Source organism: Pseudophryne corroboree, chromosome 2 (genome assembly GCF_028390025.1).
Source record: "Pseudophryne corroboree isolate aPseCor3 chromosome 2, aPseCor3.hap2, whole genome shotgun sequence".
NCBI classification, from domain to species: Eukaryota; Metazoa; Chordata; class Amphibia; order Anura; family Myobatrachidae; genus Pseudophryne; species Pseudophryne corroboree.
In genome coordinates this window covers 595857413-595929501 of record NC_086445.1, presented here as the reverse complement: position 1 = coordinate 595929501, position 72089 = coordinate 595857413, and positions in this window count along the sequence as shown.

Below are 72089 nucleotides of genomic sequence, written 5' to 3'. Positions count from 1 at the left end.
GCAGGTAATCGCAAGTCTTGCTGGAGCTAAGTGGAAGACATGTAAAGAACCAGATGGCCCCTGCACATGCTCAATAGAGATCTCTGTGACCATCTTGGGATAGGGCATGAAGTCTCCCTGGAGGACAGAAAGACTGAAGTCTGTGAAGTAGCACACTATTTTCTGTTGCAATATACTTTGCTAATGGATTAAGCAGGGGAAGGAAGAGCAAAGGAAAAGAGAAAATAGAGAGACACATGTGCACCACAAGTGGCAGTTCCTGCGTAAATGAAAACGGTTAGCTACCTCTAAATAGCAACAGGTAGAGTATGGCTCAGTCACCACAGCCTACAGATGCCAGCACATATCATTATATATGGGACTGGTCTGGGTACATATGCCCAGACCAAGGTATCTTTTTGAAAACAGAATGATCTCTGCATACACTTATCTTGCATAGCGGTTAGTGGAGACACAAGTGGGATGCGTATGATTTGCCCATAGTTGTGTATGCTCGGTTCAGACATTAAAAAAAAGAAGAAGAAGAAAGATGCAAGATCTGTCCATATAGCGAACTTAGATGTAAAGACTGTGTAGGGCATCCTGTGTGCCAGAACAGCATAAACTCACCGGACTGGGCATTTTAGCATGTCAGCCAAAGTATCACTGTGGCTTGTCAGGGGTTAAGGCTTTTGGGGGTGGAACATTGGTTGGTGGTGATAGAGTCAGGGGTGGTGCTGCTAGGGATGTAGGAATTCAGCCTAGAAGTTTCTGCCTCTTTCCAGTTTTATCGTTGGACTGATAAGTAGTGTGATTCTGTACTGTATTATTATTAACTGGTTTACTCTGTGTTTTCTATCTATTTTCTGCTCCATTTCTCTCTCTCTCATACGTATTCTCTTGCTTCTCTGACTTTCTATTTCTTTACCTTTACCTTCTTTTCCTATAATTGTTGTACTGAATATGTCCAGCAGGCTGTTAGTGCCAGCAGACGCGGCGCGGGTCTGCTCGCGCGCTTGGCAGCCATTGTTTAATTATTTATTTATTTTTACTAATTGTGTTAGCTTTTAGATGTGTGTTTTAATGTTTTATGTTTGGTGTCTAAACAAAGATTCTCTTTTTTATGTTTTAAGAACCCTCTTGGGATAATGGATCACCTAAAAGGAACTGGATTACATATTCCTTTCTGATATATGTTTATTAATGCGGTTGCCATGGAGATGGAATTGGGATCCAGGAAAAACACTGTGCGTCCCGGCCGCTGGTTGGCGGGACGCACAGAGTGGTTGGCGGAAGCCTTGGTAGACGGGGTTTCCATGCATGGAGTCCGCGACCGCGCCCCGGAAGTGACGTATCGGAATGCAGACCTATCAAGCTATTAAGTTTGATGGGATGCTATTCCAACCAGGGAAGTGACGCTTCTGGCTGGCAAATGGGGCGTTTAACATCATGACATAAAGATTAGGCCGCAACCCCGGAAGTGACGTATAGGGACACTGGCCTATCGTGGAGTAGAGTCAGTGGGAGGGTTCCATCACCATGGTAACCGGAGGGAGATTCGAAATGGGTTATCAGCTGGATGTAATGTAACAATTAGGATTCTTATTGGATGGACTACATCTTAAAAGGAAGAATCAACAGACGTGTGCACGGGAATAAGATTTGAAGACAGACTTCTATCTACAGAAGGAGGAACGTAATATATTTATTTATCATCACTGCATGCTATTAGTGGTGGTGGGCGCCTTAGGGAATATCTCTTTCCACTTTTTTCTAAATCTGCACAATTGTTTAATTCCGGGCAGGCTGAGTCAGGCCTGAGGCGTGGGGGACAGAGGTGACTCGGGCGCCTGGGGGCGGGCGGGCTCGCCCTCCGGCACGTGTGCAGCGGCGGGGAGCGTTTCCGGCGCCGGCCGCTCCGGTGGTGGGCGCTGCAGACGGCTCAGTGGTGGCACGGGGCGGCGGCCAGGAGTGCTCGGACAAGTGCTCCGTTGTTGCCGGTGGGGGCCGCCGAGCCGTGGGGTCCGGGGAATTGCGGCACCTGGCCGGGCTGGGGAGCGCGTGCGCTCCTGGCTTGCGGAACAGGCCGCACTCATCTCAAGGGGACTCAGGGTAGTGCTGACAGGAGGTCTGCGCGAGGCAGTCGAGCTCCTTTAGCAGTTTGTGCTGGGGAGCCCGCTAATGGCGCTACTGAGACAGATGCCAGACCACTTCTGGGGATGGGAGCAAGCAGGGCTTAGGCGCGTGGGTAATGCCAGTAATAGGCGGATTAGGTGGCGCACACAGGCCAGGATTAGCTTGTTTTAGGGCCCTTCGGCAGTGGACAGCGTGGGCTCATTGGGGTCCTTGATGCCGACGGGGTATACCCGGTGTTGACATCAATACGTTTATCTGGTTGCCTGGGCCTGGTTTCCAGCCTGAGCGGGGCGCCTGTACCTGCATCCGGGAACGATGTCTCTTTTGTTTCCACAGAGCACAGGTCGCAAATCGCCATGGACAGAGGGGTAGCGTCCGTACGTGGGCAATGCGGAACAGCATCTGCGGCCGTGGCTGCGCAGGATGGTGAGTCCTCTTAGGATCTGGACTGGTCCAGGGAGAGTGTGGGTAGCCTCGGTAGTGGAGTGGACTCTGGTACCTAGTCCTCATCCTCGGGTGCAAGCAGGTGTACAGGTAAGGGCTCCACTCAGCGCAGTAGGAAGAAGCACATACGGCGGGTTATTTACTCTTCCCTGGCTTACTCGGGACCGGTTACGGGGCGGTCGTTTGATTACTATATTCACACTGACCAGTGATTATAGGAGCGTTGCTAGCAGCGATGAAGATTGGACGGGGGGCAGATACCTTCCGTTTTTATCAGAAGGGGGTTAGATGGATGTGTATATTTGCGGTTTGTTGCTTGAATATTCGGCCCTGGGAATATAGGAGGGTGACGCGCTACTGATCTCTGATTCATATTAGTTTCACTACATATTGGGGATAAGCGGAGACAATACGATGAGGTTTTATAGGGTAGCACTAGCAACTAGAGATGTGCACTTGAAATTTTTCGGGTTTTGTGTTTTGGTTTTGGGTTCGGTTCCGCGGCCGTGTTTTGGGTTCGACCGCGTTTTGGCAAAACCTCACCGAATTTTTTTTGTCGGATTCGGGTGTGTTTTGGATTCGGGTGTTTTTTTCAAAAAACCCTAAAAAACAGCTTAAATCATAGAATTTGGGGGTCATTTTGATCCCAAAGTATTATTAACCACAAAAAACTTAATTTCCACTCATTTTCAGTCTATTCTGAACACCTCACACCTCACAATATTATTTTTAGTCCTAAAATTTGCACCGAGGTCGCTGGATGACTAAGCTAAGCGACCCTAGTGGCCGACACAAACACCTGGCCCATCTAGGAGTGGCACTGCAGTGTCACGCAGGATGGCCCTTCCAAAAAACACTCCCCAAACAGCACATGACGCAAAGAAAAAAAGAGGCGCAATGAGGTAGCTGTGTGAGTAAGCTAAGCGACCCTAGTGGCCGACACAAACACCTGGCCCATCTAGGAGTGGCACTGCAGTGTCACGCAGGATGGCCCTTCCAAAAAACACTCCCCAAACAGCACATGACGCAAAGAAAAAAAGAGGCGCAATGAGGTAGCTGTGTGAGTAAGCTAAGCGACCCTAGTGGCCGACACAAACACCTGGCCCATCTAGGAGTGGCACTGCAGTGTCACGCAGGATGGCCCTTCCAAAAAACACTCCCCAAACAGCACATGACGCAAAGAAAAAAAGAGGCGCAATGAGGTAGCTGTGTGAGTAAGATAAGCGACCCTAGTGGCCGACACAAACACCTGGCCCATCTAGGAGTGGCACTGCAGTGTCACGCAGAATGGCCCTTCAAAAAAATACTCCCCAAACAGCACATGACGCAAAGAAAAATGAAAGAAAAAAGAGGTGCAAGATGGAATTGTCCTTGGGCCCTCCCACCCACCCTTATGTTGTATAAACAGGACATGCACACTTTAACCAACCCATCATTTCAGTGACAGGGTCTGCCACACGACTGTGACTGAAATGACGGGTTGGTTTGGACCCCCACCAAAAAAGAAGCAATTAATCTCTCCTTGCACAAACTGGCTCTACAGAGGCAAGATGTCCACCTCATCATCATCCTCCGATATATCACCGTGTACATCCCCCTCCTCACAGATTATCAATTCGTCCCCACTGGAATCCACCATCTCAGCTCCCTGTGTACTTTGTGGAGGCAATTGCTGCTGGTCAATGTCTCCACGGAGGAATTGATTATAATTCATTTTAATGAACATCATCTTCTCCACATTTTCTGGAAGTAACCTCGTACGCCGATTGCTGACAAGGTGAGCGGCGGCACTAAACACTCTTTCGGAGTACACACTTGTGGGAGGGCAACTTAGGTAGAATAAAGCCAGTTTGTGCAAGGGCCTCCAAATTGCCTCTTTTTCCTGCCAGTATAAGTACGGACTGTCTGACGTGCCTACTTGGATGCGGTCACTCATATAATCCTCCACCATTCTTTCAATGGGGAGAGAATCATATGCAGTGCCAGTAGACGACATGTCCGTAATCGTTGGCAGGTCCTTCAGTCCGGACCAGATGTCAGCATCAGCAGTCGCTCTAGACTGCCCTGCATCACCGCCAGCGGGTGGGCTCGGAATTCTGAGCCTTTTCCTCGCACCCCCAGTTGCGGGAGAATGTGAAGGAGGAGATGTTGACAGGTCGCGTTCCGCTTGACTTGACAATTTTCTCACCAGCAGGTCTTTGAACCCCAGCAGACTTGTGTCTGCCAGAAAGAGAGATCCAAGGTAGGTTTTAAATCTAGGATCGAGCACGGTGGCCAAAATGTAGTGCTCTGATTTCAACAGATTGACCACACGTGAATCCTTGTTAAGCGAATTAAGGGCTCCATCCACAAGTCCCACATGCCTAGCGGAATCGCTCTGTGTTAGCTCCTCCTTCAATGTCTCCAGCTTCTTCTGCAAAAGCCTGATGAGGGGAATGACCTGACTCAGGCTGGCAGTGTCTGAACTGACTTCACGTGTGGCAAGTTCAAAGGGCAGCAGAACCTTGCACAACGTTGAAATCATTCTCCACTGCGCTTGAGACAGGTGCATTCCACCTCCTATATCGTGCTCAATTGTATAGGCTTGAATGGCCTTTTGCTGCTCCTCCAACCTCTGAAGCATATATAGGGTTGAATTCCACCTCGTTACCACTTCTTGCTTCAGATGATGGCAGGGCAGGTTCAGGCGTTTTTGGTGGTGCTCCAGTCTTCTGTACGTGGTGCCTGTACGCCGAAAGTGTCCCGCAATTCTTCTGGCCACCGACAGCATCTCTTGCACGCCCCTCTCGTTTTTTAAATAATTCTGCACCACCAAATTCAAGGTATGTGCAAAACATGGGACGTGCTGGAATTTGCCCATATTTAATGCACACACAATATTGCTGGCGTTGTCCGATGCCACAAATCCACAGGAGAGTCCAATTGGGGTAAGCCATTCCGCGATGATCTTCCTCAGTTGCCGTAAGAGGTTTTCAGCTGTGTGCGTATTCTGGAAACCGGTGATACAAAGCGTAGCCTGCCTAGGAAAGAGTTGGCGTTTGCGAGATGCTGCTACTGGTGCCGCCACTGCTGTTCTTGCGGCGGGAGTCCATACATCTACCCAGTGGGCTGTCACAGTCATATAGTCCTGACCCTGCCCTGCTCCACTTGTCCACATGTCCGTGGTTAAGTGGACATTGGGTACAGCTGCATTTTTTAGGACACTGGTGACTCTTTTTCTGAGGTCTGTGTACATTTTCGGTATCGCCTGCCTAGAGAAATGGAACCTAGATGGTATTTGGTACCGGGGACACAGTACCTCCAACAAGTCTCTAGTTGGCTCTGCAGTAATGATGGATACCGGAACCACGTTTCTCACCACCCAGGATGCCAAGGCCTCAGTTATCCGCTTTGCAGCAGGATGACTGCTGTGATATTTCATCTTCCTCGCAAAGGACTGTTGGACAGTCAATTGCTTGGTGGAAGTAGTAAAAGTGGTCTTACAACTTCCCCTCTGGGATGACCATCGACTCCCAGCAGCAACAACAGCAGCGCCAGCAGCAGTAGGCGTTACACGCAAGGATGCATCGGAGGAATCCCAGGCAGGAGAGGACTCGTCAGAATTGCCAGTGACATGGCCTGCAGGACTATTGGCATTCCTGGGGAAGGAGGAAATTGACACTGAGGGAGTTGGTGGGGTGGTTTGCGTGAGCTTGGTTACAAGAGGAAGGGATTTACTGGTCAGTGGACTGCTTCCGCTGTCGCCCAAAGTTTTTGAACTTGTCACTGACTTATTATGAATGCGCTGCAGGTGACGTATAAGGGAGGATATTCCGAGGTGGTTAACGTCCTTACCCCTACTTATTACAGCTTGACAAAGGCAACACACGGCTTGACAAATGTTGTCCGCATTTCTGTTGAAATACTTCCACACCGAAGAGCTGATTTTTTTGGTATTTTCACCAGGCATGTCAATGGCCATATTCCTCCCACGGACAACAGGTGTCTCCCCGGGTGCCTGACTTAAACAAACCACCTCACCATCAGAATCCTCCTTGTCAATTTCCTCCCCAGCGCCAGCAACACCCATATCCTCCTCATCCTGGTGTACTTCAACACTGACATCTTCAATCTGACTATCAGGAACTGGACTGCGGGTGCTCCTTCCAGCACTTGCAGGGGGCGTGCAAATGGTGGAAGGCGCATGCTCTTCACGTCCAGTGTTGGGAAGGTCAGGCATCGCAACCGACACAATTGGACTCTCCTTGTGGATTTGGGATTTCGAAGAACGCACAGTTCTTTGCTGTGCTTTTGCCAGCTTGAGTCTTTTCATTTTTCTAGCGAGAGGCTGAGTGCTTCCATCCTCATGTGAAGCTGAACCACTAGCCATGAACATAGGCCAGGGCCTCAGCCGTTCCTTGCCACTCCGTGTGGTAAATGGCATATTGGCAAGTTTACGCTTCTCCTCCGACAATTTTATTTTAGATTTTTGAGTCCTTTTTTTACTGATATTTGGTGTTTTGGATTTTACATGCTCTGTACTATGACATTGGGCATCGGCCTTGGCAGACGACGTTGATGGCATTTCATCATCTCGGCCATGACTAGTGGCAGCAGCTTCAGCACGAGGTGGAAGTCGATCTTGATCTTTCCCTATTTTTGGAACCTCAACATTTTTGTTCTCCATATTTTAATAGGCACAACTAAAAGGCACCTCAGGTAAACAATGGAGATGGATGGATACTAGTATACTTATGGATGACGAGCGACTGCCGACACAGAGGTAGCTACAGCCGTGGACTACCGTACTGTGTCTGCTGCTAATATAGACTGGATGATAATGAGATAAAATTAAAATATATATATATATATCACACTAGTACTGCAGCCGGACAGGTATATATTATGTAATGACGGACCTGCTGGACACTGTCTGTCAGACTCAGCACTGCAGACTCCTAAAGTAAGCTACTAGTATCAAGAAGATAGAAGAAAAAAAAACACGGGTAGGTGGTATACAATTATGGATGGACGAGCGACTGCCGACACAGAGGTAGCTACAGCCGTGGACTACCGTACTGTGTCTGCTGCTAATATAGACTGGATGATAATGAGATAAAATTAAAATATATATATATATATCACACTAGTACTGCAGCCGGACAGGTATATATTATGTAATGACGGACCTGCTGGACACTGTCTGTCAGACTCAGCACTGCAGACTCCTAAAGTAAGCTACTAGTATCAAGAAGATAGAAAAAAAAACCACGGGTAGGTGGTATACAATTATGGATGGACGAGCGACTGCCGACACAGAGGTAGCTACAGCCGTGGACTACCGTACTGTGTCTGCTGCTAATATAGACTGGATGATAATGAGATAAAATTAAAATATATATATATATCACACTAGTACTGCAGCCGGACAGGTATATATTATGTAATGACGGACCTGCTGGACACTGTCTGTCAGACTCAGCACTGCAGACTCCTAAAGTAAGCTACTAGTATCAAGAAGATAGAAAAAAAAAAACCCACGGGTAGGTGGTATACAATTATGGATGGACGAGCGACTGCCGACACAGAAGTAGCTACAGCCGTGGACTACCGTACTGTGTCTGCTGCTAATATAGACTGGATGATAATGAGATAAAATTAAAATATATATATATATCACACTAGTACTGCAGCCGGACAGGTATATATTATGTAATGACAGACCTGCTGGACACTGTCTGTCAGCACTGCAGACTCCTAAAGTAAGCTACTAGTATCAAGAAGATAGAAAAAAAAAAAACCACGGGTAGGTGGTATACAATTATGGATGGACGAGCGACTGCCGACACAGAGGTAGCTACAGCCGTGGACTACCGTACTGTGTCTGCTGCTAATATAGACTGGATGATAATGAGATAAAATTAAAATATATATATATCACACTAGTACTGCAGCCGGACAGGTATATATTATGTAATGACGGACCTGCTGGACACTGTCTGTCAGACTCAGCACTGCAGACTCCTAAAGTAAGCTACTAGTATCAAGAAGATAGGAAAAAAAAAAAACACGGGTAGGTGGTATACAATTATGGATGGACGAGCGACTGCCGACACAGAGGTAGCTACAGCCGTGGACTACCGTACTGTGTCTGCTGCTAATATAGACTGGATGATAATGAGATAAAATTAAAATATATATATATCACACTAGTACTGCAGCCGGACAGGTATATATTATGTAATGACGGACCTGCTGGACACTGTCTGCAGAATGCGTTTATAAAAACACCACACGACGAGTGTTTAACTTTTTCAGGCAGACAATCACAATATACTGGTGGTCAGCAGACAATTACAATACTGGTGGTCAGTGGTCACTGGTCAGTCACACTGGCAGTGGCACTCTGGCAGCAAAAGTGTGCACTGTACTTAAAATATGTACTCCTGCTATAACTGCTCCCCAGTCTCCCCCACAATTAAGCAGTGTGAGCAGTGAGCACTCAGCACAGTCAGATAATGATATACAGTATTACATATGATGCAGCACACTGGGCTGAGCACAGATATGGTATGTGACTGTGTCACACTGTGTATCGTTTTTTTTTCAGGCAGAGAACGGATTAATTAAACTGGTGGTCACTGGTCACACTATCAGCAGCAAGTAGTACTCCTCCTAATAATATGCTCCCCAAAATTTGTGTCTCTCTCTAGTACTCTAGTCTAAACGGAGAGGACGCCAGCCACGTCCTCTCCCTATCAATCTCAATGCACGTGTGAAAATGGCGGCGACGCGCGGCTCCTTATATAGAATCAGAGTCTCGCGATAGAATCCGAGCCTCGCGAGAATCCGACAGCGGGATGATGATGTTCGGGCGCGCTCGGGTTAACCAAGCAAGGCGGGAAGATCCGAGTCGCTCGGCCCCGTGTAAAAAAACCTGAAGTTCGGGCGGGTTCGGATTCCGAGGAACCGAACCCGCTCATCACTAGTAGCAACATGGGCGCAGCATTTTCTCGTTACCCAGGTCGCCGGAGTCGTGACTGAAGGTTACGGCTTTATAGTTGTGGGAAGCTGCCTAGCCCGTGGCGCTATAGCTTTAGGGCAGGCCCGTCATGTGTGGGGAGCGGTAACTGCTTTGCATGTCACATTGGCCAGTGTGAGTTGGAAGGGAAGTGTCGTTTCGGCACTCCGTCATTAGGTGTGGCGGGGAGCCACGCTATCTAAGGCTGCAGCAATCCAGCGACAAAAGGGGGCTGCTACGCAGTCATCTCGGCTGAACCGCGGTCCGCCGGGCTCCGTCGTGAGGTAAGGCTCCCTCTCCGATTAAATAGCTGGCGCTTTTCCCCGAGTGGCGTAGATATCCGCGTCGGGCCGACGCGGGGTTGCTGCGACCAGGTTTTACTGTTGGCTTCCCCTTACATATTGCTAGTCAATTCTGGTCTGTTTCATGTGGCACTTAAGCTCCGCGCGTATTTCCCGGACTTTTCGAAGGCGGCGGTCTCTGCTGTGGTTCATTTCGGACGCATGGTGGGGCCTGTCGGGTGGCTCCCAGTTGGGAGTTCATGCTGTCACCGGTGGGGGTTATCCCGTGAAAGGTCGATGGGACCTTTGGGCTTATGCAGGATCCTTCAGATCATTTAGGGGGCATCAGTGAATGATGCTATCCCAGGGGTACATTGTAGGGTGGTTTGCATGTCCTTTGACTCTGCATTGGAGAGGGTCAGATCGTTTGGCAGCGGGACGCTCATGTGCGTGTTGGTTGTCGGGTCGGATTTCAACCTCCTTCCTTTGCACCCGTCGGCGTTTCGTATTTTTGCCCATGGGTTGTTCAATTTCTTGCGCGTAGTTTGCATTTTTTAGCACATTCTTACACTGGGTTTACAAGAGGCCTCGGGGGAGCCGGGAATTATGCACTACCTGGAGGAATTTCTTTTAACCTCCCCCCGAATTCAGATCGGTATGTTTCTGCTAAACTACTAGCTTGAATGGTTTGAGGTTTTTAGAGTGCCTATTGCGGGGAAAAGACAGAGGGTCCTATGTTTTCTTTGGTGTATTGGGGTATTCAAATTATGCACTACCTGTAGGATTTTTCTTTTACCCTGCCCCATTCGGATTGGTAGGATTTTGCTACACTGCTCGCTTGCATTGTTTTAGGTTTGTAGAGTGACAATTGCGGGTGAATAGACAGAGGGTCCTATGGATTCTTTGGTGTATTGGGGTATCCAAATTGATACTCCGGCGGGTCTTTGAAGGCATACAGAAGATAATATGCGCCGTCTCCATGATGGGGTATTGTTAGCGCTAGTTACAGGCAAACGCGCTCTTCAGATGGCGCTATTTAGAGTGAGTTCGCTTGACTTCACCGGCAGGGTGTTTTTGTAGGGATTTAAAAGCGTCAGTAGGAATTAGAAGTCTGCGTCATTTTGAGATTATTTCATGGGATTTGTAGGAATTGCGCGTTTGGGACGCCTTTCTTTTCCAATTTAACAGGGTATGTTTTGTAGCTAGAACCGGCTGTGCCCAGTATGGTCTTGGAGTTTTGACGGACGCAGCAGGGACCTTTTCGCTTTGGCGCTTACTCCTCGGATAGGGGGTGTGCTGCGAGTTAGCCGGGGGATTGGATTGTCCATAACTTAACAGGAACCTGGTGTTGCTCTGCATTTTCTTATTAGGTTGACATTGGAAGATGGCTTTGGAAGTATGGGACCACTGCCTGTGCACCGAGGAGGTTAGATTTGCGTGTGACGACATGGGCGTGGTCTTTGCCATGTAGAGACAGAGGTCTACCTCCTTGCCGGTATTTAGGGTTCTTGCCCAAATATTTTTTACACGTTTGTGAACATCACGTTGCCGCTGGGACCTTTCGCTTTGGCGCTTATTCCTCGGATAGGGGGTGCGCTGCGGGTTTGCCAGGGGATTGGATTGTCCATAGCTTAACAGGAAACTGGGGTTGCCCTGCATTTTCCTATTAGGTTGGCGTTGGAAGATGGCATTGGAAGTATGGGACCACTGCCTGCGCACTAAGGAGGTTAGATTGAAGCGTGACGACATGGGAGTTGTCTTTGCCATAATGAAACTGAGGTCTACTTCCTTGCCGGTATTTAGGGTTCTTGCCCAAATAGTTTTGACACGTTTGGTGAACAACATCACGTTGTGAGCCGAACATGTTCCGGATGTCCGTAACGGAATGGCTGATGCCCCCTTTCCCGTTTGAGGGGTTACGCTTTGGCCGGTTAGCTCCCTTGGCACCTTCTTGGGGTGATGAAGGTCCTGATTCTGTGCGTTAGGTATCTGACAACATATGCAACTTATTTGGCTTTTTGGGGAGCGCTGGAACCGTGTCCAGCGGGAAAGGGGCCATTAGGGTAAGACCTTTCCTGAATTAATTTTTGTCTTTGTTTAACGATTTTATGTCAACGGATCGTTGCGTACGTATGTCGGACGGGTGCGTGCGGGCATATCACGCTTTTGCGTCTTCACAGGGAGAGGGACTTTACTACGTCCTTTTCCTGGCGCTGTTGTCTTGTTGAGGCGGGTTTTGGGGTCGCTGGGGAGGATCGGCTCCTCGGACTGCGAAGTTCGACTTTTCAGGATGGTTTTGTGTTGGCTTATCGTGTTGCGTTCAGGGTGGGCGAGCTGGTGGCGCGCACCCGTGCTGCAGCTTCGCCCATGCTGACGAGCCAGGGCGTCGTACACCCCGACGGTTTATGGTGCTAGATTCAGCGTCCCAATACCGACATAGTGGGCAGGGGGCGGTAGGTACGTGTGGGTCGGGCCATTATACGCCACATTTGCATGGTGGTAGCGGCCAGGGCTCATTCGGGCTTTCTGCCTAATTCGCCTGACGGGGGGCTTGTTCATAGTGACGGTTCCCCACTTACTAGGTACCATTTACTGTCAGTTGTTGGAGCGCTGTTTATTGGACCTGGTACTGCCACCGGTCGATTATGGGACTCACTCTTTCCGCATCGGCGCTTTTTCTGCCGCCACTGTGGCGGGTTGGTCCGAAGTCGAGATCCGGGCACTGGGTAGGGGAAGGTTTGGTGCAGTTAGATGCTATATCAGGCCTTCCCTTGGCAGTGCGCCCCTTTGAGGATTAGACGCTCGTCGCAATCGCCTTTGCGATTGTGGGGGCCTTGAGGAATTTTTGTTTTACCGTCGGTTTTAGTTGCGGTTTTTGCCGGCTGACGGATATTTTGTTTTTGCCTCAAGTCAAATTGGGCGACCCAACTCCCCCTTCCTCCCCATCATCCTGTCACGGTTTTTTCACCCTAATGTTAGGTAAGAGTTTCCACTTATTCATGCCTTTATACACAATTCTTTTACAGGACGGCGGCTAGATCCGCTAATTGTTTGGTTGATTGGCCATTCTTAGTTTTACTGGCTATCCATTTAATCTGTGGCCAGTGATGTTGAGAGGTTCCCAGAGCTGCAACCCATGCACTGGCTGGGGGCGCAGGGGCCTCTGGTGGGACAGTTTCTGCGAATGGTTGCTGTCGGCTGTGGTTAGTTTGGGTTATACATTTTTTCCTGATTGTGCATTGTGGGGGCAACGATTTAGGGCGTAGGTCTGGCCTAGCATGCGCTGTGAAATTCGGCGCCATCCTTTGCAGTTGATGACCGACTGGCCTGCTTGTACTGTCATCTATTTGGACATCGTGCCCCGGAGTGTTTGACGAGGAGCTTTTAGCCCGGGTTCGATTGAGCTGTACTGGTCAGATGGGGTTCACCTGTCAGCTGCAGGTCTGCCCATATTATGAAGACATCATCTGATTCTCGAGGTCCTGTTTGATTGTTGAGTTTAGGGTTTTTGGTGGCGGTGGCAGGTTTGGAGGAACCTGGCAGTTGGCCGGTTCAGAACGGTTATTTAATTTTGATTTATTAGGTTTAATTTGCTTAAGTTTTGGAATTGAGTTTTGGTTAATTTTATAATTTTACTATGGGCATCACCGTACCAGGTAAGCCCATATGCTATTAGTTGGGGAGCAGCATACGTGGATCTTGGGGCTGGTAGCCCAATTTCTTATTCCGTAGGGGCGGAATTTAGCTCTGTCCTTACGAGTTGTGTTGTGGCAGGGGTAGTGGCAGGAGGTCGACCCCTGGCCATGGAGGAAAAGGCAGATGGCCCATAGTTGCATTGGATTCGGGATGGTCAGGGATGGTGGCAGAAGGCCGATCCCTGAACATCTGGGCAGAAGGCCCTCAGGGATGGTGGCAGAAGGCCGATCCCGGAACATCTGGGCAGAAGGCCCTCCAACATTTAGGATATTATTTCAATTGTAATTTTGAGATATTTTATTTTCATGTGCTGTCTGCTTTATGCTATGTGTGATAAATATTTTAACCATTCTTCTCCCCGCCACCTTAGTTAGAGAGGGAGTTTTTCATCCAAGTTTAGATTTAATAGGCCTTCCTCTCAGTCAATAAAAGCCGACCCCTTTCACGCCACATTTGGTTGTCAGTGTCATTATTTATTTAGATAAGTGGGCTTGAATGATGTGCGGATGCATCTGGACGTGTGAAGTTTACTGACTCAAGAACCAACTTTGTGCATAAATAACAGAAAACAGTGGAAGGGAAAGAAAATACCTGAGAAGGTAGGAAATATGTGACATTATTTTGCTGTTATTTAACTTCCTACAGATGATGGGACCAATGAACCAGCCTTGACAAGGACATTTGTTCCTTCTGCTTGTAGTCCTATCAAGGCAAGACACCGAAGATGGTTTTCCTCCTCCTATGCTAGAGACATGGGGGTCATTCCGAGTTGATCGCTAGCTGCCGTTGTTCGCAGCAAAGCGATCAGGCTAAAAATCTGCATTTCTGCGCATGCGTATGTGGCTCAGTGCACACGCATGAAGTACTTTCACAAAAAACTATGCAGTTTCACACAAGACCGAGCGACTCTTTTCAGACGCTCTGTTGATCGGTGAGTGATTGACAGGAATGGGGCGTTTCTGGGAGGTAACTGACCATTTTCCGGGAGTGTGCTAAAAAACGCAGGCATGTCAAATAAAAACGCAGGCGTGCCTGGGGAAACGGGGGAGTGGCTGGTCGGACACAGGGCGTGTTTGTGACGTCAAAACAGAAACTAAACAGACTGAAGTGATCGCAAGGTAGGAGTAGGTCTGCAGCTACTCTGAAACTGCTTGAAAAAATTTCAGCACTATTCTGCTAACCTTTCGTTCGCACTTCTGCTAAGCTAAGAGGGAGGCGGCTTAGCATTTGCACTGTTGCTAAAAGCAGCTAGCGAGCGATCAACTCAGAATGAGGGCCATGGGGCCTAATTCAGATCTGATCGCAGCAGCAAATTAGTTAGATAATGGGCAAAACCATGTGCACTGCAGGGGGAGGGGGGGGGGGGGCAGATGTAACATTCGTAGAGAGAGTTAGATTTGGGTGGGTTATGTTGTTTCTGTGCAGGGTAAATACTGGCTGCTTTATTTATAAACTGCAATTTAGATTTCAATTTGAACACACCACACCCAAATCTAACTCTCTCTGTACATGTTACTGTATATCTGTCCCCCTTGCAGTGCACATGGGGGGTCATTCCGAGTTGATCGCTAGCTGAAAATGTTTGCTGTGGTGCGATTAAGGAAAAAAATGGCACTTCTGCGCATGTGTATGCGGCGCAGTGCGCACGCGCAACGTACTTTCACAACGACTGATGTATTTTCACACAAGGTCTAGCAAAGCTTTTCAGTCGCAATGGCAGCCACAGAGTGATTGGCAGGAAAGGGGCGTTTCTGGGTGGCAACTGACCGTTTTCAGGGAGTGTTCGAAAAAACGCAAGCGTGCCAGGAAAAACATAGGTGTGGCTGGCCGAACGCAGGGCGTGTTTGTGATGTCAAATCCGGAACTGAATGGGCTGAAGTGATTGCAAGCGCATAGTAGGTCTGAAGCCACATAGTAGGTCTGAAGAAACTGCACAATTTTTTTTTGTAGCCGTTTTGCGATGCAATCGTTTGCACTTCAGCTAAGCTAAAGATACAATCCCAGAGGGCGGTAGCTTAGCGTTTGCACGGCTGCTAAAAACTGCTAGCGAGCGATCAACTCGGAATGAACCCCATGGTTTTGCCCAACTGCTAACAAATTTGCTGCTGCGATCAGATCTGAATTAGGCCCATGGTTCTTGAGCTTGCCCATTTTCCCCTTTGGGTCGCTTAGGGTAATGGAAGTGTTTTGGACATTCATTGATGCTATTGACAGATCTGGCTGCATCTGCAGTTTTTTGTCCCATGCTTTGCTCGACCATGTTAATGTTAGGATTCATAAAAGAACCCGCGTATTTGTCTAATAAGGGTCTTGGTCTCCACGTAACTGAACCTCGGAGCTCTCTCTGCCAGTGCTGGGACCCTTTTCCTCATGTGTCTCTTCTTCCATTGCACCACTTGATGGTAGAAATGGCAGAGCATGTCTCTGCCACACTGCTGGCTCTACATTGTTTCATAGGTCACAAGATTTAGGTACACTGTATACTGAGGCTAATTCAGGTTGGATTGGAGTGTGCGATCCAACCGGAATTTTTGCTGAAAAGTTGCAAGCACATGCGCAGTGCCCGTCCTGCGCACGCGCCCAAATTTTCTGCAGGGGGTCCGCAGAAAATGCGATCGCCTCTGCTTGTCAATCAGGCAGAGGTGGTGGTGGTGGTGGTGGGGGGCAACGCTCCGTTTCCAGAAAGGAGACGGAGCGGGGCGGGGCTACCCGAATGATGGGCGGTGCAGCGCGAATGGGGGCGTATTGGGGGAGTGGTCGCGGCGGCTGCGTGCTGTCACACGTAGCCCTGGCGACAGGTGAAATGGCACTGGGACTCCTGTGGCCGCAGCTAAACTGCGTCGGCAGGAGTCTTCTTTAGTTTCTGCTGACAAGTAGAAATTGCGAAGCAATTGCTATTTCTGCTTGTCGAAGGGGGGGAGGCGCCGGTCAGTATGCTGGGCGGGCGGACCCCAGCATGCGAGCAAAAGGATAGCAAATTTTGCTGATTTGCAGAACTTGCTATCCTTACTGAATTAGCCCCACTTTCAGCTCTTTAAAGCTTTCTATGGGAGCATTGCTGTGAGCCCGTGGACTTATGTGACACTGCTACTTTCCACAAGGTGTCAGTCTGTGCACTTACGTAAGAAATGTTTTCTTATTTGAAATATATGAGAATTTGAACCTATTTTATTATATGTCTCTTCCCCTCTGTTTCTCTCTCTTGGGTTCATCTATAGCACAGAGTCATCACGTCAGTGTTCACTTAATATTGCAGGAAGAATGTGACATTACTGGGGAAAGTAGATGAAGTGTTCAATACAGATAAGTAATCTCTAATCATGCTATCTCAGCCTGACTTATCTCACAACCACTGGTTTGGTAAATTCCCCTCATTAGTGAGTGTGTCCTAAATAGATCTTACAGGCGATCTGAAAACGAAAAGCAGTTAATTCATATAAATGCCCAAGGTACCATAATGATCCTATTAGCAGCTCATTAATATTCCTAATGTTTAAATGAGTTTTCTGCAGAATGCTATCCTATAAACAGAATGACTGTTTGTTACATCATGGACCTCTCTGCCTCTTCCTCAGAACTCATTTCACTATCTGTGTATTATCAGGTACAGACAACCATTAATTATACTGTAGACACATGTACAGGCTCATTTTGGTCACAGTTCGGTTAGTACTTAAAGTCATGCTTGCCTACTTTTGAAAAAGCATTTCAGGGGGAGATTGTGGACATAACACCTATAAGCGCGGACGTGTACTGCTACATCGCAAAAGCCTGTCATGAAAACGACTCACATCCACATGTAAATGAGCCCCAAAGTTAGTAAGATCTACTTGTTGAAGAAAAGAGTATTTTTCAGGATTTGTTTGTGTATTGTGTTTTTTTACGAGAGCTTCCATATAATGTAAGTGGCCACGAGAAACCTTATTTAATATGCATGTAGCCATAGGGATCATTGTGCCTTATAACCAATGCAGGGAAATGGCGCTGATGAGCCCATTTGAATGCATATATCTCTGAGTTATTTTTTTACCCCAAGAATGTAACAGCTACATAATGGGGGTAAGGTACAATGAGGGAGATTGCTGGACTATTCAGGGAGTGAGGGAGATTGCTACTATTTCAGGGAGTCTCCTGTAGAATGAGGGAGGGTAGGCAACTATGCTTAAAGTACATATATGTTACCATACTTTTATATGAAGATATAAATACACCTATTGCAATAACAAAATCTGTGCACAGTACAGACCTGTGCAAGCAGCTTTCAGTTGGATTCAGGGTAGGATATGTTACCATAGCAACACTGCAGCTTTATTGCAAAGATAGAGTGTGTTCACTTTAAATCCCTATTATCACAACTTCTGTTTATAACGATAATATTCCATACAGTAATGTAATATATGAGTTGTGAGCGAATAGCTGTGTAAACATGTGGAAACAACCGCATACTTTACAATCAGAGAAGGTCGCAAAACACATCAATGCTGCTTCTTTGTAGCAGCGAAGTGTGAAAATGCTAATACCACTTGATGACTGAGGGGCAGATGTATTAAGCCTGGTGAAGTGATAAAGTGGAAGGTGATAAAGCACCAGCCAATCATCTCCTAGCTGTCAAGTTCCAGGCTGGGTTTGAAAAATTACAGGAGCTGACTGACTGGTGCGTTATCACCTTCCAATTTATCACTTCTCCAGGCCTAATACATCTGCCCCTGAGTTTGGCCACCCTTTCTGGACAATGACACATCACATAATGCAACCTACAGTATAATTGAAATATTAACACAGAGGCATAGACATCCCAAAAAAGGGGTAAACATTTATTTCAACTGAAACGAGGGGCAGAGAAATCATACTCTTAACGTATTACCCAGTCAAATCAGAATGAAAGATTATAATTAAAAAAGAGGCAATGGCCTCTCAGATGGTACTCTCAGAAGATGCTGGGGATGCTAACCTCTCAGATGGTGCTGGGGATGCTGACCTCTCAGATGGTGCTGGGGATGCTGACCTCTCAGATGGGGCTGGGAATGCTGACCTCTCAGATGGGGCTGGAAATGCTGACCTCTCAGATGGTGCTGGGGATGCTGACCTCTCAGAAGATGCTGGGGATGCTGACCTCTCAGATGGTGCTGGGGATGCTGACCTCTCAGATGGTGCTGGGGTGCTGACTTCTCAGATGGTGCTGGGGTGATAAAGTCTCAGATGGTGCTGACCTCTCAGATGGTGATGAGGGTGGAGGCCTTTCATTTGTTGCCAGCTGGCCTGTCAGATGGTGCTGGGAACCTTCTGGCCTGTCAGAAGGGGCTGGGGGCCCAGCTGGACTTGTTTCTGGTGGCCTCGGGCCTGTATGATTATGCTGTGTTCACAATGGCCTATCAGATGGTGCTGGGGCACTCTAACCTGTCAGCTAGTGGTGTGGGCCCCCTAGCCAATTAGATGGAGCTGCTGGGCTGTCAGATGGCATCGGGGGCCCACTTGTTGCCTGTCTGATGGAGCCGGGGGCCCGCTTGTGGCCTGTCTGCTGGCCTGTGCCAGGTGGCCCGCTTGTGGCCTGTCTGATGGCGCCAGGTGCCCGCTTGTGGTCTGTCTGCTAACCTGTGCTGGGTGGCCTACTGGCCAGTCTGATAGCAATGGGGGTCTGCTACTACTAGCATACTGCAGGCCTACTAGCACCCTGATCAAGATTTTTTTAAGCCCCCCGACAATGTGCTGGCAAAGGCACACACGCTCCTGTGAAAGTGGGTGTGGCTTTGCCACTATATATTATGTAATCAAATTATAAATATATATACCATATTATAACCCCTTCTACTACACACACACAATTGGCAGCCTTTCACATAAGGGCCCTCATTCCGAGTTGTTCGCTCGCAAGCTGCTTTTAGCAGCTTTGCACACGCTAAGCCGCCGCCTACTGGGAGTGAATCTTAGCTTATCAAAATTGCGAACGAAAGATTAGCAAAATTGCGAATAGACACTTCTTAGCAGTTTCTGAGTAGCTCCACACTTACTCGGCAACTGCGATCAGTTCAGTCAGTTTCGTTCCTGGTTTGACGTCACAAACACTCCTAGCGTTCGGCCAGACACTCCTCCGTTTCTCCAGCCACTCCCGCGTTTTTCCCAGAAACGGTAGCGTTTTTTCACACACTCCCAGAAAACGGCCAGTTTCCGCCCATAAACACCCACTTCCTGTCAATCACATTACGATCACCAGAACGAAGAAAAACCTCGTAATGCCGTGAGTAAAATACCTAACTGCATAGCAAATTTACTTGGCGCAGTCGCACTGCGGACATTGCACATGCGCATTAGCGACTAATCGCTCCGTTGCGAGAAAAATATAACGAGCGAACAACTCGGAATGACCCCCAATGCCCACAGTAGTGCTCCTTACACATAATGCCCCCAGTATAGTGCTAGTTATACATAGTGCCCTAGTATAGTGCCAGTTACATGTTATGCTGCAAGTATAGTATCAGATACATGTAATGCCCCAGTATAGTGCAAGATACACATAATATCCCTTGCAGTCCCAGATACACATAATGCCCCCAGCAGTACCAGTTACACATAATGCCCCCAGCAGTGTCGGTTACACATAATGCCCACAGAAGTGCCAGTTACACGTAATGCCCCCCCAGCAGTGCCAGATACAAGTAATGCTCCCAGTAGTGCCAGATACACATAATACCCCCAGCAGTGCCAGATACACATAATGCCCCCAGTAGTGACAGACCAGTAGTACCAGATACATGTAATGCCCCCAGTAGTGCCAGGTACACTTAATCCTCCAGCAGTGCCAGATACACATAATCCCCCAGCAGTGCCAGATACACGTTATGCCCCTAGAAGTGCCAGATACACATAATCCTCCAGTAGTGCAGTTACAAATGATTCCTCAGCAGTACCAGATATGCGTAATGCCTCCAGTAGTGCCAGTTACACGTAATCCCCCAGCAGTGCCAGATACACGTAATGCCCCTAGTAGTGCCAGATAAGTGTAATAGCATCAGCAGTGCCAGATATGCATAATCCCCCAACAGTGCCAGATATACATAATGCCCCCAGCAGTGCCAGATACACAATGCCCCCAGTATTGCCAGATAAATCATACCACCAGTAGCGATAGATACACGTAATTCCCCTACAGTGTCAGATGACAAATACCTCTCTCCACTCCAATCTATCCTCAATGCTCATTTTCCTCACCAATGCACTACATCCACCTCTCCTCTCCTACAAGACCTTCACTGGCTTCCCTTCCCTTCCCTTTCAGAATCCATTTCAAGCTTCTCACACTCACTTACAAAGCCCACAGCCACTCCTCTCCCATTTACATCTCTGACCTTATCTCCCCTTACACTCCCACCCATCCTCTTCGCTCTGCTAATGCACGCCGACTCTCCTGCCTACTGATTACTTCCTCCCACTCCTACCTCCAAGATTTTTCACGTGCTGCTCCAATTCTCTGGAATTCCCTACCTCTCCACCTCAGACTCTCCACCGCTCTACAAAACTTCAAATGGGCTCTCAAGACCCACTTATTCACCAAACCCAGCCAAATCTCATCCTATCCCTCTGTTCCACGCTCTCTATGTATCCCGTCTGTGTCACCCCTGTCTGTCTACCCCTCACCTTTAGAATATAAGCTCTCACGAGTAGGGCCCTCTTCCCTCATGTGCTTATCCTTTTGTCTTACTTTAATAATCTTCAACTGCATCAACCCAACAGTCTTCTGCCACCTGATACTTATTTCAGTGTTATCTGCTGATGTAGCTATGTTTATTTACCCTGTACTTGTCCTATATTGTCTTCAACTGTAAATTGCTGTTTTTCCTATTTTGATTATTTGTTTATGTACTCTGTAATTGGGCGCTGCGGAACCCTTGTGGCGCCATATAAATAAAGGATAATAATAATAATAAATGTAATGCCCCCAGCAGTGCCAGTTACACATAATCCCCCAGGAGTGCCAGAAAATGTAATACCCAAAGTCGTGCTACAGTAGTTGCATGTAATGCCTCCAGTAGTGCCAGATATTTGTAATACCCCCAGCAGTGTCAGATACACATAATCCCCTAACAGTGCCAGATACACTTAATACCCCCAGCAGTGCCAGATATACATAATCTTCCAGTAGTGTCAGATACATGTAATACCCCCAGAAGTGCCAGATATGTGTAATACCCCCAGAAGTGCCAGATACATGTAATCTCCCAGCAATTCCAGGTACACCTAATCCCACAGCAGTGCCAGATACACTTAATCCCCCAGCAGTGCCAAATACACATTATGCCCCCTGTAGTGCCAGTTACACGTAATCCCCCAGCAGTGCCAGATACAGGTAATTCCCCCAGCTGTGCCAGTTACATGATATGTCCCCTGTTGTTCCTTCTACTGATGGGTATCTGAGCGGAGGAGAGCGCAGCTTGCGCCTCTCCTGCCCCTCACTGAAGTCCAGTCTCCGGGTGGTGATGGCCATTTTAAATATGGTGTCGGTCGTGAACCAATCAAAGCTTACAGTCCAGCAGCCAATCAGGAGCTATCACTGCCGGTCCGCAGTGGTTGATGACCGACAGCACATTAGAAATTAACAGGTACCCTTAGTATCCCGACACCACGCGCAGCTGCTCCTATGGAACTTGCCTGGAGCTGGCCCTGCTGAGCGCTACTCACAGTCTTCAGTGCATTACTATATACTCCAAGTTACAATCAGTCCTGCTGTTCCTCATTCACAGACTCAGGTGTTTAACTGTCTTCTATTTAAGTGATAATCAGAGCAGCTGTGTGCTATCCACAAAGTCCTGAGTGTTGTATGCTGTTAAAACTATCCTGCTTGCACCTTTCATTCTCCTATGTGAACCTGTGCATCTTTGGCAGCAGTCAGTAAAGTTAGAGCTACTCAGAGTCATCTGTGGAATCCTGATTGTACCTACAACCAGTCTGTTATATCAGAGACATTCTTAGCTAGCTTGCTTACAAAGCACTTCTATTATTCTCCACTGTGTACCTGTGGTATCTTAATCAGTTGACTTTCCGAGATGTAGTTAATATCCCAATGGTCAGGATCCTGGTGGTCAGAATACTGACACCGGGATCCCGACCTCAGAGAATGCAGACAGCTGTGTCAGGGCTAATTCCACTCGTGGGTGTACACAACACCCATAGAGTGGGAATAGAACCTGTGGCTCGCCCAGCTGCTGACATTCTGGCGGCTGGGATCCGTATTCTGACCTCTGGGATGCCGGCAGCTGGGATTCTATCCCCAACCCGACTCTCCAAGTTCTTCAGTCTGCAGCTCAGTTACTCATAGTACCAGAGCTCCAGTTCAAGTCCTGATCAAAGCCTCTTGTCCACACCCTGTCACCCACAGTTTACGCCATCCTGCCAACTACACTACCTGCTATTAAGAAGCATCATTGCAAGATCCACTACTCATTGGCTCCTGCTCCAAGATTGCTATTACCACAGAGATTATGCATTTTATAGTGCTGGGTACTATCTGCAGTTCTTGTGCTTATCATCCCTACTGATAATCAGAGACTGTACATAGGGGGTCATTCCGAGTTGTTCGCTCGGTAAAAATCTTCGCATCGCAGCGATTTTCCGCTTAATGCGCATGCGCAATGTCCGCACTGCGACTGCGCCAAGTAAATTTGCTATGCAGTTAGGATTTTTACTCACGGCTTTTTCATCGTTCTGGCGATCGTAATGTGATTGACAGGAAATGGGTGTTACTGGGCGGAAACAGGCCGTTTTATGGGCGTGTGGGGAAAAACGCTACCGTTTCCGGAAAAAACGCAGGAGTGGCCGGAGAAACGGGGGAGTGTCTGGGCGAACGCTGGGTGTGTTTGTGACGTCAAACCAGGAACGACAAGCACTGAAATGATCGCAGATGCCGAGTAAGTCTGGAGCTACTCAGAAACTGCTACGAGGTGTGTAATCGCAATATTGCAAATACATCGTTCGCAATTTTAAGATGCTAAGATTCACTCCCAGTAGGCGGCGGCTTAGCATGAGCAAATCTGCTAAAATCCGCTTGCGAGCGAACAACTCGGAATGACCCCCATTGTGTCCAATCAGTTATTTGTTGTCATCTATGTTCAATAAGCAAGTTCCATTTATCACCTCTGTTGGAGAAGAGTTATTAAACCTCCATGTTTCCACTCCAGCCATATAACTACCTCGGGTCCTGATGAACTGAATCTAAACAAATCACAGACCCTCGGGTTTATTTACTAATATTCATGTTTTGACCGTTTTGAAGGGTATTTGAACTCGAATGGTATCGAGTGCATTTTACTGCAACTTTTTGAATCCTGAGACGGTCATTCACTAAGCTGCCGAGTTTTGCACAATCGTTTTTCCCGATGTCGATGTGATTCGTAATATCAGGCAGTGTTTTACGGGAGTGACGCCTGAAAAAACACAAGGAAACCCGGCCGGATCTGTGAGATCCGTGCAGGGCTTCATTGTGTACCTTAAAAAGTTCATTAAAGTCTTTAAAATTCTGGAAAAAATTGCGTGGGGTCCCCCCTCCTAAGCACAACCAGCCTCGGGCTCTTTGAGCCGGTCCTGGTTGAAAAAATATGGGGTAAAAAATGACAGGGGTTCCCCCATATTTAATCAACCAGCACCGGGCTCTGCGCCTGGTCCTGGTTCCAAAAATACGGGGGACAAAAAGCGTAGGGGTCCCCCGTATTTTTGAAACCAGCACCGGGCTCCACTAGCCAGGTACATAATGCCACAGCCGGGGGACACTTTTATCCTGGTCCCTGCGGCCCTGGCATTACATACCCAACTAGTCACCCCTGGCCGTGGTCCCCCCCCGCCTCCAGCCTCCTGTCAGGTAGCACACGGCAGTGATACAATGTAGCGCCTATGCGCTCCACTGTAACCAATGGTGGGAACTTTGTGGTCAGCGGTTGACCGAAAGTAACCTCACGCTGACCGCAAAGTTCCCACCATTGGTTACAATAGAGCGCATAGGCGCTACATTGTATCACTGCCGTGTGCTACCTGACAGACACTACAGAAGCACACAGCCAATCAGGAGGGTGTCACGATGTGGCGCTCCCTGATTGGCTGAAGGAACCCTCTTAGACAGAAGTCAGGGGGGGTTCCTGGCAGTCGGGGAAAGGGGTCCCATGTGAAAACATGGGGCCCCTTTCAGTGCGTGGTCGGGTGTCCGTTTTTTTATTTTGCAAAGTACGTGGATTACAAAAAAAACAGAAGAGGACCGATCTACACTGGATTATGTGAGTATAATTGTTCCCACAGGTACCCCATGGATTCTACATGGAGAAGAGGACCGACCCTCGTGTGAACATAGGTAAGTATGTATGTTTGGAGGTGTGCATGTATGGAATAAACTTATACTTTCAAGGTGTGTGTGTCTCCTGTTTTTATTGGGGTATTTTTCTAGTAGTAGTACTACAGGTACCAGCGGGCCCGGTTTTCCAACGCATGCTGGTACTTGTGGTTCTCCAAGTACCAGCTTGCGGGGGAGGCTTGCTGGGACTTGTAGTACTGCTACAAAAAAACAATATTCACATTTTAACAAAAAGGCTATCAGCCCCCCATCCGCCGCCCTTGGATGGGGGGACAGCATCGGGCTTCACCCCTGGCCCTTGGGTGGCTGGAGGGGGGGACCCCTTGATTTAAGGGGTCCTCACTCCTCCAGGGTACCCCGGCCAGGGGTGACTAGTTGGGTATGTAATGCCAGGGCCGCAGGGACCAGGATAAAAGTGTCCCCCGGCTGTGGCATTATGTACCTGGCTAGTGGAGCCCGGTGCTGGTTTCAAAAATATGGGGGACCCCTACGCTTTTTGTCCCCCATATTTTTGGAACCAAGACCAGGCGCAGAGCCCGGTGCTGGTTGATTAAATATGGGGGAACCCCTGTCATTTTCTCTAACGTCCTAAGTGGATGCTGGGGACTCCGTAAGGACCATGGGGGAATAGCGGCTCCGCAGGAGACTGGGCACATCTAAAGAAAGCTTTAGGACTATCTGGTGTGCACTGGCTCCTCCCCCTATGACCCTCCTCCAAGCCTCAGTTAGATCTCTGTGCCCGAACGAGAAGGGTGCACACTAGGGGCTCTCCTGAGCTTCTTAGTGAAAGTTTTAGTTTAGGTTTTTTATTTTCAGTGAGACCTGCTGGCAACAGGCTCACTGCATCGAGGGACTAAGGGGAGAAGAAGCGAACTCACCTGCGTGCAGAGTGGATTGGGCTTCTTAGGCTACTGGACATTAGCTCCAGAGGGACGATCACAGGCCCAGCCATGGATGGGTCCCAGAGCCGCGCCGCCGGCCCCCTTACAGAGCCAGAAGACAGAAGAGGTCCGGAAAATCGGCGGCAGAAGACGTCCTGTCTTCACCAAGGTAGCGCACAGCACTGCAGCTGTGCGCCATTGCTCCTCAGCACACTTCACACTTCGGTCACTGAGGGTGCAGGGCGCTAGGGGGGGGCACCCTGAGCAGCAATAAAAACACTTTGGCTGGCGAAAATACATCACATATAGCCCCCAGGGCTATATGGATGAATTTTAACCCCTGCCAGAATCCATAAAAAAGCAGGAGAAAAGTCCGCGAAAAAGGGGCGGAGCCTATCTCCTCAGCACACTGGCGCCATTTTCCCTCACAGCTCAGTTGGAGGGAAGCTCCCCTGGCTCTCCCCTGCAGTCACTACACTACAGAAAGGGTTAAAAAAGAGAGGGGGGCACTAATTAGGCGCAGTATTAACAATACAGCAGCTATAAGGGGAAAAACACTTATATAAGGTTATCCCTGTATATATATAGCGCTTTGGTGTGTGCTGGCAAACTCTCCCTCTGTCTCCCCAAAGGGCGAGTGGGGTCCTGTCCTCTATCAGAGCATTCCCTGTGTGTGTGCTGTATGTCGGTACGTTTGTGTCGACATGTATGAGGAGAAAAATGATGTGGAGACGGAGCAGATTGCCTGTAATAGTGATGTCACCCCCTAGGGGGTCGACACCTGAGTGGATGAACTGTTGGAAGGAATTACGTGACAGTGTCAGCTCTGTATAAAAGACAGTGGTTGACATGAGACAGCCAGCTACTCAGCTTGTGCCTGTCCAGACGTCTCATAGGCCGTCAGGGGCTCTAAAGCGCCCGTTACCTCAGATGGCAGATATAGACGCCGACACGGATACTGACTCCAGTGTCGACGGTGAAGAGACAAATGTGACTTCCAGTAGGGCCACACGTTACATGATTGAGGCAATGAAAAATGTTTTACACATTTCTGATAATACGAGTACCACCAAAAAGGGGTATTATGTTCGGTGAGGAAAAACTACCTGTAGTTTTCCTGAATCTGAGAAATTAAATGAGGTGTGTGATGATGCGTGGTTTTCCCCCGATAACAACTGATAATTTCTAAAATGTTATTGGCATTATATCCTTTCCCGCCAGAGGTTAGGGTGCGTTGGGAAACACCCCCTAGGGTGGATAAAGCGCTCACACGCTTGTAAGGGCTCTACCCTCTCCTGAGATGGCCGCCCTTAAGGATCCTGCTGATAGAAAGCAGGAGGGTATCCTAAAATGTATTTACACACATACTGGTGTTATACTGCGACCAGCAATCGCCTCAGCCTGGATGTGCAGTGCTGGGTTGGCGTGGTCGGATTCCCTGACTGAAAATATTGATACCCTAGATAGGGACAGTATATTTTTGCCTATAGAGCATTTAAAAGATGCATTTCTATATATGCGTGATGCACAGCGTAATATTTGCCGACTGGCATCAAGTCTAAGTGCGTTGTCCATTTCTACCAGTAGAGGGTTATGGACACGTCAGTGGTCAGGTGATGCGTATTCCAAACGGCATTTGGAAGTATTGCCTTAATAAGGGGAGGAGTTATTTGGGGTCGGTCTTTCAGACCTGGTGGCCACGGCAACAGCTGGGAAATCCACGTTTGTACCCCAGGTCGCCTCTCAACATGAGAAGACGCCGTATTATCAGGCGCAGTCTTTTCATGGACAAGCGGGCAAAATGTTCCTCATTTCTGCCCCGTGACAGAGGGAGAGGAAAAAGGCTGCAGAAATCAGCCAGTTCCCAGGAACAGAAACCCTCTCCCGCCTCTGCCAAGCCCTCAGTATGACGCTGGGGCTTTACAAGCAGAATCAGGCACGGTGGGGGGCCCGTCTCAATGAATTTCAGCGCGCAGTGGGCTCACTCGCAAGTAGACCCCTGGATCCTTCAGGTGATATCTCAGGGGTACAAATTAGAATTCGAGACGTCTCCCCCTCGCCGTTTTCCTAAAGTCGGCTTTACCGATGTCTCCTTCTGACAGGGAGACAGTTTTGGAAGCCATTCACAAGCTGTATTCCCAGCAGGTGATAATCAAGGTACCCCTCCTGCAACAGGGAACGGGGTATTATTCCACACTGTTGTGGTACCGAAGCCGGACGGCTCGGTGAGACCGATTCTAAATCTAAAATCTTTGAACACTTACATACAGAGGTTCAAATTCAAGATTGAGTCACTCAGAGCAGTGATTGCGAACCTGGAAGAAGGGGACTACATGATGTCTCGGGACATCAAGGATGCTTACCTTCATGTCAAAATTTACCCTTCTCACCAAGGGTACCTCAGGTTTATGGTACAGAACTGTCACTATCAGTTCAGACGCTGCCGTATGGATGGTCCACGGCACCCCGGGTCTTTACCAAGGTAATGGCCGAAATGATGATATTCCTTCGAAGGAAGGGAATTTTAGTTATCCCTTAATTGGACGATTCCCTGATAAGGGTAAGATCCAGGGAACAGTTGGAGGTCGGTGTAGCACTATCTCAGGTAGTGTTGCGGCAGCACGATTGGATTCTCAATATTCCAAAATCGCAGCTGGTTCCGACGACTTGTCTTCGGTTCCTAGGGATGATCCTGGACACAGTCCAGAAAAAGGTGTTTCTCCCGGAGGGGAAAGACAGGGAGTTATCCGAGCTAGTCAGGAACCTCCTAAAACCGAGCCAAGTCTCAGTGCATCAATGCACAAGGGTTCTGAGTAAAATGGTGGCTTCCTACGAAGCAATCCCATTCGGCAGATTCCACGCAAGAACTTTCCAGTGGGACCTGCTGGACAAATGGTCCGGGTCGCATCTTCAGATGCATCAGCGGATAACCCTGTCACCAAGGACAAGGGTGTCCCTCCTGTGGTGGTTGCAGAGTGCTCATCTTCTAGAGGGCCGCAGATTCGGCATTCAGGACTGGGTCCTGGTGACCACGGATGCCAGCCTGCGAGGCTGGGGAGCAGTCACACAGGGAAGGAATATCCAGGGCTTATGGTCAAGCCTGGAGACATCACTTCACATAAATATCCTGAAGCTAAGGGCCATTTACAATGCTCTAAGCTTAGCAAGACCTCTGCTTCAAGGTCAGCCGGTGTTGATTCAGTCGGACAACATCACGGCAGTCACCCACGTAAACAGACAGGGTGGCACAAGAAGCAGGAGGGCAATGGCAGAAGCTGCAAGGATTCTTCGCTGGGCGGAAAATCATGTGATAGCACTGTCAGCAGTATTCATTCCGGGAGTGGACAACTGGGAAGCAGACTTCCTCAGCACGACCTCCACCCGGGAGAGTGGGGACTTCACCCAGAAGTCTTCCACATGATTATAAACCGTTGGGAAAAACTCGACAGGTATTGCGCCAGGTCAAGGGACCCTCAGGCAATAGCTGTAGACGCTCTGGTAACACCGTGGGTGTACCAGTCAGTGTATGTGTTCCCTCCTCTGCCTCTCATACCCAAGGTACTGAGATTGATAAGATGGAGAGAAGTAAGCACTATATTCGTGGCTCCGGATTGGCCAAGAAGGACTTGGTAACCGGAACTTCAAGAGATGCTCACGGAGGATCCGTGGCCTCTACCTCTAAGAAGGGACCTGCTCCAACAAGGACCCTGTCTGTTCCAAGACTTACCGCGGCTGCGTTTGACGGCATGGCGGTTGAACGCCGGATCCTGAAGGAAAAAAGGCATTCCGGATGAAGTCATCCCTATCCTGATCAAAGCCAGGAAGGATGTAACCGCAAAACATTATCACCGCATTTGGCGAAAATATGTTGCGTGGTGCGAGGCCAGTAAGGCCCGACGGAGGAAATTCAACTGGGTCGATTCCTACATTTCCTGCAAACAGGAGTGTCTATGGGCCTGAAATTGGGGTCCATTAAGGTTCAAATTTCGGCCCTGTCAATTTTCTTCCAAAAAGAACTAGCTTCAGTCACTGAAGTTCAGACGTTTGTAAAAGGGGTACTGCATATACAGCCTCCTTTTGTGCCTTCAGTGGCACTTTGGGATCTCAATGTAGTTTTTTGGGTTCCAAAAGTCACATTGGTTTGAACCACTTAAATCTGTGGAGTTAAAATATCTCACATGGAAAGTGGTCATGCTGTTGGCCCTGGCCTGGGCCAGGCGCGTGTCAGAATGGCGGCTTTATCCTGTAAAAGCCCTTATCTGATTTTCCATTCGGACAGGGCGGAATTGAGGACTCGTCCTCAGTTTCTCCCTAAGGTGGTTTCAGCGTTTCACCTGAACCAACCTATTGTGGTGCCTGCGGCTACTAGGGACTTGGAGGACTCCAAGTTGCTAGACGTTGTCAGGGCCCTGAAAATATATGTTTCCAGGACGGCTGGATTCAGAAAATCTGACTCGCTGTTTATCCTGTATGCACCCAACAAGCTGGGTGCTCCTGCTTCTAAGCAGACTATTGCTCGTTGGATTTGTAGTACAATTCAGCTTGCACATTCTGTGGCAGGCCTGCCACAGCCAAAAATCTGTAAATGCCCACTCCACAAGGAAGGTGGGCTCATCTTGGGCGGCTGCCCGAGGGGTCTCGGCTTTACAACTTTGCCGAGCAGCTACTTGGTCAGGAGCAAATACGTTTGTAAAATTCTACAAAATTGATACCCTGGCTGAGGAGGACCTGGAGTTCTCTCAATTGGTGCTGCAGAGTCATCCGCACTCTCCCGCCCGTTTGGGAGCTTTGGTATAATCCCCATGGTCCTTACGGAGTCCCCAGCATCCACTTAGGACGTTAGAGAAAATAAGAATTTACTTACCGATAATTCTATTTCTCGTAGTCCGTAGTGGATGCTGGGCGCCCATCCCAAGTGCGGATTGTCTGCAATACTGGTACATAGTTATTGTTACCAAAAAATCGGGTTATTGCTGTAGTGAGCCATCTTTTCTAGAGGCTCCTCTGTTATCATGCTGTTAACTGGGTTCAGATCACAAGTTGTACAGTGTGATTGGTGTGGCTGGTATGAGTCTTACCCGGGATTCAAAATCCTTCCTTATTGTGTACGCTCGTCCGGGCACAGTATCCTAACTGAGGCTTGGAGGAGGGTCATAGGGGGAGGAGCCAGTGCACACCAGATAGTCCTAAAGCTTTCTTTAGATGTGCCCAGTCTTCTGCGGAGCCGCTATTCCCCCATGGTCCTTACGGAGTCCCCAGCATCCACTACGGACTACGAGAAATAGAATTATCGGTAAGTAAATTCTCATTTTTTACCCCATATTTTTTCAACCAGGACCAGCTCAAAGAGCCCGAGGCTGGTTATGCTTAGGAGGGGGGACCCCACGCAATTTTTCTTTCTGATTTTACACTAAACAGACCCTTTCCCATAGATAACCATGCACAGATCTCACTGATCCGTGCATGGTTATCCAAACTCGACTGGAAAAAGCAGGTCTATTTTTTTGATGTTTTTTTTAATGAATCGAAAAAAAACAGACCCGCACTTGAGCACTCAGAAACTAACACCCAAATACGAATGAATAGTGAATGGCCGTATTCTATGAAATAACAGCCGCATTTGACCGATGGTCTATTCATTCGTATTTCGGAAGGCTGTCATTCAAATCATTACGAATAGACCAGACACTGCCGAGATTGGTGCTTAGTAAATTCCCGGATTGGGACTTAGAAAAAAAAACACAAATTGGCCAAACTCGGATTTTTAGTAAATACTGGCCCCTGATGGAATGCAGTCAATTTACAGACAATCAAAATCCTGATGGTCAAAATACCGACCGCAATTGACCGACGGTCGAAATACCGACATGGTCAAAATACCGACACTTAAACTACCGACAAGGTCAAAATACTGTCGTGTAAAATGTTGACAGGTAAAAATGCCGATATGAGTTTTTCATTGAAACTGACTTGTTCATACTTTACCATCCCAGTGGACCTGGAGGGGGAATATAATAGTGTGCCGAGCACAGCGAGGCACTGTGCCCGAAGCATGGCGAGTGCAGAGAGCCATGCAAAGGGACGCGGTACACTTATATGGTGTCCATGTCGACCTATGTCGACATACACACAAAAATCCTACTGAAAAAATCATGTCGGCATTTTGAACTGTCAACATTTTACATGTCTGTATTTTGACCTTGACTGTATTTTAAATGTCGGTATTTTGTCCATGTCGGGATTTTGACCTTGTTGGGATTTTGACCATCGGTCAATTGCTGTCGAGATTTCGACCGTCGGGATTTTGATTGTAGGTATATTATACCGATCCCACACTGATAGTGCCCAAGTGTGTTCTGGCCAGTACCGGAGAACTAGGGCACAATGTGCCCTCCTCCCATCTATGGAAAACAAAATTTTTTGAAGCACTGGGTGATCATATGTAATCACCAGGCAATAGCTGCTGAGGTATCCGAATGATAGGTCAACACCATATGGTCGACATGCATTAGGTCAACAAGATCAACAGGTAAAAGATAGTGAGTAAGGTCAACAGGTACATAAGGTTGACATATGGTTGACACACATTTTGAAGTGTTTTCACATATATTTTAACTTTTGCTTGATTTACATCAATGTGGATTATGATTGGGAATAGTAACATGTGCTGAGGGCAGCGGAGCGAGGCACCTAAAGCATGCACTCATTTTGGTCACATACAGTGCATCCGGGAAAGTATTCACAGCGCTTCACTTTTTCCACATTTTGTTAAGTTACAGCCTAATTCCAAATGGAATAAAATTCATTTTCTCCCTCAAAATTCTACATACCCCATAATGACAATGTGAAGAAGTGTTTTTGAGACTTTTGCAAATGTATTAAAAATAAAAAACTAAGAAATCACAAGTACTTAAGTATTCACAGCCTTTGCTCAATACTTTGTTTATGCACCTTTGGCAGCAATTACAGCCTCAAGTATTTTTGGGCAGTTTCGCCATTCCTCTTTGCAGCACCTCTCAAGCTTCATCAGGTTGGATGGGAAGCGTCGGTGCACAGCCATTTTCAGATCTCTCCAGAGGTGTTCAATCGAATTCAAGTCTGGGCTCTAGCTGGGCAACTCAAGGACATTCACAGAGTTATCCTGGAGCCACTCCTTTGATATCTTGGCTGTGTGCTTAGGGTCGTTGTCCTGCTGAAAGATGAACAGTTGCCCCAGTGTGAGGTCAAGAGCACTCCGTATCAGTTTTTCATCCAGGATGTCTCTGTACATTGCTGCATTCATCTTTCCATCTATCCTGACTAGTCTCCCAGTTCCTGCCACTGAAAAATATCCCTGCAGCATGATGCTGCCACCACCATGCTTCACTATTGGCCTGGGGATGAGTGGTGCCTGGTTTCCTCCAAACATGATGCCTGGCATTCACGCCAAAGAGTTCAATCTTTGTCTCATCAGACCAGAGAATTTTTTTTCTCATGGTCTGAGACTCCTTCAGGTGCATTTTGGCAAACCCCAGGCAGGCTGCCATGTGTTTTATACTAAGGAGTGGCTTCCGTCTGGCTTCTCTACCATACAGGCCTGATTGGTGGATTGCTGCAGAGATGGTTGTCCTTCTGGAAGGTTCGCCTCTCTCCACAGAGGAATGCTGTAGCTCTGACAGAGTGACCATCGGGTTCTTGGCCACCTCCCTGACTAGGGCTCTTCTCCCCCGATCGCTCAGTTTAGACAGCCAGCCAGCTCTAGGAAGATTCCTGGTGGTTCAGAACTTCTTCCATTTACAGATGATGAAGGCCACTGTGCTCATTGGGACCTTCAAAGCAGCAGATATTTTTCTGTACCCTTCTCCAGATTTGTGCCTCAAGACAATCATGTCTCGGAGGTCTACAAACAATTCCTTTGACTTCATGCTTGGTTTGTGCTCAGACATGCACTGTCAAGTGTGGGACCTTATATAGACAGGTGTGTGCCTTTCCAAATCATGTCCAATCAACTAAATTTACCACAAGTGGACGCCAGTTAAGCTGTAGGAATATCTCAAGGATGATCAGTGGAAACAGGATGCACCTGAGCTCAATTTTGAGCTTCATGGCAAAAGCTGTCAATACTTATGTACATGTGATTTTTTAGTATTTTATTTTTAATAAATTAGCAAAAATCTCAAAAAACTTTTTTCACGTCATTATGGCGTATTGTGTGTAGAATTTTGAGGGAAAAAATACATTTATTCCATTTTGGAATAAGGCTGTAACATAACAAAATGTGGAAAAGTGAAGCGCTGTGAATACTTTCCAGATGCACTGTACAGTATGATGAAACATAGAAAATGACACCCAAAAAACTTTGTCAACCATTCCAATGTCGACCTTTTGACCTTGTTGACCTTTTGCATTACTCAACCTTTTCTACAGTCTACCTTTTCCATGTCCACCTTTTAACCCCAGTTTCTTTTTAACCCTGTTGACCTAATGCGTATTGACCATATGAGGTTAACCTATCTAATTACTGTATATCTTCTATACCACACCAAAGCTGCTAAGGGGCCAATTCATGTGAAAGTTGGGACTTCTCATTTTCAAATATGGGTCCCATCATGTACTAGTGCTACCGTACGCATAAGATGGTATGTAGAGTGCCCTCCCGTCATATACAGAATATATATGTGTAATATTATCTGGTGATCACTGGTGATGTGTCACAGGCAATAGCTGCTGGGGGGGCACATCATTTAAAAGAGAAGACTCTTCTCTTTTAAATGTGGGTGCTCCCACATGTACAAGTGTTATATTGGATGTAAGGTGATGCAATCAATTTGCCGGCTGACGGGATCCTGGAAATCAGGATACAGTTGCCGGAATCCCGACAGCCGATGATGCCAACAGCCAGAATCCCAGGAGAACAGGGGCTATTACCACTCGTGGGTGTCCATCACACCCATAGAGTGAGAATAGAACCTGTGGTGAGCGCAGCAAACCACCGAACCTGTACTGATAGCGTTCGCCCCGCTGCCGGCATTCTGGCGGGCGGGATGCCGCTGTTGGGATCTTGACAGCCGGCATCCTGCCCACCGGTAAATAGTATGTATTCCGATGTAAGAGGCATGTAGTGCCTTTGCACTCATATATGGAAAATGTATGTTTTTCATAGTACTGGGTAACATCGTCTGGTGATTACATCTGTACTAAAGGAAAAATGTGGTAAAACCCCAGTTTACAGAGGTTTTACAGCATTTTCAAATGTACTAAGACCCGACCACCCACTTTACGATGCGGAGAGTATTGTCATCGTTTTATGGCGATACCCTATAGAAGCTTATGGGCTTCTTACCGCATCCCGTCACACCCGCTGCCCAGTGCCATTCACGCTGACTCCTCCATACCTGCATGCGGGCAGCTCCTGTCGCAGTCCTCTGTACTTCCAGCTGCAGGAAGGAGGAGCCCGGGACTGACAGCAGATATCACCTCCCAGTGCTGGGAGTTGTACATATGCGGTGCTATTAGTACATATGTGATAAGCATCGTTGCAATGACCGGCAATGTCCCGCGATCACTATTAGTAAATCCCACCCAATAAGCAATAGGTGGCCCCCCTCTTCCTAAAATGGGTGCTCGTCAAATACTGTATGCCAGGTGGGGGAAGATTTTCCCCATTCCTGGGCTCCATGATATTTCTGTAGTGCAGGGAATGTCTTGTGATCATACTGTTCACCATTGCCATACTGTAGACTACAACCTTTCTTTACAGACATTTCCTTCTGGACTGGTATTTTGAGATGCCTATACTTTCTATTAAATTAACCAGATTAATACATAAAGACTTAAAGTATACAGCATTATATAAATAGATGTCTTGAAATAAAACATCAAGCTAGTCTCTGTAAATGTATACTCCTATATACTAATACAGTTCAATCCACTAATACGTTCTACTAGGAAATTGTGCCTACTCATATGAAAAATGATAATTCCCCAATGTTCTGCCCACTGAACAGAGTGTACTGGTGTTTCAAAGAAATGTATTATATTTTACCAAGTGCAATATACTGAAGTAAAGTGCTTTGATTCCTTAGAATGATATCAAATCAAAGATATAACCACAAGACATTGTATTATGTAAAATGTATTTATTTATTTAATAACAGATTCTTATATAGCGCAGCATATTCTGTTGTGCTTTACAATTGGAACAACAGTAATAGAACAAAACTGGGTAAAAATGTGATCCTTCCTTGGAGATTATAATATGTCTCTTTGTAAGTGTGATGGTGTGTACACTGGGGATCATTCCGACCCGTTCGCACGCAGCGAAGAACTGTGGTGCAAATGGGTCGTAAATGCGCATGCGCAGCGCCCGAATGTGCACGCGCTTCGTTGCTCAGTGACAGCCGTCGCTGGGCAACGACCAGAAGAGAGAATAAAGTGATCGCTAGCGTGATCACAAGAAGATTGACAGTGGGGATGCTTTCCGGGGTGGCAACTCACCATTTTCTGGGAGTGGTGAGTCTAACGCAGGCGTTAATCCCAAAACCTTCATTGCTGGATCCGTCGCACAGGCTAAGTAGGTCTGACCCTGGTCTTGTTTTGCAGGAAACTTTTTTAGCATAGCAGGGCTGCACAAGCGATCGCAGCCCTGCTATGCTAAAATACACTCCCCCATAGGGCTATTACACACGCGCCGGCTCCCGCTGCACGGCAAAATCCCGGGCGGCTTTTTGACGTGGCCGTGCTCCTGGGAAACATTCAGAGCAATGTGTCCTTTCACACGGCACGGCCCCGGAACAGCTGCCGGGTTGCAGCCGGAAATATCCACTGGAAGGTCCGGCTGCCGGGCTGGGGCCGTGCCGTCTTTGTAGGCAGAGAACCGTGTGTGTGAATGGGAGCTTTCACACACAACGGTATTTGTAGCCGCCGCCGCTGCGCATGCTCACAGCATTACACACGGCTCAAAGTCGTTGTGTGTGAAAGACCCTGCCGGATGGCAAAAAGCCGGACAAAGTTTGTCTGGCTTTTTGCCATCCGGTGTAAACCGGGTAATGTGAAACAGCCCATAGGCGGAGTCAAGTTGATTGCACAAGCAGCAAAAAGTTGCAACGTGCGATCAACTCGGAATGAGGACCACTGTGTATTCTGGTAGCTGTACCTTTTTTACTTCCAATCTTCCTGATCTTCGCAGAGAGGTGAATATTCTTAATGCACTCCAGACAATAGTTATGTTGCTTTAAATGAACACTTAATTTTCTAATAATAAGGGCACTCATTCCGAGTTGATCGCTAGCTGCTTTCGGTTGCAGCGCAGCGATTAGGTAAAAAAGCAGCATTTCTGCGCATGCGTACGGTCCGCAGTACGCACGCACTAAGTTATTTCACACAAAACTATGCAGTTTTACACAAGGTCTAGCGGCGCTTTTCAGTCGCTCTGCTGATCGGAGAGTGATTGACAGGAAAGGGGCGTTTCTGGGAGGTAACTGAGCGTTTTCCGGGAGTGTGCTAAAAAACGCAGGCGTGCCTGGAGAAACGGGGGAGTGGCTGTCAGAACGCAGGGCGTGTTTGTGACATCAAAGCAGGACCTAAACTGTCTCCAGTGATTGCAAGGTAGGAGTAGGTTTGCAGCTACTTAGAAACTGCATGAAAATTTTTTCGAGCAGTTCTCCTAATCTTTCGTTCGCACTTCTGCTAAGCTAAGATACACTCCCAGAGGGCGGCGACTTAGCGTTTGCAATGCTGCTAAAAGCAGCTAGCGAGCGATCAACTCGAAATGAGGGCCCTGGTTCAAAGATGCCCTTAATAAACCTCTGCTATTTGCAACATCAATTCTAATAGCAATTAGTTCAGCAGTATCTCTCAACACTTAATTGTTCAACAAAGAAATAAAGATATTTTACTACACTGCAACCGGTGGTCTCGGTAGTTTTCTGTCCTGGGGGAGGACTATGCTTTTATGTTAAATACAACACAATTACTAGCATTAAGCAGGAACAGTTGGATACAATTGCAATTAGCAACTTATACGGAAACAATACTATATGAAGCAGACACTGTGAATAGATACATATATATCTATATTGAAAACTATACCAATCAATATTACCTCCCCATAAAGTTTATACTGCACAGTTTTAGATGGCCATAACGTTGGCGCACATAGGGCGTCATTCCGAGTTGATCATAGCTGTGCTAAATTTAGCACAGCTACGATCAGGCACTCAGACATGCGGGGGGACGCCCAGCACAGGGCTAGTCCGCCCCCGCATGTCAGTGCGCCCCCCTCCCCCCCGCAGAGAGATGCAAGAGCATCGCACAGCGGCGATGCTTTTGCATTTGAGGAGTAACTCCCGGCCAGCGCAACTCCTGCGGCTGGCCTGGAGAACCTCTTCGCTGCCTGGGTCGCAGTGGCTGCGTGTGACATCACGCAGCCTCCGCGGCCTACCCCCCCCCCCCAACGGTCCGGCCATGCCTGCGTTGCTTAGCGCCGCCATCCAGCCCCCTCCCGCCCAGCGACCACCTCTGCCTGTCAATCAGGCAGAGGTGATCGGTAGGCAACGACGGCCTTCGGCCGTCTGGCATGCGCCGGCGCATGCGCAGTACTGACCCGATCGCACTGCTTTGTTAATTAACGGCATTAGATGTGACACAGTCTGAGTCAGCATAAACTCTTTGCATATTGTTAGGGGTAATCCTGATTAAATCCTCTGTGGAGTTCTCTATCAGGTGTGGTGGAATAAAACTCTGTATTACACAATGTTAACTGATGCTGACCAGTTCCAAATAGAACTAAGCACTAGCTGAGGCTCTTGGTAGCAGGAATCTATCCTGAGGTAAATTGGGTGCGCTTGTCTGAAGATGACAGTGATTAGTTCTGTTAGGCTGTACTGTGCTATAACAGAATGGGTACTAACCAGTGCTGCAAGTATGGCGGTACGGGGTGGTACGGCGTACCGGTAAGAAATTCCCAGCCGGTACACCGTACCGCCGGGCCGTCCACCATACCTGCATCCTGCTGGCTGCTATGTGAGGGTCGAAGAGCGCAGCGCCTCTCCTACCCCTCAATTCTCTGTGATGTCCGGTCTCTGCTCCAGCGGCAGGGGGGTGATCTCAATAAGGCACCAGTTTGCTAGCCAATCAGAGCTCGCGGACCGGCAGCCACAGCTCCTGATTGGCTGCTGGTCCATGAGCTCTGATTGGCTAACGAACCAGCGCTTCATTTAAGATACCCGCCGCCGGAGCTGTGGGGACCAGACTTCATGAGCATTGAGGGGCAGAAGAAGTGCTGCGCTGCGCTCTCATCCCTTCACACAGCACAAACAGAGGCAGCGGTGAGCAGGGGGGGTACTGTGTATCTGGCACTGTGGGGCAATGTGTACTCGGCACTGTGGGGTCATTTGTGTATCTGACACTGTGAGGCAATGTATATCTGACATTGTGGGGGCATTTGTGTATCTGGCACTGTGGGGCAATGTATATCTGACACTATGGGGGCATTTGTGTATCTGGTACTGTGGGGGCATTTGTGTATCTGGCACTGTGGGGGCATTTGTGTATCTGGCACTGTGGGGCAATGTGTATCTGGCACTGTGGGGCAATGTGTATCTGGCACTGTGGGGGCATTTGTGTATCTGGCACTGTGGGGCAATGTATATCTGGCACTGTGGGGGCATTTGTATATCTGGCACTGTGGGGCAATGTATATCTGGCACTGTGGGGGCATTTGTATATCTGCCACTGTGGGGGCATATGTATATCTGACACTGTGGGGCAATGTATATCTGGCACTGTGGGGGCATTTGTGTGTCTGGCACTGTGGGGCATTTGTGTATCTGGCATTGTGGGGGCATTTGTGTATCTGGCACTGTGCGGCAATGTGTATCTGGCACTGTGCGGCAATGTGTTTCTGGCACTGTGGGGTCATAAAATGTGTATCTGGCACTGTGGGGGCATTTGTGTATCTGGCACTGTGGGGGCATTTGTGTATCTGGCACTGTGGGGCAATGTATATCTGGCACTGTGGGGGCATTTGTGTATCTGGCACTGTGGGGCAATGTATATCTGGCACTGTGGGGCAATGTATACCTGGCACTGTGGGGCAATGTATACCTGGCACTGTGGGGGCATTTGTATATCTGGCACTGTGGGGGCATTTGTGTATCTGGCACTGTGGGGCAATGTGCCTCTGGCACTGTGGGGCCACGTGTATCTGACACTATTGGGGTCATATCTATATCCGGCCCTCTCATATGTGTATCACGCCACCATTTTCATTGGCCACGCCCCATGTGGCATTTGGTCACACCCGTTTTTTGGCTTGCGCTCCTTCGGCGCGCGCACACAGTACCTGTAACACATTTTTTCGACTTACACCACTGGTACTAACGGTGACCTGACGTAAATTATTTGTATCCAGTTTAGCTTGCTATAACTTGCATGGAAAGCTTCCTTTACTTGAGAGTAAGATGAAACAACAGCAAAAATAAGAATTTACTCACCGGTAATTCTATTTCTCGTAGTCCGTAGTGGATGCTGGGAACTCCGTAAGGACCATGGGGAATAGACGGGCTCCGCAGGAGACTGGGCACTCTAAAAGAAAGATTAGGTACTATCTGGTGTGCACTGGCTCCTCCCTCTATGCCCCTCCTCCAGACCTCAGTTAGGGAAACTGTGCCCGGAAGAGCTGACACAACAAGGAAAGGATTTAGAATCCAGGGTAAGACTCATACCAGCCACACCAATCACACTGTACAACTTGTGATAACCATACCCAGTTAACAGTATGAACAACAACTGAGCCTCCTTTTACGGATGGCTCATAACAATAACCCTTTAGTGAAGCAATAACTATATACATGTATTGCAGAGAGTCCGCACTTGGGACGGGCGCCCAGCATCCACTACGGACTACGAGAAATAGAATTACCGGTGAGTAAATTCTTATTTTCTCTGACGTCCTAGTGGATGCTGGGAACTCCGTAAGGACCATGGGGATTATACCAAAGCTCCCAAACGGGCGGGAGAGTGCGGATGACTCTGCAGCACCGAATGAGCAAACTCAAGGTCCTCCTCAGCCAGGGTATCAAACTTGTAGAATTTAGCAAATGTGTTTGAACCCGACCAAGTAGCAGCTCGGCAAAGCTGTAAAGCCGAGACCCCTCGTACAGCCGCCCAAGAAGAGCCCACCTTCCTTGTGGAATGGGCTTTTACTGATTTAGGATGCGGCAGTCCAGCCACAGAATGTGCCAGCTGAATCGTGCAACAGATCCAGCGAGCAATAGTTTGCTTTGAAGCAGGAGCACCCAGCTTGTTGGGTGCATGCAGGATAAATAGCGAGTCAGTTTTCCTGACTCCAGCCGTCCTGGAAACATAAATTGTCAAAGCCCGGACTACGTCCAGCAACTTGGAAGCCTCCAAGTCCCAAGTAGCCGCAGGTACCACAATAGGTTGGTTCAAATGAAACGCTGATACCACCTTTGGGAGAAATTGGGGACGCGTCCTCAATTCTGCACTGTCCATATGGAAGATCAGATACGGGCTTTTACATGACAAAGCCGCCAATTCTGACACACGCCTAGCTGAAGCTAAGGCCAACAGCATGACCACCTTCCACGTGAGATACTTTAGCTCCACGGTCTTAAGTTGCTCAAACCAGTGTGATTTCAGGAAATTCAACACAACGTTAAGATCCCAAGGTGCCACTGGAGGCACAAAAGGGGACTGAATATGCAGCACTCCCTTAACAAACGTCTGAACTTCAGGCAGTCACATCCTTCCTAGCTTTTATCAGCGTAGGAATCACTTCATCTGGAATGCCCTTTTCCGTTAGGATCCGGCGTTCAACCGCCATGCCGTCAAACGCAGCCGCGGTAAGTCTTGGAACAGACAGGGCCCCTGCTGTAACTGGTCCTGTCTGAGAGGCTGAGGCCATGGGTCCTCTGAGATCATTTCTTGTAGTTATGGGTACCAAGTTCTTCTTGGCCAATCCGGAACGATGAGTATAGTTTTTACTCCTCTCTTTCTTACTATCCTCAGTACCTTGGGTATGAGAGGAAGAGGAGGGAACACATAAACCGACTGGTACACCCACGGTGTCACTAGTGCGTCCACAGCTATCGCCTGAGGGTCCCTTGACCTGGCGCAATAATTTTTTTTTAGCTTTTTGTTGAGGCGGGACGCCATCATGTCCACCTGTGGCAGTTCCCAGCGATTTACAATCTGTGTGAAGACTTCACAATGAAGTCCCCACTCTCCCGGGTGGAGGTCGTGCCTGCTGAGGAAGTCTGCTTCCCAGTTGTCCACTCCCGGAATGAACACTGCTGACAGTGCTAGCACGTGATTCTCCGCCCATCGAAGAATCTTTGTGGCTTCTGCCATTGCCATCCTGCTTCTTGTGCCGCCCTGGCGGTTTACATGGGCCACCGCCGTGATGTTGTCTGACTGAATCAGTACTGGGTAGTTTTGAAGCAGGGGCTCTGCTTGACTCAGGGCGTTGTAAATGGCCCTTAGTTCCAGTATATTTATGTGTAGTGAAGTCTCCAGACTTGACCACTGTCCTTGGAAGTTTCTTCCCTGAGTGACTGCCCCCCATCCTCGGAGGCTTGCATCCGTGGTCACCAGGACCCAGTCCTGTATGCCGAACCTGCGGCCCTCGAGAAGATGAGCACTCTGCAGCCACCACAGCAGAGACACCCTGGCCCTTGGGGACAGGGTGATCAACCGATGCATCTGAAGATGCGATCCGGACCATTTGTCCAACAGATCCCACTGAAAGATCCTTGCATGGAACCTGCCGAAGGGAATTGCTTCGTAAGAAGCCACCATCTTTCCCAGGACTCGCGTGCAGTGATGCACCGATACCTGTTTTGGTTTCAGGAGGTCCCTGACCAGAGATGACAATTCCTGGGCCTTCTCCACTGGGAGAAACACCTTCTTCTGTTCTGTGTCCAGAATCATGCCCAGGAAAAGCAGACGCGTCGCAGGAATCAGCTGCGACTTTGGGATATTCAGAATCCAGCCGTGCTGTTGCAACACTTCCTGAGAGAGTGCTACGCTGACCAACAACTGCTCTCTGGACCTAGCCTTTATGAGGAGATCGTCCAAGTACGGGATAATTATAACTCCCTTCTTCCGAAGGAGTATCATCATTTCGGCCATTACCTTGGTAAATATTCTCGGTGCCGTGGAGAGACCAAACGGCAACGTCTGGAATTGGTAATGACAGTCCTGTACCACAAACCTGAGGTATTCCTGGTGAAGTGGGTAAATGGGGACATGCAAGTAAGCATCCTTGATGTCCAGCGACACCATAAAATCCCCCTCTTCCAGGCTTGCAATAACCGCCCTGAGCGATTCCATTTTGAACTTGAACTTCTTTATATAAGTGTTCAAGGATTTTAAATTCAGAATGGGTCTCACCGAACCGTCCGGTTTCGGTACCACAAACATTGTGGAATAGTAACCCCTGCCCTGTTGAAGGAGGGGGACCTTGATTATCACCTGCTGGAGGTACAGCTTGTGAATTGCCGCCAGTACTACCTCCCTTTCCCTGGGAGCAGCTGGCAAGGCTGATTTGAGGTAACGGCGAGGGGGAGTCGCCTTGAACTCCAGCTTGTATCCCTGAGATACAATTTGTACAGCCCAGAGATCCACTTGTGAGCGAACCCACTGGTTGCTGAAGTTTCGGAGACGCGCCCCCACCGCACCTGGCTCCGCCTGTGGAGCCCCAACGTCATGCGGTGGACTTAGTGGAAGCAGGGGAGGATTTTTGTTCCTGGGAACTGGCTGCCTGGTGCAGCTTCTTTCCTCTACCCTTGCCTCTGGCCAGAAAGGATGCTCCTCTGACCCGCTTGCCTTTCTGAGGCCGAAAGGACTGCACTTGATAATACGGTGCTTTCTTAGGCTGTGAGGGAACCTGAGGTAAAAAAGTCGACTTCCCAGCAGTTGCTGTGGATACGAGGTCCGAGAGACCGTCCCCAAACAATTCCTCACCCTTATAAGGCAAAACCTCCATGTGTTTTTTAGAATCAGCATCACCTGTCCACTGCCGATTCCATAATACTCTCCTGGCAGAAATGGACATTGCATTAATTCTAGATGCCAGCAGGCAAATGTCCCTCTGGGCATCCCGCATATATAAGACGACGTCTTTTATATGTTCGATGGTTAGCAAAACAGTATCCCTGTCGAGGGAATCAATGTTGTCTGACAGGGTATCAGTCCATGCTGCTGCAGCACTACACATCCAGGCTGAAGCAATAGCAGGTCTCAGTAGAGTACCAGAGTGTGTATACACAGACTTCAGGATAGCTTCCTGCTTTCTATCCGCAGGATCCTTTAGGGCGGCCGTATCCTGAGACGGCAGTGCCACCCTTTTAGATGAGTGTGTTAGCGCCTTGTCCACCCTAGGGGATGTTTCCCAGCGTAACCTATCCGTTGGCGGGAAAGAGTACGCCATCAGTAACCTCTTAGAAATCACTAGTTTCTTATCAGGGGAACTCCACGCTTCTTCACACAAATCATTTAATTCATCAGATGGGGGAAAAGCCACTGGCTGCTTTTTCTCCCCAAACATAATACCCCTCTTGGTGGTAACCGGGTTAATATCAGAAATGTGCAATACATCTTTCATTGCAGTAATCATGCATCGGATGGCTTTTGAAGACTGTACATTTGTCTCATCCTCATCTACACTGGAGTCAGACTCCGTGTCGACATCTGTGTCTACCATCAGAGCTAGCGGGCGTTTATGAGCCCCTGACGGCTTCTGAGTCGCCTGGGCAGGCGCGGGCTGAGACCCCGGCTGTCCCAAGGCTGCTGCGTCATCGAACCTTTTATGTAAGGAGTTGACACTGTCGGTTAAGACCTTCCACATATCCCTCCAATCAGGTGTCGGCCCCGTCGGGGGCGACACCACACTTATCTGCCCCTGCTCCGCCTCCACGTAACCCTCCTCATCAAACATGTCGACACAGCCGTACCGACACACCGCACACACACAGGGAATGCTCAGACTGAGGACAGGACCCCACAAAGTCCTTTGGGGAGACAGAGAGAGAGAGTATGCCAGCACACACCACAGCGCTATATAACACAGGGATTTACACTATAAAAAGTGATTTACCCAATAGCTACTTAAATATCTTATTTGCGCCTAAATTTATGTGCCCCCCCTCTCTTTTTTACCCTTCTTGTATCAGGATACTGCAGGGGAGAGCCTGGGGAGCTGCTTCCAGCGGAGCTGTGAAGGGAAAATGGCGCTGGTGTGCTGAGGAAGAAGGCCCCGCCCCCTCAGCGGCGGGCTTCTGTCCCGCGTTTTATGTACTTAATGGCGGGGTTTTTTACACATATACAGTTTTCAGACTGTATTATGTGTATTTTATGCCAAAAGGTATTATAATTGCTGCCCAGGCCCCCCCCCCCCCCCCCCCCCAGCGCCCTGCACCCTAGTGTGACCGGAGTGTGTGGTGTGCTGTGGGAGCAATGGCGCACAGCTGCGGTGCTGTGCGCTACCTTAATGAAGACAGGAGTCTTCTGCCGCCGATTTCATCGCTTCTCTTCTGTCTTCTGGCTCTGCAAGGGGGACGGCGGCGCGGCTCCGGGAACGGACGATCGAGGTCAGGCCCTGTGTTCGAACCCTCTGGAGCTAATGGTGTCCAGTAGCCTAAGAAGCACAAGCTAGCTGTAAGCAGGTAGGTTTGCTTCTCTCCCCTCAGTCCCACGTAGCAGTAAGTCTGTTGCCAGCAGATCTCACTGAAAATAAAAAACCTAACAAATACTTTCTTTTCTAGCAAGCTCAGGAGAGCCCACTAGGAGCACCCAGCTCTGGCCGGGCACAGATTCTAACTGAGGTCTGGAGGAGGGGCATAGAGGGAGGAGCCAGTGCACACCAGATAGTACCTAATCTTTCTTTTAGAGTGCCCAGTCTCCTGCGGAGCCCGTCTATTCCCCATGGTCCTTACGGAGTTCCCAGCATCCACTAGGACGTCAGAGAAATGGACGTGTTAGATGACTACAAATACACAGCTGGAAGTTATCCATTAATTACATTCTCTGCACTGCTGTAAGGATAAGTCTGTCTATTTGGGAGGCAAGGGTACTGTACTGCAACGGCTAACTATAGCTCCTCAGCACCGTATAATACTGTTTCACAGGGGAATAATGGTTGTCATTCCGACCTGATCGCACGCTGCCGTTTTTCACAGTGCAGCGATCAGGTCACTACTGCGCATGCGTATGCACCGCAATGCGCAGGTCATACTTACCTACTTTTTGGCAGCTCTCTCCGGGAGAGAGCTGCCAGGACGGCTCAGTGGAGGGGCTGGGCTGAACAATGATGAGAGGAGGAGGCGTAACGGGGTGTGGCGAAGGAGGGGCAGAGGCAGAATGAGGGCGGGGTTACAGCGGGACACTGCTTAAGCCACGCCCCCGCTCTGTAATGCCGCTATAACCGGCATTTTACAGCAGGGGGCGTGACTATGATGACGCGATTCAACAAGAATTGCGTCATCTACTGTCCGGACCGCCCACTTTACTCTCAAAGTGGGCGGCCGGGCAGGGGGGTACTGAAAAACCGGGAGACTTGCCTGCTCTTCCGTGGGGCCGGGATGGTCACCCGATTTTTGGGAGCCTCCCGGCCATTCCGGGAGAGTAGGCAAGTATGGCGCAGGTGCGTCGTACAGGTACAAAGTGGATCGTTGTTGGGCGATGGATTTAACGAAGAATCCATTTGCACAGCTGATCGCAAGACGATTGACAGGAATAAGGCATTTATGGGTGTCAACTGACCGTTTTCAGGGAGTGGTTGGAAAAATGTAGGCGTGTCCAAGTGTTTGCAGAGCGGGTGTCTGACGTCAATTCCGGTAACGGACAGGCTGAAGTGATCGCAGCGGCTGAGTAAGTTCAGACCTACTCAGAAACTACACAAACTGTTTTGTACTGCTCGGCTTCACAAGCGTTCGCACACTTGCAAAGCTAAAATACACTCCCCTGTGGGCAGCGACTATGCGTTTGCACGGCTGCAAAAAGTAGCTAGCGAGCGATCAACTCGGAATGACCCCCTATATCTCCTTCATATGCTGCATATCCTATAAGTGTTGTTGCGACACCCCACACTCTATTTGGCTGGTCTCTCTCTTAATCTGTGCTAACTTGCACCGGTGTATGGTGGTCAGGTATATGACAATAATACCTCTGTGGACGCCTGCACTGTGTAAACACTGTCAATGAGGCTACTCCTTCCTCCAGCCAGCTACTTCTCTCAGAGGGCCTGCTGGCTGCTGTCACTAACACTGCTGCTGGAAGTATGGTGGGCTCTGTCACTATGGAGCTGTCTACCAGGGTCTCCGGCTCTAACCTACTCCAGGTAGTCATGTTTCTGTCCTGCCTCCCTGGCTAGGAATCACAGCAGCAGCACCCTCCTTGTCTCTCAGCTTCTCCTGTCAGTACAACTCTCTAAGATGGCCGCCACTTAACTGCCAACTGTCCCAGCACCCGGCTGTAACTGCCACACCACAAGCCGGTTCTCTCCCTGGGATCGATATGCCTCTTGCTGATTGGTCAGTGTCCTAGTGCCAGGAGCAGCACTCAGGGCACAGTTAACCCTTTCCTTGCTGTAGTATTAATAGTGTCCAGCCAGGGCTGCATTCAGTAGGGGAAGGGGCACAAAAGTCACACTACAGTTCGTGGCAGCTATGATGGGGTGCCACATTCTCCACACATGCTGGCTTCACTGGGTGCTTAGTCCCTGATTATACACTGCCACCAATGCATGTTATGGCCACGGGATGACTGAAGACATACCCCACTGTCACCAATGTATACGGGGGCATAACATACAGGGCATCTTATGCATTTATATCTATATATACTATTACAATAGATCAGGTGTATATATATATATATATATATTATATATATATATATATATATATATATATATATATATATAAAAGTATAAATTTAAATAAGGCACTCCACAGTAAATGTAGAGCTGGGAACCCTGAAAACAGGGGGACTCAACAATGATTTCGAAATTAAGTGGTTTTTATGATATTAAATTATCACTACTTCACATTAATATTCTAATTAGACTTTTAGTGCTTTCATCCACTCCCTCTCTTCCTTTCACCATAAACTATAAACTGTTTAATGAGGGGCTATTATAGTGATTTTTACTTAGATTAGAGGAGGTGGAATCAGAGAAACGAACACTGAAGGAGCGATTAGATAGGTAGGATGAGAACCAACATATGCTGCCTTTAGTGTTTCACTGACTATAAGACTGCTAGCACCAGTGGCGGAACTAGCGAGCGGTGCGCCCAGGTGCGACCAAATGCTTTGGCACCCCCCCCCCCCCCCCCCATCCCATCCAAGCCCACCCCCTCACCCCTGGAGAGGATCTGGTGAGGGGGACCTGCTCAGGGCCAGAGAAATGGATACCTAGCAACAGTGCCGTAACTAGACATTTTAGCACCGTGTGCAAGAAACGGCATCGGAGCCCCAGCCCTGCATGCAAAACAGGGGCAGTGCGCGCTGTAGGCGCGCGCAAAAATACATAGTGGCGTGGCTTCATGGGGAAAGGGTGTGGCCACAAAATAATACCAATTCATAAAACGGTGCACAGTAGTCTCCATTATTCAAATTACGCCGCACAGTAGCACCACTACACCAGGTAGAGACTCTTTTACACCTTACGGCGGACAGCGTCCCTCTTTTTACACCTTACGGCGGACAGCGTCCCTCTTTTTACACCTTACGGCGGACAGCGTCCCTCTTTTTACACCTTACGGCGGACAGCGTCCCTCTTTTTACACCTTACGGCGGACAGCGTCCCTCTTTTTACACCTTACGGCGGACAGCGTCCCTCTTTTCTCTATCGTCCTAGTGGATGCTGGGGTTCCTGAAAGGACCATGGGGAATAGCGGCTCCGCAGGAGACAGGGCACAAAAAGTAAAGCTTTAGGATCAGGTGGTGTGCACTGGCTCCTCCCCCTATGACCCTCCTCCAAGCCTCAGTTAGATTTTTGTGCCCGGCCGAGAAGGGTGCAATCTAGGTGGCTCTCCTAAAGAGCTGCTTAGAAAAGTTTAACTTAGGTTTTTTATTTTACAGTGAGTCCTGCTGGCAACAGGATCACTGCAACGAGGGACTTAGGGGAGAAGAAGTGAACTCACCTGCGTGCAGGATGGATTGGCTTCTTTGGCTACTGGACATTAGCTCCAGAGGGACGATCACAGGTACAGCCTGGATGGTCACCGGAGCCTCGCCGCCGGCCCCCTTGCAGATGCTGAAACAAGAAGAAGGTCCAGAATCGGCGGCATGAAGACTCCTCAGTCTTCTTAAGGTAGCGCACAGCACTGCAGCTGTGCGCCATTTCCTCTCAGCACACTTCACACGGCAGTCACTGAGGGTGCAGGGCGCTGGAAGGGGGGCGCCCTGGGAGGCAATGAAAACCTATTTTTGGCTAAAAATACCTCACATATAGCCTCCGGGGGCTATATGGAGATATTTAACCCCTGCCAGAATCCGTTAAGAGCGGGAGACGAGGCCGCCGAAAAAGGGGCGGGGCCTATCTCCTCAGCACACAGCGCCATTTTCCCTCACAGAAAGGCTGGAGGGAAGGCTCCCAGGCTCTCCCCTGCACTGCACTACAGAAACAGGGTTAAAACAGAGAGGGGGGGCACTAATTTGGCGTTAGAAATATATAAAAAAGATGCTATAAGGGAAAACACTTATATAAGGTTGTCCCTATATAACTATAGCGTTTTTGGTGTGTGCTGGCAAACTCTCCCTCTGTCTCTCCAAAGGGCTAGTAGGTCCTGTCCTCTATCAGAGCATTCCCTGTGTGTGTGCTGTGTGTCGGTACGTGTGTGTCGACATGTATGAGGACGATGTTGGTGAGGAGGCGGAGCAATTGCCTGTAATGGTGATGTCACTCTCTAGGGAGTCGACACCGGAATGGATGGCTTATTTAGGGAATTACGTGATAATGTCAACACGCGGCAAGGTCGGTTGACGACATGAGACGGCCGACAAACAATTAGTACCGGTCCAGACGTCTCAAAAACACCGTCAGGGGTTTTAAAACGCCCGTTTACTTTAGTCGGTCGACACAGACACAGACAGGGACACTGAATCCAGTGTCGACGGTGAATAAACAAACGTATTCCTTATTAGGGCCACACGTTAAGGGCAATGAAGGAGGTGTTACATATTTCTGATACTACAAGTACCACAAAAGAGGGTATTATGTGGGATGTGAAAAAACTACCGTAGTTTTTCCTGAATCAGATAAATTAAATGAAGTGTGTGATGATGCGTGGGTTCCCCCCGATAGAAAATATGGGCGGTATACCCTTTCCCGCCAGAAGTTAGGGCGCGTTGGGAAACACCCCTTAGGGTGGATAAGGCGCTCACACGCTTATCAGAACAAGTGGCGGTACCGTCTATAGATAGGGCCGTCCTCAAGGAGCCAGCTGACAGGAGGCTGGAAAATATCATAAAAAGTATATACACACATACTGGTGTTATACTGCGACCAGCGATCGCCTCAGCCTGGATGTGCAGAGCTGGGGTGGCTTGGTCGGATTCCCTGACTAAAAATATTGATACCCTTGACAGGGACAGTATTTTATTGACTATAGAGCATTTAAAGGATGCATTTCTATATATGCGAGATGCACAGAGGGATATTTGCACTCTGGCATCAAGAGTAAGTGCGATGTCCATATCTGCCAGAAGATGTTTATGGACACGACAGTGGTCAGGTGATGCAGATTCCAAACGGCACAAAGGTGTATTGCCGTATAAAGGAAGAGGAGTTATTTGGGGTCGGTCCATCGGACCTGGTGGCCACGGCAACTGCTGGAAAATCCACCGTTTTTTACCCTAAGTCACATCTCTGCAGAAAAAGACACCGTCTTTTCAGCTTCAGTCCTTTCGTCCCTATAAGAGTCATATCTGCCCAGGGATAGAGGAAAGGGAAGAAGACTGCAGCAGGCAGCCCATTCCCAGGAACAGAAGCGTTCCACCGCTTCTGACAAGCTCTCAGCATGACGCTGAGACCGTACAGGACCCCTGGATCCTACAAGTAGTATCCCAGGGGTACAGATTGGAATGTCGAGACGTTTCCCCTGCGCAGGCTCCTGAAGTCTGCTTTACCAAGGTCTCCCTCCGACAAGGAGGCAGTATGGGAAACAATTCACGAGCTGTATTCCCAGCAGGTGATAATTAAATTACCCCTCCTACAACAAGAAAAGGGGTATTATTCCACACTATATTGTGGTACTGAAGCCAGAAGGCTAGGTGAGACCTATTCTAAATCTAAAAAAATTTGAACACTTACAAAGGTTCAAATCAAGATGGAGTCACTCAGAGCAGTGATATCGAACCGGGAAGAAGGGGACTATATGGTGTCCCGAGACATCAGGGATGCTTACCTCCATGTCCAAAATTTGCCCTTATCACTAAGGGTACCTCAGGTTCGTGGTACAGAACTGTCACTATCAGTTTCAGACGCTGCCGTTTGGATTGTCCACGGCACCCCGGGTCTTTACCAAGGTAATGGCCGAAATGATGGTTCTTCTTCGAAGAAAAGGCGTCTTAATTATCCCTTACTTGGACGATCTCCTGATAAGGGCAAAGTCCAGGGAACAGTTAGAGGTCGGAGTAGCACTATCTCGGATACTGTTACAACAGCAGGGGTGGATTCTAAATATTCCAAAATCGCAGCTGATCCCGACAACAAGTCTCCTGTGCTTAGGGATGATTCTGGACACAGTCCAGAAAAAGGTGTTTCTCCCGGAAGAGAAAGCCAGGGAGTTATCCGAGCTAGTCAGGAACCTCCTAAAATCAGTGCATCATTGCACAAGGGCCATGGTAAAAAAATGGTGACTTCCTTCGAAGCAATTCCAGTCGGCAGATTTCATGCAAGAACTTTTCAGTGGGATCTGCTGGACAAATGGTCCGGATCGCATCTTCAGATGCATCAGCGGATAACCCTATATCCAAGGACAAGGGTGTCTCTCCTGTGGTGGTTACAGAGTGCTCATCTTCTAGAGGGCCGCAGATTCGGCATTCAGTTTTGGATGTTGGTGACCACGGAGGCCAGCCCGAGAGGCTGGGGAGCAGTCACACAAGGAAAAAATTTCCAGGGAGTGTGATCAAGTCTGGAGACTTTTCTCCACATAAATATAGCTAAGGGTAAATTTATAATGCTCTAAGCTTAGCAAGACCTCTGCTTCAAGGTCAGCCGGTATTGATCCAGTGGGATAAAACATCACGGCAGTCGCCCACGTAAATAGACAGGGCGGCACAAGAAGCAGGAGGGCAGTGGCAAAAACTGCAAGGACTTTTCGCTGGGCGGAAAATCATGTGATAGCACTGTCAGCAGTGTTTCATTCCGGGAATGGAAACTGGGAAGCAGACTTCCTCAGTAGGCACGACCTCCACCCGGCAGAGTGGGAACTTCATGGGGAAGTTTTCCACATGATTGTAAACCGTTGGGAATTACCAAAGGTGGACATGATGGCGTCCCGTCTGAACAAAAAACGGGACAGGTATTGCGCCAGGTTAAGAGACCCTCAGGCAATAGCTGTGGACGTTCTGGTAACACCGTGGGTGTACCAGTCGGTGTATGTGTTCCATCCTCTGCTTTTCATACCTAAGGTACTGAGAATTATAAGACGTAGAGGAGTAAGAACTATACTCATGGCTCCGGATTGGCCAAGAAGGACTTGGTACCCGGAACTTCAAGAGATGCTCACAGAGGACTTATGGCCTCTGCCGCTAAGAAGGGACTTGTTTCAGCAAGTACCATGTCTGTTCCAAGACTTACCGCAGCTGCGTTTGACGGCATGGCGGTGGAACGCCGGATCCTAAGGGAAAAGGCATTCGGGAAGAGGTCATTCCTACCCTGGTCAAAGCCAGAAAGGAGGTGACCGCACAACATTATCACCACATGTGGCGAAAATATGTTGCGTGGTGTGAGGCCAGGAAGGCCCCACGAAGAAATTTCAACTCGGTCGATTCCTGCATTTCCTGCAAACAGGAGTGTCTATGGGCCTCAAATTGGGGTCCATTAAGGTTCAAATTTCGGCCCTGTCGATTTTTCTTCCAGAAAGAATTGGCTTCAGTTCCTGAAGTCCAGAAGTTTGTCAAGGGAGTATTGCATATACAACCCCCTTTTGTGCCTCCAGTGGCACTGTGGGATCTCAACGTAGTTCTGGGATTCCTCAAAACACATTGGTTTAAAACCAGTCAAATCTGTGGATTTGAAGCATCTCACATGAAAAGTGAACATGCTCTTGGACCTGACCTGGACCAGGCGAGTGTCAAATTGGTGGTTTTTTTCTCAAAAAAGCCCATATCTGTTTGTCCATTCGGACAGGGCAGAGCTGCGGACTCGTCCCCAGTTCTCTCCCTAAGGTGGTGTCAGTGTTTCACCTGAACCAGCTTATTGTGGTGTCTTGCGCCTACTAGGAACTTGGAGGACTCCAAGTTGCTAGATGTGGTCAGGGCCCTGAAAATATAGGTTCCAGGACGGCTGGAGTCAGGAAAACTGACTTGCTGTTATCCTGTATGCACCCAACAAACTGGGTGCGCTTGCTTCTAAGCAGACTTTTGCTAGTTGGATGTGTAATACAATTCAGCTTGCACATTCTGTGGCAGGCCTGCCACAGCCAAAATATGTAAATGCCCATTCCACAAGGAAGGTGGGCTCATCTTGGGCGGCTGCCCGAGGGGTCTCGGCTTTACAACTTTGCCGAGCGGCTATTTAGTCAGGGGCAAACACGTTTGTAAAATCCTACAAATTTGATAACCTGGCTAAGGAGGACCTGGAGTTCTCTCATTCGGTGCTGCAGAGTCATCCGCACTCTCCCGCCCGTTTGGGAGCTTTGGTATAATCCCCATGGTCCTTTCAGGAACCCCAGCATCCACTAGGACGATAGAGAAAATAAGAATTTACTTACCGATAATTCTATTTCTCGGAGTCCGTAGTGGATGCTGGGCACCCATCCCAAGTGCGGATTATCTGCAATACTTGTACATAGTTACAAAAATCGGGTTATTATTGTTGTGAGCCATCTTTCAGAGGCTCCGCTGTTATCATACTGTTAACTGGGTTCAGATCACAGGTTGTACAGTGTGATTGGTGTGGCTGGTATGAGTCTTACCCGGGATTCATAAATCCTTCCTTATTGTGTACGCTCGTCCGGGCACAGTATCCTAACTGAGGCTTGGAGGAGGGTCATAGGGGGAGGACCCAGTGCACACCACCTGATCCTAAAGCTTTACTTTTTGTGCCCTGTCTCCTGCGGAGCCGCTATTCCCCATGGTCCTTTCAGGAACCCCAGCATCCACTACGGACTCCGAGAAATAGAATTATCGGTAAGTAAATTCTTATTTTTACACCTTACGGCGGACAGCGTCCCTCTTTTTACACCTTACGGAGAAAGAAAGAAAGAAAGAAAGAAAGAAAGAAAGAAAGAAAGAAAGAAGAAAGAAAGAAAGAAAAGAAAGAAAGAATTATACTTACCCTCTCCGCTGGCTCAGACTCCTCAGTGCAGCTTCTGGCAGATCACGATTCCCGGGCAGGAGAGAAGGTGGAGGAGGGAGCCGCAGCAGCGCTGTGTTATTGGTGGAGGCGCTGCTGCTGCTGTCCCTCTGCTTCACTATAGGCTGTTCTCGGAAGACAGCCTATAGTGAAGCAGAGGGACAGCAGCAGCAGTGCCTCAAACAGTAGCAAAGCGCTGCTGCGGCTCCCTCCTCCACCTCCTCCTCCTCCCCCGTACCGCTGCGCTCCTCTCCACTCTGTCCGGGTGGCTGTGTGCTACGGGCAGCGGTTGCCCGCAGCACACAGCGGCATGTAATGAGTCAGTTTGACTCATTACATGCTTTGGGCCACTGGACAGTGGTGGGCCCCAGTGAGGTTTTTTTTTTTAAAAGGTGAGCATGCTGAGTCACAGGTCCGAAGCATCAAGTCAAGTGATTTTTAGATATGCTTAGAAAGTTATGGCACAGATTTAGGCGCACGCAGGAAGTACTGTACAGGCAATGTATGGTGTGTTATTGGGCAGTGACTGAGAGGCAACAGGGGGGTGGCAAAAAAAAGCATGCACCGAGACAGCACATTACGGGTGTGTTATGAGAGTGTCACGGGCGTGCCGCTGAACACGGTTGCGTACAGAGATGCTCTATTTCTCAGATGGCCAGTTCAAAGAGTGGGCAGGTTACAGGGCCGTCTTTGCAGCAATGTAGGCCCCTGGGCAAAGCAATTCACAAGGACACCTACCCTGTACTATAGATTTGCGGCTGGTACTTTTCGTGTTTTGTGTTTTAGTTTTGGTTCTAATTCCACTTTCGTGTTTTGGTTTTGGCTTGGTTTTGCCAAAACCACCCTCTCATGTTTTGGTTTTGGTTTTGTATCTGGATGATTTTTGAAAAAAAACATAAAAACAGCTAAAATCACAGAATTTGAGGGTAATTTTGCTCCTATGGCATTATTAACCTCAATAACATTCATTTCCACTCATTTCCAGTCTATTCTCAACACCTTACAATGGCCCTTATTCCGAGTTGTTCGCTTGCTAGCTGCTTTTAGCAGCAGTGCAAACGCTAAGCCACCGCCCACTGGGAGTGTATCTTAGCTTAGCAGAATTGCGAACGAAAGAGTAGCAGAAATGCTACCAAAAATTTTCATGCAGTTTCTGAGTAGCTCCAGACCTACTCCTAGATTGCGATCACCTCAGTCCGTTTAGTTCCTGGTTTGACGTCACAAACACGCCCTGCGTTCGGCCAGCCACTCCCCCGTTTCTCCAGCCACTCCTGCATTTTTCCCTGGCACTCCTGTGTTTTTTTAGCATACTCCCGGAAAACGCTCAGTTACCTCCCAGAAACACCCACTTCCTGTCAATCACTCACCGATCAGCAGTGCGACTGAAAAGCGCTGCACGAACACCAGCAAATATACTAAGTTTTGTGTTAAATAACTTAGCGCATGCGCGCTGCGTACCATGCGCATGCGCATTTTCTACCTAATCGCTGCGTTGCGAAAAACGGCAACGAGCGAACAACTCGGAATGATTACCAATATTGTTTTTAGGCCTAAAAGTTGCACCGAGGTGTCAGTATGACTAAGCTAAGCGACACAAGTGTGCGGCACAAACACCTTGCCCATCTAGGAGTAGCACTGCAGTTGCAGACAAGATGGCACTATTCAAAAACTAGTCCCCAAACAGCACATGATGCAAAGAAGAAAAAGAGGTGCAATTAGGTAGCTGGATGGCCAAGCTAATCGACACAAGTGTGCAACACAAACACCTGGCCCATCTAGGAGTGGCACTGCAGTGTCAGACAGGATGGCACTTTTCAAAAACTAGGCTCCAAACAGCACCTTATGCAAAGATGTAGTAGAGGTGCAATGAGGTAGCTGTATGACTAAGCCAAGCAACACAAACAATTGGCCCATCTAGGAGTGGCACTGCAGTGGCAGACAGGAGGGCAGATATCAAAAAAAGGCCCCAAACAGCACATGATGCAAAGAAGAAAAAGAGGTGCACCGAGGTTGCTGTATGACTAAGCTAAGCGACACAACCACCTGGCCCATCTAGTAGTGTCACGCAGTGGCTAAATGTCGAGAGCGGGCCGCAATTGTTCGGTCCACTGACAGCATCTCCAGCACGCCCCTGTCATTTTTTTAAAATTCTGCAATTGATGGATTTATACGGCAGTACCTCAGGACTAATACAGCAATACCCCTGGACTCATACGGCAAACAATTCCCTCTGGAATTATACGTCCAAATCACTGGAATTATACGTCCAAATCACTAGAATTAATTGGCCAAATCACTGGAATTAAATGGCAAAATCACTGGAATTATACGTCCAAATCACTGGAATTATACGTCCAAATCACTGGAATTAAATGGCAAAATCACTGGAATTAAATGGCAAAATCACTGGAATTATACGTCAAAATCACTGGAATTAAATGGCAGTACCACTGGACATATATGGAAGTGTCAGACAGGATGGCACTTTAAAAAAATAGTCCCCAAACAGCACATGATGATAAGAAGAAAAAGAGGTGCAAGATGGAATTGTCCTTGGGTCCTCCCACCCACCCTTATGTTGTATAAACAGGATATGCACACTTTAACAAACCAGTCATTTCAGCGACAGGGTCTGCCACATGACTGTGGCTGAAATGACTGGTTTGTTTGGGCCCCCACCAAAAAAGAAGCAATCAATCTCTCCTTGCACAAACTGGCTCTACAGAGGCAAGATGTCAACCTCATCCTCATCCTCTGATTCCCCACCCCTTTCACTGTGTACATCCTCCTCCTCACAGAGTATTAATTCGTCCCCACTGGAATCGCCCATCACAGGTCCCTCTGTACTTTCTGGAGGCAATTGCTGGTAAAGGTCTTCCCGGAGGAATTTATAATTCATTTTGATGAACATCATCTTCTCCACATTTTGTGGAAGTAACCTCCTATGCCGATCGCTGACAAGGTTACCGGCTGCACTAAACACTCTTTCGGAGTACACACTGGAGGGGGGGCAACTTAGGTAAAATAAAGCCAGTTTGTGCAAGGGCCTCCAAATTGCCTCTTTTTCCTGCCAGTATACGTACGAACTGTCTGACATGCCTACTTGGATGCGGTCACTCCTATAATCCTCCACCATTCTTTCAATGGTGACATAATCATATGCAGTGACAGTAGACGACATGTTAGTAATCGTTGGCAGGTCCTTCAGTCCGGACCAGATGTCAGCTATCGCTCCTGACTGCCCTGCATCACCACCAGCGGGTGGTATTGGAAATGTTATCCTTTTCCTGGCAGCTCCAGTGGCGGGAGAAAATGAAGGAGGAGCTGTTGACGGGTCACGTTACACTTGACTTGACAATTGTCTCACCAGCAGGTCTTTGAACATCTGCAGACTTGTGTCTGCTGGAAAGAGAGATACAACGTAGGCTTTAAACCTAGGATCGAGCACGGTGGCCAAAATGTAGTGCTCTGATTTCAACAGATTGACCACCCGTGAATCCTGGTTAAGCGAATGAAGGGATCCATCCACAAGTCCCACATGCCTAGCGGAATCGCTCCATTTTAGATCCTCCTTCAATCTCTCCAGCTGCTTCTGCAAAAGCCTGATGAGGGGAATGACCTGACTCAGGCTGCCAGTGTCTGAACTAACTTCACGTATGGCAAGTTCAAAGGGTTGGAGAACCTTGCACAACGTTGAAATCATTCTCCACTGCGCTTGAGTCAGGTGCATTCCCCCTCCTTTGCCTATATCATAGGCAGATGTATAGGCTTGAATGGCCTTTTGCTGCTCCTCCATCCTCTGAAGCATATAGAGGGTTGAATTCTAACTCGTTGTCACCTCTTGCTTCAGCTGATGGCAGGGCATGTTCAGGAGTGTTTGCTGGTGCTCCAGTCTTTGGCACGTGGTGGCTGAATGCCGAAAGTGGCCCGCAATTCTTCGGGCCACCGACAGCATCTCTTGCATGCCCCTGTCGTTTTTAAAAAAATTATGCACCATCAAATTTATTGTACGTGCAAAACATGGGACGTGCTAGAATTTGCCCACATGTAATGCACGCACAATATTGGTGGCGTTGTCTGATGTTACAAATCCCCAGGAGAGTCCAATTGGGGTAAGCCAATCTGCGATGATGTTCCTCAGTTTCTGTAAGAGGTTGGCAGCTGTGTGCCTCTTATGGAAAGCGGTGATACAAAGCGTAGTCTGCCTAGGAAAGAGTTGGCGTTTGCGAGATGCTGCTACTGGTGCCACCGCTGCTGTTGTTGCTGTGGGAGGCAATACATCTACCCAGTGGGCTGTCACAGTCATATAGTCCTTAGTCTGCCCTGCTCCACTTGTCCACATGTCCGTGGTTAAGTGGACACTGGGTACAACTGCATTTTTTAGGACACTGATGAGTCTTTTTCTGACGTCTGTGTACATTCTCGGTATCGCCTGCCTAGAGAAGTGGAACCTAGATGGTATTTGGTACCGGGGACACACTACCTCAAGCAATTCTCTAAGTCCCTGTGAACTAACGGTGGATACCGGACGCACGTCTAACACAAATATAGTTGTCAAGGCCTGAGTTATCCGCTTTGCAACAGGATGACTGCTGTGATATTTCATCTTCCTCGCAAAGGACTGTTGGACAGTCAATTGCTTACTGGAAGTAGTACAACTGTTCTTCTAACTTCCCCTCTGGGATGACGATCGTCTCCCAGCAGCAACAACAGCAGCGCCAGCAGCAGTAGGCGTTACACTCAAGGATCCATCGGAGGAATCCCAGTTAGGAGAGTACTCGTCAGACTTGCCAGTGACATGGCCTGCAGGACTATTGGCGTTCTTGTCTAAGGAGGAAATTGACACTGAGGGAATTGGTGGGGTGGTTTGCAGGAACTTGGGTACAAGAGGAAGAAGGGATTTAGTTGTCAGTGGACTGCTTCCGCTGTCACCCAAAGTTTTTGAACTTGTCAATGACTTCTGATGAATGCGCTCCAGGTGACGTACTGTATAAGGGAGGATGTTCCTAGGTGGTTAACGTCCTCACTCCTACTTATTACAGCTTGACAAAGGCAACACACGGCTTGACACCAGTTGTCCGCATTTCTGTTGAAATAATTCCACACCGAAGAGGTGATTTTTTTTGTATTTTGACCAGGCATGTCAATGGCCTTATTCATCCCACGGACAACAGGTGTCTCCCTGGGTGCCTGACTTAAACAAACCACCTCACCATCAGAATCCTCCTTGTCAATTTCCTCCTCAGCGCCAGCAACACCCATATCCTCATCCTGGTGTACTTCAACAGTGACATCTTCAATTTGACTATCAGGAACTGGACTGTGGGTGCCTCTTCCAGCACTTGCAGGGAGCGTGCAAATGGTGGGAGGAGCCACCTCTTCCCATCCAGTGTTGGAAAGGTCAGGCATCGCAACCGACACAATTGGACTCTTCTTGGGGATTTGTGATTTAGAAGAACGCACAGTTCTTTCCTGTGCTTTTGCCAGCTTAACTCTTTTCATTTTTCTAGCGGGAGGATGAGTGCTTCCATCCTCATGTGAAGCTGAACCACTAGCCATGAACATAGGCCAGGGCCTCAGCCGTTCCTTGCCACTCCGTGTCATAAATGGCATATTGGCAAGTTTACGCTTCTCATCAGACACTTTTAATTTAGATTTTTGGGTCATTTTACTGAACTTTTGTTTTTTGGATTTTACATGCTCTCTATTATGACATTGGGCATCGACCTTGGCAGACGACGTTGATGGCATTTCATCTTCTCTGCCATGACTAGTGGCAGCAGCTGCAGCACTAGGTGGAAGTGGATCTTGATCTTTCCCTATTTTACCCTCCAAATTTTTGTTCTCCATTTTTTAATGTGTGGAATTATATGCCAGTAATATATCTGGAATTAGACGGCAGTAATGTCTGGAATTAGATACCACTAGATAGATACCAGATACCACTGTGACTGGAATGATGATGACCTATGCACAGTGTCAGGACACTACCACAGCACCCTACAGCAGCAAGATGCAGCACAAGACACTGGACTTTTAGTCACCACAATGCAGCACAAGACAATGGGTAGTGATACTGAGCACTGATGAGGATACTAGAACTGACACTGGGCAGCGAGAACAGCACTGGACTATTGTACTGTAGTATTATATACTGGTCACCACAATGCAGCACTGATACTGAGCACTGATGAGGATACTAGAACTGACACGAAGCAGCAAGATACAGCAATGGACTATTGTACTGCAGTATTATATGCCGGTCACCACAATGCAGCACTGATACTGAGCACAGATATTGAGCTCTGTTGAGGAGGATACTAGAACTGACACGGAGCAGCAACATACAGCAATGGACTATTGTACTGCAGTATTATATACTGGTCACCACAATGCAGCACTGATACTGAGCACAGATATTGAGCACTGTTGAGGAGTATACTAGAAATGACATGGAGCAGCAAGATACAGCAATGGACTATTGTACTGCAGTATTATATACTGGTCACCACAATGCAGCACTGATACTGAGCACAGATATTGAGCACTGTTGAGGAGGATACTAGAACTGACACGGAGCAGCAAGATACAGCAATGGACTGTTGTACTGCAGTATTATATACTGGTCACCACAATGCAGCACTGATACTGAGCACAGATATGGAGCACTGTTGAGGAGGATACTAGAACTGACACAGAGCAGCAAGATACAGCAATGGACTATTGTACTGCAGTATTATATACTGGTCACCAAAATGCAGCACTGATACTGAGCACAGATATGGAGCACTGTTGAGGAGGATACTAGAACTGACACTGAGCAGCAAGATACAGTAATGGACTATTGTACTGCAGTATTATATACTGGTCACCACAATGCAGCACTGATACTGAGCACAGATATTGAGCACTGTTGAGGAGGATACTAGAACTGACACAGAGCAGCAAGATACAGCAATGGACTGTTGTACTGCAGTATTATATACTGGTCACCACAATGCAGCACTGATACTGAGCACAGATATTGAGCTGATATTAGCTGAAAATGGGCTTTTCAGGCAGAGAACTTAGCTCAATCTACAATGCACGAGTGAAAATGGCGGCGACGCGCAGCTCTTTATATGGAATCCGAATCTCGCGAGAATCCGACAGCGGGATGACGACTTTTGCCCCGTTCGGGTTTACCGAGTAAGGCGGGAAGAACCGAGGCTGCCTCGGACCCGTGAAAACCACGTGAAGTTCGGGGGGGTTCGGATCTCGATGAACCGAACCCCCTCATCTCTAGATATAACCCAAATCACTAAAACATTAAATAAAAACTGATTTACCTAAAGTCTAAAAAGTGTTATGCATACACATTTATAAAAATTGTATAACATGATATGCAAGTCCTATATCACCACAGCACGCATTAAAGTAATTATACAAACATCTTAATAATCCCAAATTAGCAAATGCAATAAAGTATATGCAATAAAATGATCAGGATATTGGTCAGTCATTTTGCAGCACGTTTGAGTGCTGTTCTTAAATGGGTGTATATAGATTCCCGTTATACCTGTAATCAGAGGTGGATTGCGATGGAAAACCAGCCCAGGAAATTTATGGAAGCAGGGTCTCTTGTGGGGGTGGAGTCTGTTGAGGGGGTGGTATTCCTCCTCATAGGGTCTGATTCTGAGTTGGGCGCAGTTGTGGCCTTCCCTGCATCTATTGCTGAGGTTGTGTCTTTGAGCTTCTGCTAATGATGCTACAATGCCCTTCCATGGTGTGCATTCAAATATGCAAGGACAGAGATGCCCACTTTCAATGTCTACATGTGCTGCAATCATGCTTTGTGCGTCTTTAGATGTCACCGTCGGTCGCACTATTGTAACTTCCACCAGGCCTATGCTAGGTGCAGATCATCCATGTGAGTTTGGCCTCCAGTGTAAGCAAATCAATGTTTCTAAACGTAACCACTCTCAGCAACATGCCCATAAAATGTTATATCTGCATCTGATTAACCAACCCCCTGAAACCACACAGGAACGGCCAACACATTTCTAGTATACTTCTTGGTGCGTGTGTCTGCGGTGCATGCATGCTCGGTGCAATTCAGAAGCAAGCACAGATGAAAAACATTGCACCAGAAAAAAATAAAATACATTGGCCCACACAGAAAACAATAAAATAAATTCATCTTCCGCATATGTAGTAAAGAATCAGGCCCTCGGTGTGCAATTTGGTTAATTTATACCACATTATCAGGTGACAACTATTGTAGGTTTCTCCAGATAAGAAATTACAGAAAGTTAAAGTAGGCTGATCACTTTATATTAATTCCTCTGATTAATAAACACAATCAAATGATACAAATGAACTTAGCAAAGTTGAATTAAATTATTTTTGTCGCCAAATTTGCAAAATGTCTGCCTATGGTAGATGGGCATGTGTTACTTTTAGAACATTAACCTAAAGGTATTTATTTTTCAGTATATTTGCTCCTAGGGTGCACTGTGTACACATATATTCTGTATCCTGTTTTTATGTATAATGAGCCTAATTCAGTAAGCATTGCAAATTCTGCTAATTAGCAGAATTTGCAATTCTTTAGTTAACATGCTGGGGGCCCCCCATCGCAGGGGAAGGCTGCCCAGCATGTTGACTACCACCCCACCTTCAACAAACAGAAATTGCGATCGCATTGCAATTTCTGCTTGTTACCCGAAATTAAGGATGTTCTGATTATGGCAGCTGCGTGTGACAACCTTCACTACCTTTATTAGCCCTGGAGGCCATGGTCCAGCAATAGAACATAAGTCATTTTAAATTTGGAGCAGAAAGTTGGTATAATCTTGGCACTGGGGTACACTGCTTGGCCTAATCTTTACATGAGACGCAATGTTTGCATATTCTCAGCATATCAGCATAATGCTGGCATATACATGGCATATATATATATATTGTCGAAAGAGGAGTGTGCTATTGTGTAAAGTCCAGTGTTTCTGTTCTCCAGGGAGACTTCATACCCTATCCCAAGATGCGAGCAAATGGATTTATCCAAGGGTACTCGGGCGCTTTAGGTATGGGGTGCTCCGCCAAGCAGCAGTCTCTAAGAAGAGGGAAGTCACTCCCACAGTGGAAGCAGAAAAACAAGGTTGAGGCTGCGCTGGAATGGATCAATGTGACAGTCGTAACAGTGTATCTGGTATTAAAATATCACAATTTATTTTATAAAATAATAGGTATATTGAATGCTATAATTAATTCAAATTAAAAATTAGATACACCATAAATAATATGCATATTTTTGGTTAAAAACTGCATATTACATACAATAGCAAAGATTGTTTATTACCCAATCGGCCAGGAACTTATCAGAGTGATAATATATGGGAGTTCGTTCCAAAATATTCCCTGTATTGGTAAAGTCCAGTGTTTAGTAAGTCTCTGGAGGTGAGGCAATTTCCAATGGAGTAGCTGTGTTACCGTTAGAGGATGGCGTGCTCCAGGATCTTTAAATGATGAGCTCCTCATGCAATACGGTATTAATATATTTCCTTGGTAGGATTGGCTAATTGGAAGTCCTCCTGAGGCTGATGAATTGGTCTGGACAGAGTCAGGGGATGGTCCGGTCCTTCACACCTTTGTTCCTGGCTTGAATGTCTGTACACCTGACGTGTTTCGCTTCGTTTAGCTAGCAGCTTTTTCAAAGGTATAGTTAGTTGAGGCATATGGGGTTTATATACCCCTTTCAATATGGTGGCTAATTAGCACCTGAGAGCATTGTTACATAATAATTGAACAATATGCATAAAAACAAGCTCAAGATATATAGAAGATAGACCTACTCATCACAGAATATGTTTAATATAGAGATGATTTAATTACTATTCCAATTCATAGATTTAATATTGTGCGTTACTTAGCAACAAAAGACCAGGAAGTGAGTATATATAGTTTGCAGCCAATCAATAAATTTGTTGTGGCTGTCATTGTCATGGAAACGTATATGTGCACTCTGTTATTGGTTAGGGACAAGGTAGGGAATTATGCAGTATTCAGTGCCCATAAACCGCGTCATCTAGGTTCCGGTCACGTGACGATCGCCGCGTCACGTGACCGGAGCTAGGGCCGCGGCCACCCGTGTACATAGAATTATCTCCGGGCAAACCTGGCAAGGAGTTTTTCCGCCCTTACGAGCGGGTCCCGGTCACGTGACAGCATACGAACATGTGACTTTCTTTGTGTGTGCAGAACGTGCTATGCGTTCAGATCAAAGGTCACGTGACCGCACTCGAGCCACATTATCAGAATAAGCCAAATGTGTTTATAACATTCTTAATATAGCATTTGGAATGATTAGTATGAATCTTTTCTATTGGCATGGTTTATAGATCTCTAAGGGGCCAAGGAAAGGAACTCAAAGGGATCACAATTGGTTGTCATGGTAACCGGTCATTTAAAGAGGTACACACCTCCATGTTTGGATATGCTAATAAGCCCCCCATTCACATCTCATAAGTTAAGGTTGTATGTAAAAGAACATTATTGACCAAATTTAGAATAAAATACCATATATCAATTAAAATATAATTATATTGATATTTAGTTTACATTAGTAATTAATAGATCTATAAGAGAATTACCACATTATAGCTTATAATATGGATGTATAGATATAGATTGATCTCATTATTCAACATAATTATGACATTTCTAAAATATAAAGAAAAAGATAAAGGCGGGAGGAATAAAGAAGAGAGGGGTGGGCCCCATAGGATTATTATATATACTATTTATTAAATTATAGTATTCAATTCGACGGCCTCATTGAGACCTCCTGGATAAATTGAACCCATTTTAAACATCCAATAGGCTTCCTGTTGGCATAATCTTTTATATCGGTCACCTCCCCTATTGGTCTGTGGAATATATTCCACTCCAATAAGTTTGAGGCTTTTAGGATCACCATTGTGAAACTCGTGAAAGTACTGAGGGACACTATGGGACATAAGTCTTTTGATTATGTTTCTGCGGTGTTCAAGGAACCTCACTTTTAGTTTCCTAGTTGTGCGTCCCACATATTTAAGGCCGCAATCACAGGAAAGAATATATACAACATATGTAGAGTTGTAATTTCTAAAATGTTTTATTTCATATAGTTCGTCATTATTTTCTGTTTTGATGTATTTAGTTTTATTTTCTATAAATTTACAGGTGATACACCTGTTGGCTCCACATTTATAGAACCCCTTAGTTTCTGATTGGAGCCATGAGTTAGTTCCAAGAGTTTGTTTTGGATCTAATTTAAAAAAACTTGGTGCAAGTGCATTTTTTAAAGATTTATTTTTTCGAAAAATAAATACTGGATCAGCTGGAAGTGATGGCACTAATAAATAATATTGTTTTAAAATGTTATTGTTTTTCTTGAAAATCTGTTTAAATTGGAAACTATGGTTATTATATGTGGAAATAAAGGCTAGTTGTCTTTCGCCCCCTAGTTTGTTGTTCCTCTCTTTCTTTTGGGATAGCAGAATATTTCTATCCATTTTTCTGATCTCCTCAAATGCCCTTTTTAGAAGGGCATCTGGGTATCCCCTCTGTTCGAAGGATTTTAGCATCTCTATTGCTTGGGTTTCAAAAGATTTTATATCAGAACAATTACGTCTGAGGCGTATTAGTTGTCCCCTGGGAATGCTCTTCTTCCAGGGGGGATAGTGTGCACTGGAATAGTGCAGGTAGGCATTAGTGCCAACTTCTTTTACATAGTTCACAGTGCACACTTGGCCATCTACAACTTCCAAAGTTATGTCCAGAAAGTTGATACAGTGAGGGTGATATGAATGAGTGAAAACTAAATCAAATGTGTTCAAATTAAGAGAGTCTACAAATACCTGTGCAGAGTGTGCATCCCCATTCCAAATTATAAATAGGTCATCGATGTATCTACCATAGAGGACCAGGCTCGCGCCCCACGCCCCCTCCAAATAAGCTGTTCCTCCAACTCCCCCATATAGAAATTTGCATAACTGGGCACGAACCTGGTCCCCATGGCAGTACCCGTGACCTGAAGATAATATGAATCTAGAAATAAAAAATAATTGTGCCGCAAAATGAAAAAAATGGAATCTGTAATAAATTGCCTGTGTGCCACACTCAGGTCCCCATCCTGATTAAGTCGATTAGTTATTGTTTGTACACCCTTCTCGTGGGGTATGTTTGAATATAAACTTTGTACATCTAAGGTGAGAAATGCATATGTATCTTTCCACTCCACGTCTCTAATAAGTGACAGAAAGTGGGTGGTATCCTTGATGTAGGACCTGAGTGTGGACACACGTGGTTGTAAGAATGAGTCTACATAAAATGATAAATTAGGAGAGAGTGAATACCAGAAATGATAGGGCGTCCGGGAGGTGATGTGAGGGATTTGTGTATCTTTGGTAAGATGTAATAAATAGGCGTGACAGGATGTGTGGAGAATAAAAAATGGTATTCTTCCCTGGATATAACTTCGGTATCCAATGCCTCCCCCAGAAGTATGGCAAGCTCACGAAGGAAACTTTGTGTGGGATCAGCTGTAAGTTTGGTATAAAATTTAGGGTCCTCTAGTTGTCTCATTGCTTCTGATATATAGTCGGCATGTATTTTGTATGACCAACCCCCCTCCCTTATCGACCTCTTTGATGATGATTGATTTGTCTTTAGTTAGATTATTTATTGCTCTCTTCTCTTGTCTGGAAAGATTAGATTTTCTTTTTTGTGGATTAGTGTCTATATCCATGCACAATCTCTTAAAATCTTCTAAGGTGACTTTGTAAAATGTTTCTATACTCGAGCCTTTTGACTTTATAGGGAAGAATTCTGATTTTTGTTTGAAACTTTTTCTGGATATATCTAATAATTTCTCCATTTGCATGGTTGTATTAGTATCCCCACTGTCACGAACCTCGGGCAGCGGCGACCGCGCTTGTCCCTGCGGGTGGCCTGGTCTGCCCGGCGCCTCTCTTCCCCTGACGGTCTCCGGCTTCAGCGGCGGGTCGGCGCTGCTCTCCGGCGGCTTCCCGGAAGCAAGGACGCCGCCATCACAAGCGAGGGCAAGGAGGCGGAGCAGGTCTGACGTCACCTGCCTGCTCCGCCAATCAGGCTAGGGCGGGGAATTTAAAATCAGATACCAGGCAGAGATCCGGTGCCTGAGTATCTTCGTTTCTCCTGCGGAAGCTGTGATTCCAGAGCTCCCTCGTCCCTGCAAGCATCCTGTGCTTCCAAGCATCCTGTGCCTCCAAGCATCCTGTGCCTCCAAGCATCCTGAGCCTCCAAGCATCCTGTGCCTCCAATTACCTCCGTGCCTCCAATTATCTCCGTGCCTCCAATTATCTCCGTGCCTCCAATTATCTCCATGCCTCCAAGCACCTCCGTGCCTCCAAGCACCTCTGTGCCTCCAAGCACCTCCGTGCCTCCAGTTACCTCCAAGCACCTCGTGCCTCCAAGTGCCTCATCCCTCCAAACACCTCGGTGTCTCCAAACACCTCCGTGCCTCCAAGCACCTCCGTGCCTCCAGTTACCTCCAAGCACCTCGTGCCTCCAAGCGCCTCATCCCTCCAAACACCTCGGTGTCTCCAAACACCTCCGTGCCTCCAAGCACCTCTGTGCCTCCAAGCACCTCCGTGCCTCCAAACACCTCCGTGCCTCCAGTTACCTCCAAGCACCTCGTGCCTCCAAGCACCTCATCCCTCCAAACACCTCGGTGTCTCCAAACACCTCCGTGCCTCTAAGCACCTCCGTGCCTCCAAGCACCTCCGTGCCTCCAAGCACCTCCGTGCCTCCAGTTACCTCCGTGTCTCCAAGCACCTCGTGCCTCCAAGCACCTCATCCCTCCAAACACCTCGGTGTCTCCAAACACCTCCGTGCCCCAAGCACCTTCGTGCCTCCAAGCACCTCCGTGCCTCCAAGGGCCTCCCTGCACTCCCTGTACTCCCAGCACCTCAGTGCCTCCAATACCACAGTGTCTCCAATATCTCAGTACCCCAGCCTTCAGTATTTCTACAAGTCTTGTCTTACAGGAGACCTTCAAGAATTCCTCTGGGCCTCCCGCCTGCCGTCTTAGTCCTGCATGAGGAAGACCTACATCCGGCCATCTCTACTACGACCCAGTGGCGGTTCCTCTTCCCGGTCATCGGAAGAAGCCCCGAGTCCACAACACTCCCAAACCAGGTCAGTGACAGTATACTCAGGCCACATGGACTCGGGGAATCGGAACACGGACTCGAGTGCCATTCAGAACCTGGCTTCTCGAGTGCAAAGTCAGGAAGCAGCGCAAGGCCAGGTGATGCAGTACCTCCAGCAGTTGTCCGGGCGTCTGGATCAGATTCAGGCGTCTCTGGCCTCAGTAATTCCGGCACCTGTTCCAGTAGTCGCACCAGTTGCCGTTGCCAGCAATGTTCAACCATCGGCCGGTGTCACTCCACGCCTTCAGTTGCCTACTCCGTCCCGCTATAATGGGAATCCCAAAAATTGTCGTGGTTTCTTGAACCAATGCGAGGTACATTTCGAGCTACTTGCACACAACTTTCCTACAGACCGGTCCAAGGTAGCATATATTATTTCTCTGTTGGAAGGTTCTGCTTTGGATTGAGTGTCTCCATTATGGGAACGATCTGATCCCATGGTTTCCAACTACACCAACTTCATCTCGTCCTTTCGAAGGATTTTCGACGAGCCCGGCAGAATGACCACTGCTTCTTCCGATTTGCTCCGTGTTCGGCAGGGCGCCCGTTCCGTGGGCCAGTACGTGGTTCATTTCCAGACCATTGCTTCCGAACTACGCTGGAATAATGACGCCCTGAGAGCTGCCTTCTGGAACGGTCTTTCCGACCGGCTGAAAGATGAGCTGGTTACTAGAGATCTGCCGGATCCATTAGAAGATTTGATTTCCCTTTGCGTCAAGGTGGATCTTCGGATGCAAGAGCGTGGAAGAGAACGTAGCCGTTCGGATCGTTCCAGGTTCCGGAATCCTACTCCTAGGCCGGTGGCCTCACCCAGCTCAGATGAGCCCATGCAAATTAACCGCTCCCGACTGTCTCCGGAAGAACGACAGCGTCGTCGTGAGGGTAAACTCTGCCTTTACTGTGGAGCCGCAGATCATTTTCTTAAATCTTGTAAAGCCCGTCCGGGAAACGGGCAGGCCTAGCTTGTTCCGGAGGAGTCAAGCTGGGAGTTACGACAAAAGCTTCTCCAACTTCGGACTGCTTGCTTCCAGTAACTCTAGTCTCCAATTCAGTCTCCAGGTCTTGTGAAGCCCTATTGGATTCCGGAGCTGCAGGGAACTTCGTTTCTTCTTTCTGTGCCCAAAGTTTGGGTTTAAAGTTACGGCCTATTGAGCGGCCAATTTCACTGACGGCTATCAACGGGACTAGAATTTCCAAAGGTCTTATAATGTGGCGCACGGGGCCAGTTAAGCTGCAGGTCGGGGCTCTACATCAGGAAGATTTGGAACTCTTGGTAATCCCAGAAATGCCTCATGATCTGGTTCTTGGAATGCCTTGGCTGAAAAGTCATAATCCCCACATCGACTGGAAGTCGTCACAAATTCTGTCCTGGAGTCCCTTTTGTCACACTAATTGTCTTACTCCTGTTTGTCCGCTCCGTGTTACCTCCAAAACGGATGAAGAGCACATTCCGGAGGCATATCAAGGGTACAAGGACGTATTTTCGGAACAAGCTGCTGACCTGTTACCACCTCACAGGCCTTGGGACTGCCCTATTGACCTTGTCCCAGGGAAGACGCCACCTCGTGGTCGCACATATCCTCTGTCTCTTCCCGAGACTCAAGCCATGTCGGAGTATATTAAGTCCAATATGCTCAAGGGATTCATTCGCCCCTCTTCCTCCCCTGCCGGTGCAGGCTTCTTTTTCGTGAAGAAAAAGGACGGGGGGTTGAGACCATGCATCGACTACCGCGGCCTAAACGACATTACTATTAAGAATAAATACCCCTTGCCACTAATCACAGAGTTATTTGATAGGGTTCGTGGTGCCCGCATTTTTTCAAAACTCGACTTGAGAGGAGCTTACAATCTTATACGCATCCGAGAGGGGGATGAATGGAAGACTGCCTTTAATACCCGAGATGGGCATTACGAATACTTGGTGATGCCGTTTGGTCTTAGTAATGCTCCCGCGGTTTTCCAGGGGTTCGTCAACGAAATCTTTCGTGATATGCTGTATCAGAGCGTTGTGGTATATCTGGACGACATACTGATTTTTTCCAAGAATCTTGTCGAACACAGGACTCAAGTCAAAGAGGTGCTACACCGTTTACGAGAGAATCATCTCTACGCCAAGCTTTCCAAATGTACCTTTGAAGTAACATCTATTCCGTTCCTCGGTTATGTCATCTCGGGGACGGAGCTTCGCATGGATCCGGAAAAGTTGTCGGCCATTCGTGACTGGACTCAGCCTCTTTCCCTGAAAGCAATACAAAGGTTCCTGGGCTTTGCGAACTACTACAGGAAATTCATTAAGGGTTTCTCCACCATTGTTGCGCCCATTACTGCCCTGACGAGGAAGGGTTCTAATCCTAGTTTGTGGCCTCCGGAAGCCATTGTAGCTTTTTCTCGCTTAAAGTTAGCTTTCATGACGGCTCCAGTTCTCCAACAACCAAATTTCGAGGAACCCTTCTTCTTAGAAGTTGATGCATCTTCAGTCGGGGTTGGGGCTGTTCTCTCCCAGTATTCCTCTGATAAAAAATTACATCCGTGTGGCTTCCATTCTCGTAAATTCTCTCCAGCCGAACGAAATTACACTATTGGAGACCAGGAACTCTTGGCAATCAAATCTGCCTTGGAAGAATGGAGATATCTTCTAGAAGGGGCTAAACATGTGTTTACCATCTACACGGATCACAAGAATTTGCTGTACATCAAATCCGCACAATGCTTGAATCCTCGCCAGGCGAGATGGGCACTTTTCTTTTCCCGATTCTCGTTCATTATCAAGTACCGGGCCGGGACTCTCAATATTAAAGCAGATGCGCTTTCTCGTTCACAAGTTCCCACAGACGAGGATGAACCTCCGGAGCGGGGTTTAATTCTGAATCCAGTTTCTGTCTCTGCTGCTTTAATTACTCCAGCTCCTCCTCCTGGAAGAATGTCCGTGCCAGCTAGATTCCGCCCAGGAATACTACTGTGGGCCCATAACTCCAAGTTTTCTGGTCATCCCGGCGCTCAGAAGATGTACAAGTTTCTGCAAAGGTCTTACTGGTGGAACACCATGAGGAAGGATGTACAAGATTGCGTTAATTCGTGTCCCCAATGTACACAACATAAATCTCCTCGTCTGCCTCCTGCAGGGTTACTTCGTCCTCTGCCTATCCCTGTGAGACCCTGGACTCACATTTCCATGGACTTCATCACTGACTTGCCCTGTTCCAAGGGTTGCAACACCGTTTGGGTTATCGTTGACCGTTTTTCGAAGATGGCACACTTTGTGCCCTTGACTGGTCTCCCGACAGCACCGAAACTGGCTCTATTGTTTATCCGAGAACATTTTCGTTTGCATGGGTTGCCACAAGAGATTGTTTCTGACCGTGGAGTACAGTTCACCGCCAGGTTTTGGAAAGCCCTTTGTTCAACTCTACACATTAAACTTAAGTTTTCGTCTGCTTATCATCCCCAAACTAATGGGCAAACGGAACGAGTCAATCAAGATCTAGAGACTTTTCTTCGTTTGTATCTCTCTCCTTCACAGGACAACTGGGTGGAGTTGTTGCCTTGGGCGGAGTTTGCCCATAACCATTTGTTTCATTCTTCCACTGGGGAATCACCATTTTTCG